At 41.9% G+C, this 69,052-nt stretch overlaps 2 protein-coding genes across 7 annotated transcripts; one reads left to right on the top strand and one right to left on the bottom strand.

The window, feature by feature from the left end:
• Positions 1-2,352: 2,352 nt before the first annotated feature.
• Positions 2,353-14,887, bottom strand: LOC308279968 (uncharacterized protein). Of its 6 annotated transcripts, none has more exons than XM_080720198.1 (13): positions 14,819-14,887; positions 9,725-9,815; positions 9,423-9,588; positions 8,234-8,707; positions 7,697-7,810; positions 6,499-6,585; positions 5,977-6,052; positions 5,786-5,872; positions 5,606-5,686; positions 5,421-5,507; positions 5,237-5,323; positions 4,011-4,967; positions 2,353-3,569 (listed from the first exon to the last, which is right to left on the bottom strand). In XM_080720198.1, coding segments are annotated over exons 2-8 (1,002 nt in total). In that variant the 5' UTR covers positions 9,809-9,815; positions 14,819-14,887; the 3' UTR covers positions 2,353-3,569; positions 4,011-4,967; positions 5,237-5,323; positions 5,421-5,507; positions 5,606-5,686; positions 5,786-5,871. The 6 variants fall into 6 exon arrangements, with proteins under 6 accessions (XP_080576324.1, XP_080576320.1, XP_080576325.1 ...); XM_080720194.1 differs by having other exon boundaries at positions 5,971-6,052; XM_080720199.1 differs by lacking the exon at positions 5,786-5,872.
• Positions 14,888-17,709: 2,822 nt separating this feature from the next.
• LOC308280419 (uncharacterized protein) lies at positions 17,710-40,743 on the top strand. Its single transcript, XM_080720685.1, has 12 exons — positions 17,710-17,840; positions 20,792-20,946; positions 22,646-22,768; positions 27,977-28,153; positions 30,001-30,123; positions 31,393-31,491; positions 32,925-33,330; positions 33,445-33,548; positions 34,770-34,835; positions 34,974-35,033; positions 35,221-35,280; positions 38,955-40,743. The coding sequence occupies exons 2-12, from the start codon at positions 20,868-20,870 to the stop codon at positions 40,580-40,582; spliced, it is 2,925 nt and encodes a 974-aa protein (XP_080576811.1). The 5' UTR covers positions 17,710-17,840; positions 20,792-20,867; the 3' UTR covers positions 40,583-40,743.
• Positions 40,744-69,052: the final 28,309 nt, after the last annotated feature.

Here is a 69,052-nt window from a genome sequence, read left to right on the forward strand (position 1 = left end):
AGGGGTGTGGTCACATACAGTAGATATAAAAAGCTAGATACCTCATCCACCGCTGCAGTTCATTGGAGCGATGTGTAACAACTGGACTTTCATATGTATAAACCTGAATAAATCATGGAAATATATTTCATGGACAAAAACTCCCGCACTCTGCTCTTGCTCAGCTGCTCATCTTTATTTCAATTGACAGACGTTTCGGTCCCCCTGGACCTTCTTCAAGAGTGTCTTGTTTATATGTATAAACCTAGCATGTTATTGTACATTCAATACTATTCTATTAAAATAATATATTAGAATATTCATGCTTTTATTTTAAACGTGCATGTACAAGTGGCCGTACCATTGCCATTTATAAACGTATAGACTTTTTTCTTTCATTTTTTAAATACAAATTATATATATATATATATTTATATATATATTTCTTTTTTTTAGTCAGGTTAAGTCTAGTCTGTGTGTATCTATTCTGCATCTACCATGAGGCAAGACGCAAATTCAGAGAGAACATTTTTAACTGAAATCTTTGCTTCTGGGGGTCCCTGGAACAAAATATTGAGATGGGGGTATAGTAACATACATTGAGAACCACTGATATAGTAACATACATTTTTCAGGATTTAGAAGATGTTAATTTCTTTTTTTTTAATTTCTTTTTGTATTCAGAGAGAATGCCCTTGGCTGGATTTGAACCTGTGTCTACCTCACATAGACAGTGTCTTAACACAGGGAGCCAAGATGCTTTCTGTATTTCACTGACGGTTGTTGGATGCTACTCTTTAAATCATGAGTTGGAGAAAAGAGTAGAAGGGCAAGGACCAGATTTGAACTAACAACTTCTGGCTCATATTGACATCGCCTTAACACAGAGCACCACCAAGCTCTTGGAATTCCACCATAGTTTACCATTTGTTCAAAGTGAAGAGCAGCATGACATTGGCTGGATTTAAACCCAGAAACTGGCTCAAATAGACAGACACAGGGCGTCACAAGTTCTTTGAGATTCCATGAGGTTTATCTTCTTCTTTGAGTTGTTCTTCTGGTGGTCACTCTTCAAAAGGGGCCTTGGGATTATGTACATTGTACAGAGTGTCTTAACTGTGTTTGCTGTTCCATCAGTGATGTCTAGTGGACATTCAGTGAATTATTCTAACCCCTCTGTTGTTATAATCTAGAATTGTTATGGCATATACAGCTCATGAATATCAAAAGTCCATATTTCTCAAAACTCAAAACAAGGATTTATAATAGAGAAATGTCAACCTTCTGAAGTCAGAGTTGCTTTAAATCCAGTGGGAAGTTTCCGAAGTCAGTTATGATTTGTGGTGCTAGGGCATATGCAATGCTTTTTCACACAATATAAAAATATTTCAAGAAGGATCTGTTCTGTATGATCCAGAGGTTGTGGGTTTGAACTTTGAATCACCTACTCTGAAGTGTTACTTAAAGATGCAGTGCCATGAATATGATTCCTGAATCCAAGTACCCCCTTTAATCGACAACAACTACAAAATACTGACATCAAAAGTCCAGTTTTTATGTCAATATGTTGAAAATAAAAGTGAGTAGCCTATTTTCTATTCAGTTCTTGCTTCATTTGGTTTAAAGCTTTACAGAGCAGTACGTTCATACATTTGTCAATGTTTTATCATTAAACAAACAGTGAAATATTTTTTTCTTCCATTTTCTCAAGTACCCCCTGTAGTACCTCTGCATACCCTCATTTGAGAAACACTGGACTAGACTATGACACTATGGAGCTTATTGGACTATGGAACTGATTAGACGATAGATGATAGCAATAGACACATTATAGTAGATTATATATTACCAGTGGGACGCCCCTAAAAAAAATGCAATGGACTTTTTCGACTTTTGCGAGTCGACCTCTTGCACTGGACACACTATGCATAATCTAATGTACTATATCTCAGTGTTGCCAGAATGTCAGTGTTTAGATGTACAATAATTATCATGTTTGTACTATAATGTTACCTTCTGTACAATGTACCACCAATAACTGACATCAAGAAGGGCCTATCAGTTCCCTCCATGGCTTCTAAAGTAGGCAAACCACCCAATGCAATGCTGTTTTCAAGGGTCAGTAGCATTACAAAGAACCCAAAAATTAAACACTTCCATACAGAATGTGATGAATACCATTCCAAGTGCGTTCGTCTTATATGTAGGACAAAGCCCCTTCAGGTATATGTTTTAAAACATCATGTACAAGCCATCCAATCATCAGACAATCATTCTAGATAGACAGTAATAATAATAAAGGTATAGCTTTAATTTAAACACTCTGTTATATACAGTAAATGTAAACCTTATTTAAAACTGTTCTTCCTGCCATGTTACTCCAGTGTACAAAATGGTTTCACATCAATAAAAAACATAAAATACACAAAATATGACATCACATAATTACAACTCTACTTTAAAAATCAAGACTTACAGAGGTAGAAATGTGTTATATCAATACTGTATTATGATTATGATCAATTAGATCAATATTATATCGATATACTGTGCAATGATCTATTATTTCAATATGTGCTGTATAAACGCTTACGGTGTGAGTTTGTAGATCTGATTTTAAGCGGTGCTAGACACCTCTTTGACTGGCTTTGTGTGTATGGCAGTTTGTCTATAGCACGCACAGCTGCAACTGATTAACAACTGATTACAAAACACACAGGGCTGCAACGCCACTTAGAATATAAGGGCACATAAGGCAGTAGGGAGTCAGGAATAAGGCAGTAGTGAGTCATGAACAAGGCAGCATAATAATCTCGTCAAAGGCACAGTTTACTTCACACTGGGCGTGATTCTCATGTGTTTGCATGTTTTGCCTATACAGACATGACACCAGAGTTTAGGGTTTGTGCAGTCAAATACTCACCACACATTGTGAGCTTGTTGTGTCAGCTATTTCCAGTGAGGTAATTTGGTATATGGGGGGGCGTCACAAATAGGACCCTGGGTGACCCTGGTCAACTAAGTATACAGTTAGCTCTGGTCCAGAGCCAGTATACAGTATGGATTTTACGTGTTACAAAACTCTGCTATACCAAAAAGCCATATCCCTGCATAGAGAGGTTTTGTGAAGGTGGTTTGAACTGAATGGAGGAGGGTCATCGCGTCGTTAGCAACACTGTAGAATGACAGAATGCCTGCCTTGCGATCCACATACACCCCGACTCTCGAGGAACAACGCAGTGACCCATACGTCGCAATGCTGTTGTGTGTGAACGTGAAGCCATTAACCCCACCTTCACAGTCTAACCTCCAGGACTTGTCATTGTATCCGAAGACTGATAGGTCCTCCTTCTTTCTGTTGATGTCTTTATAAGAGACTGCAATACCAAACAAATATCCAACCCATTCGACTTCAAAGTAACAGCGTTCCGGCAGACTCTCTCTACTCAGCACCTGCTCATAAAGGGTAAATCTCTCTGGATGATCGGGATAATGTTGGTTTTGTAGTGTAGCGACTACCTTCCTGTTCTCCTCTAGCAGGTAGAGGTACTTGCCGGTGGTGTTGGGGTCTAATGACAGTGGACAGGAATCTGTGAAAATAACACATGGGAAGAGATATCAGACACAGTTGTCATAGCGACACCCACAGCCACAACACCAGAGGGAGCGCACACAATGATCTGATAACACAAACCCATAAGACAAATATGGGTAAATTCTCCTTCTACATCACTGCCACCCAGGTCTGGAATTCCTTGACTACCTCCCTTAAAACATGTAGCTCGTTGGCATCCTTCAAAACTGCCCCAAAACTCACCTTTCAGGAGGCCAGAGAAGGAGGTAGTTATCACTTCTCCATAGACAGGCGAGAAGTGAGCACCCCCACCACCTTGTTTCCCCTATCCTGTACATAGTGTTTTTTATAACTACAATATTATTGCATGTTTTCTTTGCTTGCTATTTTGTCAATTTAGGGGTCCTTGACATGAAAAAATGTGAGAACCACTGCAATACATCACTCCACGACTCACATTTTAAGAAGTCCTTTCTGTCTGTACTGTTTCCTGGAGGCTCTGGTGCATGTGAAACATTGACAGGAGACACTGTAGACACAGGACATCAATAACATCATAACACAATACTGAAGAATTAAGGCGTAACCAAGGTTACATAATTATGTACAATCTAGAATAGATGAAGTCCAGTAGTGAAACATGATTGAATGACCAAACACAACACACTGTAAAGTAGGGATGCATCAATGTTGCTGATGTGTTCTGTCTATGTGAACAGTCCTGGCTCCTTGTTCTGTGTTTCATATGGGGACTGCCCCATAGGTCGACCTCCCGTTGGGTCGAACAGCATCGGCAGGTTAGATAATCACCCGCGTCAGCAGGTTAGATACTCACCAGCTTCGGCAGGTTAGCTAATCACCCACGTCACGGTTACTGAGGTTAGGGTTAGATTTAGGCATAGTTTTACTGAGGTTAGGGTTAAGGTTAGGTTTTGGTGGTCGGACCAAAGGGTGTTCGACCTAATTACATGTTACCTTTCATATCACTTGATATTATCTTTGATGAAGTAACTTCCCACTGTGAGATCAATGAAATAAAATCTAGCAGTACCGCTCAATAATTCTATCACGGTTAGCTGTTACTACTCCCAACCTGCGTGTGTGTGTGTGTGTGTGTGTGTGTGTGTGTGCGCATGTGTGTGTGCGTGCGTGCGTGCGCATGTGTGTGTTTTACCAGAGCCCAACCTGAGAGCCAAAATGTAATCAATAGAGCACATGACTGCCGCTAGAGGGCGCTAATCTTTGGCATGGACCACCCAGCATATCGAGAAATACATTCCAATGTCCCCAGTAACCAACTCACCCAAAGCATAATTATGGAAGTTCTCAGGTCTCCGTCTCTTCCCCTGTCCTGGGTTCTCAGGACCAACAGTCCTGGCTGATGAGGCTGGAGAACTGGACTCCACTGACTGGTCTGAAATGAAGGAATAGAATAAGGACTTTAACACAAACTCTGTTTTTCAAAGCTGTGACCCAAAATGCATTACACAGGGTTTCCCACACACTTTTACCAGTGAATTTCCTCTGTCCTGGGCGCTCCGGACAAACAGTCCTGGCTGATGAGGCTGGAGAACTGGATTGCGCTGACTGGTCTGAAATGAAGGAATAGAATAAGGACTTTAACACAAACTCTGTTTTTCAAAGCTGTGACCCAAAATGCATTACACAGGGTTTCCCACACACTTTTACCAATGAATTTCCTCTGTCCTGGGCGCTCCGGACAAACAGTCCTGGCTGATGAGGCTGGAGAACTGGATTCCACTGACTGGTCTGAATTGAAGGAATAGAATAAGGACTTTAACACAAACACAAACTCTGTTTTTTAAAGCTGTGACCCAAAGTGCATTACACAGGGTTTCCCACACACTTTTACCAATGAATTTCCTCTGTCCTGGGCGCTCAGGACAAACAGTCCTGGCTGATGAGGCTGGAGAACTGGATTGCACTGACTGGTCTGAAATGAAGGAAGAGAATAAGGACTTTAACACAAACTCTGTTTTTCAAAGCTGTGACCCAAAATGCATTACACAGGGTTTCCCCGCACACTTTTACCAATGAATTTCCTCTGTCCTGGGCGCTCCGGACAAACAGTCCTGGCTGATGAGGCTGGAGAACTGGATTCCACTGACTGGTCTGAAATGAAGGAATAGAATAAGGACTTTAACACAAACTCTGTTTTTCAAAGCTGTGACCCAAAATACATTACACAGGGTTTCCCCAATCCCCACACACTTTTACCAATGAATTTCCTCTGTCCTGGGCGCTCCGGACAAACAGTCCTGGCTGATGAGGCTGGAGAACTGGACTCCACTGACTGGTCTGAAATGAAGGAATAGAATAAGGACTTTAACACAAACACAAACTCAGTTTTTCAAAGCTGTGACCCAAAATGCATTACACAGGGTTTCCCCACACACTTTTACCAATGAATTTCCTCTGTCCTGGGCGCTCCGGACAAACAGTCCTGGCTGATGAGGCTGGAGAACTGGACTCCACTGACTGGTCTGAAATGAAGGAATAGAATAAGGACTTTAACACAAACTCTGTTTTTCAAAGCTGTGACCCAAATTTCATTACACAGGGTTCCCACACATTTTTACCAAAGAATTTACAAAACTTTTCCAGAATATTTAACCCAATTTCCAGGCCTATATAACAATCATTCAGCACAATAACGATGTGCAAAGCCCAAAGACAGGCAGTGTAGCAAAAACTAGGGGAAATCTCGCTTTTGCGAACGCCCATCATTTTGACTCCACGGAGGTTAAGGTTAGGGTGAGGGTTAGAGTCGGGTGTCGAAAAGATGAGATGTAGTAACAGCGACACGCTCCCAAAAAATAAAACATAGAATGGTATTATGGTATAATTCCATTCCAAATTTCGTGCCAAATTCTTTTCTACACCGCCTATCCTAGGACATAGTGGATATTAGTTAAATTGCTTACGCTTCTTCACTGAAGATTCACTTGTTGATGCACTGCACAGGTCGGTGTCACGTCGCGTGACAAAGGACAGAAAACTGCCTATAAAGCCTATAAAGCACATAAAGCACAACATAATTCACTTCCATGCTGCATTCAGAAATTGTTCCAAATTAAAGAGACCAGGTATGAGCTGAGGGGTAAACTTATGTTTGAAATGATGACACCTAGAACAAACATTAAGGCCTGATTTACACTGCCACCAAAATCCAGCCTGAATCAGATCTGTGTCACATCAAAAGTGATATCCGATTTGTTTAAATAGTCAAATGCAGACAGGTCACATGCAGGTCACATGAAATCCGATTTTGAGAAACCACATCCAGAGGTGGTTTCAAATCCAGATTTCAGGACATCTGTCTCAGTCTGAAAGCAGTAACCAGATGCACCCCATAGAGTTATACGCAAGTCACATCAAACTGTCCTAACGCCACTTGCTGCGCGACCTGAGCTCCACTGTAATGGCGTCATTACAGAGCGCAAGTATTTACTATTTGATTACAGTGTGCTGAGCACATGAGAAAAACAAGAGAGAAGAGAGAAACATGTGAGCTAAATAGATAAAACCAGAGAGAAGAGGCAAACACAAGAGTAAAGAAAAGAAGAGATAAAAACAATATTGTAACGTGTGTTTGCTTTTGTTGTTGTCGCCTGTCTGTTATGTCACATTTCCTGAACGCTATCAACTAGCGTCAACGTTGTGACGTAACATCATGATGCCTACGTCGTTACCACGGTAACCAAAGCAGATATGTTGACGAAGGGCAGCTTTGGGCTGAAGCTGTTAAAATCAGTCTGAACACACAGATCCGATCTGGTCACTTGCAAATGCAGTGTGAAAAGTCGGGCCAAAAGATCTGATTTGAGAACCGCTGGATTTGACTGTAAAATCCGGCCTAAGAAGAGTTGTACATCAGTCAGGGCACAAGAAACATGGAATAGCTGTGAAAATGACCTAAAAATTAGCAGTTCATTGTGCCAGTTCAGTTACAACCCCAAGGTTAAAGCAATATGAGTGTGCAGTAGGGCTTGTTGTAGTCATACACATTTTTTGTGTTTATTGTAATTTAATTTCACTTTTTCATGCTAATCATACTACTGAAATGTTTATAAGTTTACAGAGCAGGAAAAAATAAGGGGAAAAATGGAACAGGAAACTAACTTGTGTCTTCAGGTTCACGTTTAAGGTGGTCTTCTGGTTCCTGTTTAATTGAAACGGTGCTGGCTGGTGCGGGACAACTCATCTTCTCCTGCAGGTTGGACTCCACTGTCTGGTCTATAATGAAGGAATAGATGAACAACTTTGATTTGACATTGGTCGTAGATGCCAAAGTTAAATCAGAGGGTGTAAAGAAATGTGTTTTTACAGGGTAGTGACTAGACAGGCTGTGACCCAATCTGTTTATGGTTGCGTAGCGCAGTTCCGACACCCATTACTCCGACGTTGCGCTCGTCCGACTCTCCCCATTACTAACACTATCTCTAACCCTAACCTCATGACATGCGTAGCCACATAGTCAGAATAATGAGACGTTGGACTTTCATAATCCTCCCTGTTTATAACAAAACTATATATTTCAATTGTCATATTGAACAGACTGAGTCTGGTTAAGTTAAACTTAATTAAACCTGCGTTGAATTCGACTGAAGGTTTTGCACAACAGAAGCACATAAGAAACAAAAAGAACATGAAACGTACTGGTGTCTTCAGGTTCCTGTTCAAGATGGTCTTCAGGTTCCTTTCCAAGGCGGTCTTCATGTTCCTTTTCAATGTGTTCTTCAGGTTCTTGTTGGAGGTTTTCTTCAAGTTCCTGTTCAAGGCGGTCTTTAGGTTCCTGTTCAATGTGGTCTTCAGATTCCTGTTTGAGGTGCTCTTCAGATTCCTGTTCAATGTGTTCTTCAGGTTCCTTTCCAAGGTGGTCTTCAAGTTCCTGTTCAATGTGTTCTTCGGGTTCCTGTTCAATGTGTTCTTCAGGTTCCTTTCCAAGGTGGTCTTCAAGTTCCTGTTCAATGCGTTCTTCAGGTTCCTTTCCAAGGTGGTCTTCAAGTTCTTGTTCAATGTGTTCTTCGGGTTCCTGTTGGAGGTGGTCTTCAAGTTCCTGTTCAATAGATACGGTGCTGGCTGGTTCTGGAGAACTCGCCTCCACGTTCAGGCTGGACTCCACAGACCGGTCTGGAACAGAATAAGGACTTTGATTTGACATGGGTTGTAGGTGAAGGTTGAATGGGAAACGGAGGGAACATAGGGTGTATAAGAGAGTGAACAGTAGCAGTAGAAAAGTGATCAGCAGATGGTTGGATAATATACTGTATGCAACAGAAGGGAACGATAGAGCTTCAACGTTTTGAGCATTTCAATACAAACATTCAGATATTGGTTGGTAGTCTTATAGTTAGGGCTGGGACATGATTAAAAAGTCTATCAGTCCCAGCCATACTTATAGTGACTTAATTTATCAATCAAATTATTCCATGTGTGTGCGTTTGTGCATGTGTGTCTAGAGTTAATCTCACAAACCGCAGTATCACCAAACTTTCTATCCACGCTGTCAGTAGTATTATATTGCCCCCCAAGCGCCGTAGAATTGCTGCTCATAGCTCCCAGTAATTAATTAGAGCACGGGTAAATGCAGCGGACACATTTCACATTATAAAGAAGTGCATCCACTACATACTGTAACTGTTTTCACATACCATAGTGTGTTTTACTTATACTTAATATTTTATTTAATGTTAATAGGGCTCTGATCGCAAAAGAGTGCCACCACTGTTATGTTGTGTAATAGAATATGTGCACAAGCAAATAGTTTAGGATTAAAACTACTATTATCTATCTGCAGTAATCAGTGTAACCCACCAGTAAAATAATAATAATAATCAGTACATACCTATCCTGTACAACTTTAATACCGGTTTCTTCTTTATCCTGAACAAATTTAATACTGGTTTCTTCTTTGCATTAAACAGTCCACATCCCTCGTCCGTCTCCCCTGACAACGTTGAATATCTTCTGGAGGCCCTCTTCTGATACCGTAGACGCCTCCCTTTGATTGTCTGTGGAAATTGGCCGTAGAAAAAAGAAAGAAAGAAAGAAACTTTGTTATAGTTCACCAAATGTATAGGCCGACCTATAGCAGTTTAAAAATACGAATAGATAAAATATAAGATTTTTAAAGAAAATGGAGAATACCTCTGTAGTATCCTCCTGGATGAAGAGTTTGACCACTCCACGAAGCCGAGCATCTTTATTCACTGTTAAAATGTAGGGACGCATCCTCTCCCTGAGAGAGAGAGAGAGTGAGAGAGAGAGAGAGACAGTATATTATTTGTGAAATGTGTCCTCTGCATTTAACCCATCCAAACTATTACGAGAAGTTGGTGCAATTAATACATTGCCAGGCGAGCAGTTTAGGGGTTAAGTGTCTTGCTCAAGGGCACTTTAGACAAACACAGCCATAGACATTTTATACAGCAGGGACATTCAGTTTCCCAGGTAGCCTGTATTCCCATTCAGCTATGGCTTCCCCCACAATGCATGCACATGCACACACATTTGAAATGTTTATTTATGTCCACATAAAAAGAAGTACAAGAATGCCTTGTATAAAGGACATAAACCAGTAAGACTCCCTAATCGGGAGATAAGCGACCGTTGGTCGCTTATCTCCACAAATAGGCCAAAAGTTTGTTTTACCAATTATCAAGACATACGGGCAGTTGACAGTTTGCCATGGTTACTCATTGAAGTTGAATCTCCATATATGGAGATAACCTACGCATCACACTAAGTCTGACCTCACCAGCCCATATTTGGGCATGAGCAACTTATGTCTCCATATATGGAGATATGATGACATCACACAGTCCTCAGCCGATGATGTGGCGTGATGTCATACAATACACAAACGAGCCCTACAGTATAAAGGGGCAATTCTTGCCAGGAAAGAAGCATTTCTTCGACTCAGACCTTATCGCCAGGGTTGGCTTATAGCAGCTGTCGGTAGGACCATATATGGATTCTGTTAGTGTGGATCTCCTAAAAGGGCATCATCTGGGATACAATCCCTTTTATGCCCATATATGGAGATCCCTAACAGAATCCCTTTCATGCCCATATATGGAGATCCCTAACAGAATCCCTTTTATGCCCATATATGGAGATCCCTAACAGCATCCCTTTTATGCCCATATATGGAGATCACTAACAGCTAACAGAATCCCTTTTATGCCCATATATGGAGATCCCTAACAGAATCCCTTTTATGCCCATATATGGAGATCCCTAACAGAATCCCTTTTATGCCCATATATGGAGATCCCTAACAGAATCCCTTTTATGCCCATATATGGAGATCCCTAACAGAATCCCTTTTATGCCCATATATTATGGAGAAATCCCTGCTCTGAGTATCTGACATCAGTGTGATGTCACCTGTTTATGCCCATATATGGAGATCCCTGCTCTGCGTATCTGGTTGCTATGGTAAACAGTTGGTTGCTAGGGTAAAAAAACATGGTTGCTATGGTAAACAGTTGGTTGCTAGGGTAAACAGTTGGTTGCTAGGGTAAAACCATGGTTGCTAAGGTGGTTGCTAACGTACACTAACAGACCAGCAACAACAGACTGTTGCCACAGCAACGTACACAAAGGTTTGTGTACACATGTGGTGTGATGTCATACTGATGCGGAGATATGAGCAGGGCAAAGGTGTGACGTGTGACGTGTGACGGACGGACGGACGGCCGGTGGAGGTTTTCATTGCGACCGTCAGGGAGCAGTTTATTAATCGGGAGATAAGCGACCGTTGGTCGCTTATCTCCACAAATAGGCCAAAAGTTTGTTTTACCAATTATTACACTCTATGTGAACATTTACATCAACAAATCCCAAGTACAGGGCATCATCTGGGATACAATCCCTTTTATGCCCAAATATGGAGATCCCTAACATAATCCCTTTCATGCCCATATATGGAGATCCCTAACAGAATCCCTTTTATGCCCATATATGGAGATCCCTAACAGCATCCCTTTTATGCCCATATATGGAGATCACTAACAGCTAACAGAATCCCTTTTATGCCCATATATGGAGATCCCTAACAGAATCCCTTTTATGCCCATATATGGAGATCCCTAACAGAATCCCTTTTATGCCCATATATGGAGATCCCTAACAGAATCCCTTTTATGCCCAGTTGGTTGCTAGGGTAAAAAAACATGGTTGCTATGGTAAACAGTTGGTTGCTAGGGTAAACAGTTGGTTGCTAGGGTAAAACCATGGTTGCTAAGGTGGTTGCTAACGTACACTAACAGACCAGCAACAACAGACTGTTGCCACAGCAACGTACACAAAGGTTTGTGTACACATGTGGTGTGATGTCATACTGAAGATATATGACATCACACCGTACACAAACAAAGGTGTGACGTGTGACGGACGGACGGACGGACGGACGGACGGCCGGTGGAGGTTTTCATAGTAAACTGCTCCCTGACGGTCGCAATGAAAACCTCCACCGGCCGTCCGTCCGTCGGTCGGTCGGTCACACGTCACACCTTTGCCCTGCTCATATCTCCGCATCAGTATATAGGGCTTGTTTGTTTATTGTATGACATCACGCCACATCATCAGCTGTGGACTCTGTGATGTCATCGTATCGCATCAGTATATAGGGCTTGTTTGTTTATTGTATGACATCACGCCACATCATCAGCTGTGGACTCTGTGATGTCATCGTATCTCCATATATGGCCATCTCCGTATATGGAGATATAAGTCGTCCATGCCCAAGTATGGGCTGGTGAGGTCAGACTTTGTGTGATGCGTAGGTTATCTCCATATATGGAGATTCAACATTCCAGGCAATGCTCTCTTCCCTGGTGAGAATTGCCCCTTTATATAGGGCTTGTTTGTGTATTGTATGACATCACGCCACATCATCAGCTGTGGACTCTGTGATGTCATCGTATCTCCATATATGGCCATCTCCGTATATGGAGATATAAGTCGTCCATGCCCAAGTATGGGCTGGTGAGGTCAGACTTTGTGTGATGCGTAGGTTATCTCCATATATGGAGATTCAACATTCCAGGTGTAACTATGGCTACCCGTATGACGTGAGAGGTGGAGGTTGTGATATTTGTGGAGATAAGCGACCAACGGTTAGGGAGTCTTACTGGTAGTAAACTGCTCCCTGACGGTCGCAACAATGCCAGTGCAGTCAGATCTGCACGCTGTCGAGGTGCCAACTTGCTCCTCGTGCACAAGTAGGCCAACTTGTGTGCCAGCAGAGTGCGCCATGAGGTGCGCTCACACTGGCATCACCACTAGCATCACCAGGAATGCTGGTCCCTCATTGGCTGTTAATGATGACGTTGCCTTGCTAACAGTTTTAAGGCCCACACACACGCACGCACGCACTCACGCACACACACACAGAACCGTGTATGTATAGTATACAATACCAGTAAGACTCCCTAATCGGGAGATAAGCGACCGTAGGTCTCGCTAGAAGAGGGCCATGTGAGAAATGAGGGGTGGGGTCTCCGCGTTGCCTTGGCGGACGAATAGGTACCGGCCCCGGCTCTCCCGGACGCTCCTAGGCCGAGTTAGGGCATTTTATGTGAGCTGCAGTGGAGGGGGTCCTCCACTGGGGGCGCCACCACTTTTGCATCCGTTCTGGAGTAGCAGGAGTGGGTGGTCCCCGGGAATTCCCCGTGAGCAGCCCCGTGGGGGTGGTCATTTGGTCATTTTTGCACATTTGGTATTTTTTTTACACCTGGAACTCCGGGGGTCCTTGGAGGTTGTAGTTTGGCAGGTAAGGAGTGTGTGTGCAAAATCTGGCATGGATCGGGGCAACGGTTGCGGAGATATGAGCAGGGCAAAAGTGTGACGTCTGACGTGTGACGGACGGACTGACTGACTGACTGACTGACGCACGGACACCTGGTGGAGCTTTCTGTAGTGAACAAAACACTTTTACACTACAATACACAATGTATTGTAGTGTAATGCACAATACAGTAGAATAACCACTAGTAAGACGCCTAAGGGCGAGAAGCGTGCATGGGTGCGTACACGCATCCGCCTGGGTGACGGCAGACTGCTGGGCATCTGCTGGTGTTTTGGCATGGGATCAACTTTGACCAATCAACTTTGACCCCAATAAAAACATGCACACAGACCTGGTTGGTTGTTAGTTGGACAAAATGTGGCCAAAATGTGTCTATATTTTCCCAAATATGGAATTGGAAATTACTGATGTCATAGACCAAAAGGCTTAATGTTGATGACATCAGGGATCTCCATATATGGGCATAAAAGGGATTGTATTGGTGTGGTTGCCTAACATCTGGGAATGCCCATATATGGACATATTGTTTCAGTCTCATGTGGTCTAAAATTGTATTATTTGATACAACATAACATAATACAAATAAATAAACCCCTCTTGATTCTCTGCAACAGTAATGGTAGTGTGTTCTTCCGAAACAGTAGTATTCAACCAGTGGTCCGGGGACCACCAGTGGTCTTTGGGGGGGTTCCAGGTGGTCCCCAGCTTAATGGAGAGTTGTTAACCAAATGGACCCTTCTAGATCTCTTGTCAGTGTAAAATTAAATCAAGTGTACAGTCAAATACAGTATGATTATTGATGGGTTTAAGACTAGTAAGTTTCCAAATGGATTGTTGGTTTTTAAAATGTTATAATGTACAGTAGGCAAAAAATAAATAGCCTTTTTGTAATTCTTCCTTTTTGTCTTATTTTCATGCTCATCCTTGGTTACACGAACCTGTGCATATCGTTAAAGAGGACCTTCTCTGTAGAAAAAGGTGGCGTGGTGGTCTAGTAGTTATTTTATTATTATTCTCCATTTAAAAGTCGCCCCTGCACATTTTGATCAACATGTGCCTGTTATATATCTCCTATGGTACCAATATCAACACTTATCCAAAGATAACAAATTTGCTTTGGGGTCTGAGAGGCTAAATCATCAAATGGTGGTCCTTGCTCAATTGCCGAATAAATAATGGTCCTTCCTTGATATGAAAACGTTTGAAAACCACTGTTTTGCAACGACCATGATGTAATTCCACAACACATTCCAATAAAAACACACATGGCTCTTGCTGACTGGTGTTAGCAGCTAAGCTAGCACACTTTATTTGTCTTGTTGTTTAAACACATGCATCCTTATGCACAGCGTGCATCGTCTGACAAAGTAAAACGCACATATGGTACGCTGGGGGGAAAAAACATGCACGTACGACGGGATTTTTACCTGAAATAACAACAAAGTTCAACGACGAAAACACTCAAAACAGGACATCTGCGGGCTCACGCTTTTTTTCCACAGTGTTGCCAGATTTTGCGAGAGAAACAAGCAAGCCAGGTCTATGAAAACATTATGAGCCCGCACACACAGCTATTTGGAAATAGCCGATCTAGAACGCTTCGTATTGCGTAGATCTGCTATTTCAATTAATAAAAATCTAGGAAAAATATAAATCTACACATTGTATTGTATTTTTAACAAGGCTACTACTGTACACACATCGATCTGGCTGGGGATCTGAATATTTAGGAGGGAAAGCCCAAATAAGCAAATACACATTAGGAACAAGCTTAAAAAAGAATACAATAAGGGTAATAATAATAATCAACTACCAATATTTACACGCAACTTAATAACAAGCCCAATGTGGCTTAGAATAAGCGGACATGGCAACAATGTCTTCGCTGGATGAATCCAGAGGGATGATTTAAGTTGCCAGATCCCGCGAGAGAAACGAGCAAGCGGTGGTCTTGTTGTTTTCCTTTCAATTCGGTTTTGCAACCATTGACGGTCGTTATCAAAGTGGGGGGTCCGGGGACCCCCCAGGGGTCCTTGAGGTGGTTACAGGGGGTGCCCAGCCACTGATTGATATACTTAGGAATAGGAACCATAATGCTCCCATGTGGTCTCATGTAATGTGACTAGTGGTACAATTGGACCATTTGCAGTGGTGGAAAGTAACTAAGTACATTTACTCAAGTTCTGTAGTTAAGTACAATTTTGAGATCTACTTTTAGACTACTCTACTTGAGTATTTCCAATTTTCAGTAGCCTACTTTTACTTCTATTCCACTATAGCCTATCTCAGAGGAAATTATTGTAGGCCTACGTTTTACTCAACTACAATTATTTGAAAACTTTAATTATTGTATAATAATAACCCTAACGAAAACACTATGCCTAAACCCTACCCTAACCTCAAGAGATTATGCCTAAATTTAACGTCAAAACCACCTGGGCAAAACCCCTGGGAAAGAGGGAATCTCATCTGTGAGAGTCTGGTGATTCGAGGTTAGAGGCGGAGTAAACTTTTGGTAATCAGCGTTGCCAAGTCTGCGTAGCCTATACAAGTATTGAATAAAAAGTAAGAAAAAAATTGTAAAACAATCTTGTATGAAGGTCCCTAGCTGGTCCCTATAACAAAATATGTTCAAATGGGGTCTGTGCAGGCTAGCAGAGTTACAGAATTTGTATGGCCAAATAAATACATACGGTATTAATTTTCGGGCCCTTGACAGTAAAATGGTTGAGAACCACGACTGTACCTGCCCGTGCCCTAGTAGTCGCTTATTTTGGGCTTGTTTTCATAGACATGCATAGTTTAAGTAGGCCTAATCTATGCATTCTGGTCAGTTGTGACAGTGTGGTTGCTCCCAGAGCCTATTGTACATCTCGCTCTACGCTAGACTGGAAGCTATACACACAGACTGAAGGCACTATAGCTCAATTTATGTGGTGGGCAGGGGTGTGGCACCAAATTCTGGGCCCTGGGTACAAGGATTCACTGCGGGCCCCCCATGATTGTTCTTCATAGGGGGAGGGGGTTTAACCCATTTAGACTGGGAACGCATTATTACACATTATTTTGTGCTTTAACTATTGAAAAATAGCAGATATACAAGCTCACAGTGCAGCACCGAGTGCTGTGCTGCGAGCTTGTAGATCTGCTATTTTTGAAAACTCCTGAAAAGTCTTTGAATATTTCAAATGTTTCTATGTCAGTGGTACTCAAACGTTTTCATGTCAAGGACCCCCAAAATTATATGTATTTGGCCACGGACCCCATCAAAATATTTTGTTCCAGGGATCCCCAGAAGCAAAATTTGAGTCAATTTGAATACATATATTCAAAGATTTGCACACATTTTCACGTCTTTTCAAAAATAGCAGATCTACAAGCTCGCAGCGTGGCACTCGGTGCCGTGCTGTGAGCTTGTATATCTGCTATTTTTCAATAGCTAAAGTATAAAATAATTAGGGCCCCTCCAGCTTGGGCCCTAGTAACTCAGTCCCACTCCCGCCCCCCCTTGTGATGCCCCTGGTGGTGGGCCCTCAAGTCCAGAAGGCTGGCGGGTCACAACGGGGCATCCGTTTTTGCCACTGAGTTAATGGCAATAATCTGAGCATTATGGTGGATTGAGCAAATTAAGCCAGACAAAGTATTGTCATCTACTCTGATACCCCAAAGCACTACTGGCCTTATGGCCTTGTGGAGAGGGCAGGGGCGGCCTTAGTAATCTGGAGGCCCGTTTCAAGAGCTATTGATGAGGCCCCCCCACGCCACCACCAGCACACCCAGGCCACAGTAGCCACGCAACAATCGCACACAGAAGTTGACTTATAGTCAATGACTGCCTGCTATTTATATATTATTATTATATCACTACATAATGTTATAGCATTGACCTAAATGGCGTTATATTAACAAGGTTATATGATTATTAAAAAGTGTTATACGTGTGTTGCAAGTTGAACAAAACTTGCTGGCTAGCTCTTGGAGGCCCCCTGGTGGCTGAGGCCCGTTTCAATTGAAACTGGTGAAACATAGCTAAGGCCTCCCCTGGGAGAGGGACATCTAGAGCTAGAGCCGACCTGATAAATGAAGCTCTGATGTGCCTTTACAAGAGAGAGAAAGTGGGTTGTGATGTAGGAATGACTTTGAATGGGAAATATTCACATGGTAAAACGAAATTCATTTGCAAAATTCGCGTCACACTTGCAAATTCCAATTGCATCTTTCTAGTTGCCTGTTTTTCTCGCGAAATCTGGCAACGCTGGTTGGGCTCTGGGCGGGGCTACGCAACAACGCGACGTTAGGTTACGCAACAACCAGCAGCAGTAGCAACAACAAGCACGTCTCGTCTGAAGTTGTACTGTATTATTTAGAAACTACAGCAGTATCGTTACAACCCCAACGGAGACAGTTTGATGGATTACATTTCAGTCAATGGGAACCGGGTGGACGAACGTATGTATAAACACGATCTTTGTGCCAATTGTGCGCCATTGTGTGTCTGTTTAGCGGATTCTAGCTAGGTTGCTAAGTGCTAGCTCGCTGCATGGCTTTTTTGGTTCGGGTGGGGTGAAAATCAAACAGCTAATGTTGAATATCTTTTGTAATGTTCTTTAAAGGGATATTTAACTTTCAAAAACACTTTTGTTCATTTTATTGTCTAATAAGGCGTTAGGCGTACGAAACTGAAACACCCTGGATAGTTTTTAATTTGCTTCATTCAATAGTTATATGTTTTATGTAAATGTTTCCAGGCCCTGCTCCTCCAGGGCTTCTTCCCATACACACCCATTGTAGCTTCAAACTCTATTTTAACCATGATGGATTCTTTAAAAACACCCATTAGATTTTCTGGTTACTCATACTACCCTCCTAATACGTGAGCAGGCCGTGTCGATAACATTTTTTCATTTATTTTTTAATAATTATTTATTGTATTAAATTTGTTCCATTTCCCAAAGAATGTTTTTAAATAAATGAAAAAAGTTATTGAAAAAACACGGCCTGCTCACGTATTAGGAGTAGAGATGTTACCGATCAATCGGCAATGGATCGGATCGGGCCGATCAAAGCGTGATCGGCGATAATCGGTGGTTTAGATCAAAAGGTAAATTCACCGATCCGATCGGTGCATCCGATCAACCAGCCGTTCAGTATGCCCACTTGAGGCCATTTTGGGGTATTGATTTCCACAGTGCTGAAGGAATAATTAGTTACTGCTATCAAACATATAATTTTCCGAATGTCTGTCTGTCTGAGTGAGTGAGTGTCTGTCTGAGTGAGTGTCTGTCTGTCACAGCGTTTCTCCTCAGTGGCTGGAGCAATTGATCTGAAATCGCATCACCATTAGCATATGAACACACCTGACATAACTGTGAAGCCCGTTTGTCACTTTCACAAATCATATGCTGTATATTAGCATTTTTATGGTGTATCTATATCTATTCTGCATCCAGCATGAGGCATATCTATTCTGCATCTAGCATGAGGCAACTTGTTTAACCAGCTCTGTGTGTGTGTGTGTGTGTGTGTGTGTGTGTGTGTGTGTGTGTGTGTGTGTGTGTGTGTGTGTGTGTGGGCGGTTGTCTGGCCCTGTTTCAGATGTTGTCCAAAAATCATGCAGATCGGTACACAGTATCTCTATAGCCATTAAACGAAACGGGTATTTCTTACATTGATGCTCCTACATATTATCATGCAAGCACCAGTTAAAGTTACTTTCCATCCCTCATATACTGTGTGCACAGTGCACACCCCATAACCCACACACTGCACATCATTTCGGAGCTCATATCTTTGAACGGGTAAGGGCTAGTGATAATAAATACATAGTAATGCTGGTAAATAACTATAAGGCAAATATATAAATGAATTCATGAGTGAATTAATTAATTAAAGTTAAAACATTAACATTTAGAAAATATAAATAATATATAAATAATAACTTGATCGGATCGGTGATTGATCGGTATCGGGTGATCAAACTTTTGTGATCGGTGCTCGGTGATCGGTTCCAAAAAACCTGATCGGACCATCCCTAATTAGGAGGGTAGTATGAGTCACCAGAAAAAAATAATGGGTGTTTTTAATGAATCTATCATGGTTAAAATGGAGTTTGAAGTTACAATAATGTGTATCCGGGTGAGGCCCTGGGCCTGGAGGGCCGGATAACATTAACATCAACTATCTGAATCAAGCAAATTAAAAACTGTGTTCATAAAAGCGTGATTAGATGATAAAATGACCAAACGTTTTTTTGAAAGTGAAATATCCCTTTCTTTAAGTCAGTGGTTCTCTTTGACATGCATGAGACTAGGCCTACGGACCCCCATTTAAGAGTATTTCACTCCCCAAATGACTTATTTTCTATTGATTAGTCACACCATGCCATGGAGCCTTGATTTGTATTTGTCGCATTCTTAAGATAAAAAAAAATGATTAGGCCTATAGTAAATTTACCCCCATTGATTCTGGATGGGGATTCCAATGCATGGAACTGGATGGGGACCCAAATGCATTTGGGTCAGAATCAATGGGGGTAAATTTAGGGTCAAGTAATTTATATTGTAAAATCAATTTGGAGTATTTATTAGAAGTTTGCATAGGGAAATGTACAGTTTCATGACAGTACAGTTCACTTATACAAGGTCAACTAAGATGTAAGACATGACATTTTCTATTAATTTAAATATATTTGAAATTACTAAATGCCACTCATTTAGTTATTTGCCATGTAAGCAATGTTTAAGGGAACAGAATTGGTGTAGACAGAAAAAAAAGTGGTCCAAGTATGATGCCAACTCAGGTCCATTGTATGACGGACAAATTAAAATTGGTGTGATACGATTATGTTGATAGTTTTTTATTTGCGATAAATTCAAATTATTGTCCCTTCCCTAGGAAAGGTAAGGCAATTAGGCCTACTGTAAATGTGCATGGACATCTCAAACATAAAAGTGCTATATTTGTGGGAATCAATCCAATTAAGCACAATCCCATGCTGTCATGTCCCTAGCTTGATTCAATACAATATCTGTTTATTCTTAAGAAGTCACATTCTTGCATGGTGAACTATACATTTCCATGTTTTTAGCAAAAGCCAAATCTTGTGAGACTCGACAAGAGAAAACATAGGCTCTAGCTCAAGCCCTAAACACTCACTTTACTGAAGCTTGGTTGATTGATTGATTTAAAATTAGAGGTTTGCTTAGGAAAAGGTACAGGACAGTACGGCAACTAAAAGGAAATAAACCACAAGAGATCTTTTGGCTTGTTTAAATTGGGGTCCCTTTTACAATTCATACAAGTCATGTAAGGACACTATCCAACCTTTGTTGTTCTTTACACCCCATTTTCCCTCTGTTTTAATTGTTTAAAAACGTCCTTATTCCATTCCTTCATTCCAGACCAGTCTGTGGAGTCCTAGCCTCGGAAACCCAGGCTTTTATTTTGGCGATAGTGGAGTCCAGCTTGCAGGACAAGATGACTTCTCCAGCAGAATCCAGCACTGTTTCTATTAAACAGGAACTTAAAGAGGAACCTGAAGACCACTTGGATACCAGTACGTTTCATGCCCCTCTATCTTTTGGTGTGTTTGCTATATAATAGTAGGGTGACCATGTCCTCTTTTAGGGGAATGTTCGGCCAGTCTGTTTACTTTTTATTTTAATTTTATTTCCTTTTTTTTTCTCATAAATTCCTACAAATGTCTGGGGTTTTGCGCATATCAGAGTTAAAGCATGGGCATTTACAATGCACGTTCAATGGTTCGTTTGGAAAGCCGTGAGAGGCGGATTTCCACCCCAAACCCCGGTACGTGTATTATTCATACTACACGGCCTGCCCTGCGATCGCTCCCTCCCTCAGCTTGTCTTGTTCAGATCAGATTAGAGCAGAGCAGAGCTTGCACTGCGCAGAGCTGAAAGAATGCACTGCAAACGCCAATGCCGTTTCACTGATGAAACTGAGTGTCCTCTTTTTGGGGATTCATAATATGGTCACCCTATATAATAGGCAACCAGACCATTGTTCTAGGTCTGAACACCTGTTTTCAGTTAACTTTTCTGTAATCCTAAAAGTCCATTGAGTTCAATATGTTTTTTGTAACCTTTTCTGTACCCCCAAAAGTCTATTGAGTTCAGTGGACTGTTATGGGAGAAATATATTGTCCAGATGAAGATGAAATGTCCAGCTTTATTTAGGAGGCATAGCAAGTTAGTCCATACACAGCATATTCCATTACTTGTCTGCCCTCATTGTCTTGTCTGGAGCTCATTCGGCTGATGTTTTGGACAGGGGGCGTCAACCTTGCGGCTTGGGAGCTAAACAGTTTTATGACGGTACACTTCACTGGTACAAGGTCAACCAAAAGGATATGGCAAAAGGCTTTTGTGCTTGTTTTGTTTGCGTTTTGTTTCAATTGGGGTCCTTTTTAAGTAATTTAACATAGAATGACAGACAAATAAAATGCAGCAAAAATGTTGTTGTGAGTGTAGCAACATTTACATAAAATCTCTTAATTATTTTCTCTAATTCTTTTTCGCCCACTTCCACTGTGCTTTCTGCAGAGACGTGCATTTAACAATGAATGACATACAAATAAAACGCAGTAGGCCTTTATTGCCTAAAAAGGGGGAAAATATACCAAAGAAGTTTGATTTTTTTTATTTCCACTGTGCTTTCTGCGTGGACCTTTCTAGGTGGACAAGGTTCACGCCTCCTGTCCAAAATAACAGCCGAATGAGCTCCTCCCGTTTGGATACCCTTCTCTCAAGCTAAACCCAGGGGGTCCCATGGCCAACAAACAATAGGTGTGGCATGTCCTTTTTACATAAAATATTCATTCAATGCTGAGGATGCAAGCACAAAAGAGGTAGGTGTCAGACCCCCTAGCCAGGGCCAGAGATGCTTACGCATATGTAAATGGCATTTGTCCCACAGAAACTAAACTTGAAGAAGCAAACTTCCAATATTTCCATAACAGGCCGTTTTCTGTAACCCCAAAACCCCTAAAGTCCTTTGAGTTCAATGGGCCTTTTCTGTCCCTTTTCTGATTATATACTATATGATTGTCATGGTAAAAAAAAAGAAAAAGAAACATGCAAGTCGCTTGAAGCTTGGTAATGTACTGTATTACCAATCACTGTTCATTTTTTGAAAAACACATATTTTCACTCTTGGATGCCACTGTTATACACTTAATCCTACAACCCAGGTCAAAAAGTTCTTATTAAAGTTATTGTTCTATTATTCCTTTCCAGACCAGTCTGTGCAGTCTAGCCTGCAGTCGAAGAGGAGTTCTCCACCATCAGTTTGTCCAGAGGGCACAGGACGGACGAAGAGACAGAGGCGATTACCCCAGCACCTCCAGGACTTTGAGTTGGGTGAGTGGGGGGCTGTTAAAGGAAGGGTAACAGATTGGGCTCTACTTTGTCTCAAAATAATTGTGATATAATTGTGAAAATATTTGCCAATGCAACTATACCCTGAAAGGGTTAATATTCAGAGCTGTAGGGAGAAGGCGGTCTCAACTCCCGAAGCACCGCCCAGCCGCCTCGGAAAGTTACGAGCAGAAACAGCGTGTCACTAGTGGAATGTTGGTCACATGACCCAATGGAAGTCGGCTTAGAATTGGCCGTGGGAATTACGATATATATACTAGGGATGTGAAAAAAAATCGGAAATCGACGCGTCGATCGACTCACGCTCACCGCGACTCAAAAAGTATGAGTCGAAAAGTCGAAAAATATATATATTTTTTTATTTTTCAAAAGTTTTTCCCCCAAAAAAGGTTTTAATCGTTCAAAAACGGTATAAGCGTTAATGTTTTCCATATGTGAGAGGACCGTGTGTGTGTGTGTGTGTGTGTGTGTGTGTGTGTGTGTGTGTGTGTGTGTGTGTGTGTGTGTGTGTGTGTGTGTGTGTGTGTGTGTGTGTGTGTGTGTGTGTCTGTGTCGGAGACGAGTGCATGCCTGCATGTGTTGTGCATTCGCATGCATGCGGCGCTAGTCAGGTCAGCGGACTACTGGTTGAGAAACACTGCTGGACCGGGGCACCGGGCTGATGTGCGCGCTGACTTGCCTGGCTGTATCAACTCTATGGACTGGATGTTTTTGTTTACCTCCTGCCTCTGCATGCACGCTTGACACGAAAGCTCGCTTGTTAATGGCAGCGTCGCCGTTGTGTGCGATGATCACAAACCACACGTCGTTAACGTTAATGCGACACACCGGGGATATATGAGAGCGAGCGGTCAGCGCTCCCGCACGTTCCATGGACTTATTGTCACTCTGCTTCTAGTCTCTAGAGAACAGACTCCATGCTAACAAGGAAGAGCAATTATGTATTATCATTATTATTAGGGCTTTGATGCAAGTTCTGATGGGTGCAGCATACGTTGTGTTGTTTAAAGTAATGCGCCGTTGTGCTGCTCTCCTCTCAGCTGCTGCTTAGCGAAAAAAAAAGTGAAAAAAGTCGATCGACGCGTCGATTTTCGGCCGCGACGCGTCGATTCGCCAATAATGCGTCGATTAACATCCCTAATATATACCCTAATAATACAGTAAATACATAACTTTGTCAGCGACCATGACCAACGATATGTATGCTATCACACGTTGTGTCATATTTTGTAATTGTCCGGACTGATTTCGCTGTATTCATGCTGAAGCAGGGCTCGCACGAGTGGGCGGGTCTTTACTTCGCTCCAGGCTTTGCGGACAGCGGCTGCTGTTCGCTGTTAATGCCGCGATGAGAGCTTCATGTGCGGGATGAACAAGCCTTTGTGACTCGGTGATTTTTATGGAGCTTTTCTTTCCCGGGCCATTCCAGGGACAAATCATCATGACAAAATAAGATAAATAGGGGACAGCTGGTCAGGGCAACTATTTGTGAGGATAAGTTAATAATAATTAGAAGATAGAGTTAAAATAAAACATTAAACCAAGCACTTTGACAGAGGCTTGTCATCATTATGAGTGGATGAGAGGCGAGAGCCGCTCGCCCGCTCGCATCTACGTGCAGCCTGCTAGCGAGTCGAGTCGTGTAAAGTAACTAAGTAGCCTACATTTACTCAGATACTGTACTTAAAGTTATACTATGTAACTTTTTTTATAAAACATATCTTAAAATTGTCCTAACTATTAAATCGCTAAAGTTTTAGAACCCCCACTCTGTTAATTTCAGCTCCCAAAGCCTTTTCGTTATATGTGTTCTACTGAGCCCTGGTGGCCGTGACCGTGGCTGTTTTTCCCGGCAAAATTACGTCGTATGAATCATTCTGTACACGTGTCTCCCTACCGGCCAATCAAAGCCCAGATCATACACTGCTGAGCTCTTCAGGAAGTACACTGCAGTGTTTACACTGGGCTAGGAGTCTAGCATGTAACTCCCAACCGAGGCTCGTAGAGGGACACGAAAGACCTCTATGGATAGGTCTCGGCGAGGCGAGGCGGACGCGGTGGTCTGAATGCCCGGTCCGCGGCGAAAAACGGCCGAAAAAAGCAGACGCGACCGCGGTTTGCTCTACTGCTACTGACCACTAGTTGAGCAACTTACACAGTATAGCTTTAAGTACAATTTTGATGTACTTTGAGGCGGAGATAGCCGCGACCAGCTCTTCTTCTAATCGGCTCGCCTGCAGTCGGTAACTAAGTACATTTACTCATACTGTACTTAAAGGAGTAGTTCACCACTTTTCAACCTGTCTTCATATAATAGGTCCTCACTAATGTTCATGATAAAATATCACAATTCTTTTCTACTCAGTCCAAGTCTCCTAGGAGAGCTGTGGGAAGTTCAGAATCCATCGTCTTGTGACATCATCATTTTCCAAAAAAAAAATGTAATCAATATTTTTGAAAAAAATATTTAGATTTGTAATATCGCGAGAACAATGGCTTCCACTTTAAAATTGCAACTTTTCAGGAATAGAAAGCCTGCAGTTTCTATAAGCTGGATTGGTAATCGATGATGTCACAAGACTATGGGTTTCTGACCAGCCCACAGCCCTCCTCTGAGAAAAAAAAGAAAGGCTATTTTTGAGTGAGGACCAATTATATGAACATAGGTTGAAAAGTGGTGGAGTGCCCCTTTAAGGAGGGCCCTACAATTTTGAGGTATTTTTTACTTTACTGGAGTGTTTTATATTTTCAGTACTTTTATTTCTACTCCACTTCATCTCAAAATAAATCATTGTAGGCTACTTTTACTCCCCTGCAGTTATTAAAAAAAAAAAAAAAGTTATAAAAAAATACTGTTTAATTATTATTACAAAACATTCATTAATCACTATATATACATTTCGGCCATTTGAAATTAGCCGATCTACAAGCTCACAGTGCGTGACGGACATTTACTTGTAACGGTTTATTTCTACATTGCAGTATCGATACTTTTACTTGTTGATAATGATACTTTTACTTGATTACAAAATATGAGTACTTGTCAGTCCGTGAAGCCATGGTGATGAGGACACGGCAGGGTGGGGGGGCAGAAATGGGCGTGTCCAGCTGATTTCTCGAGCAAGAGAGATTTGCTTGCTTTCGTCATTTTCACGCGACAACTTTATTATTATCCGAAGTTATTTCCCAAAATGGCCGCAGTTGGTCTTATTAATTTATAAACCTCAAATGTAACTATGTATTTTCAAACTAATAGGACTCAAATATATGTTAAAAATACTTAGGGGGACCTTTAGAGACATGTGTCAACAGTTTTACAAGGCAAATTTCATGGTGCCTACACTTTAACTCATTCTGTGCCTATCCCGAACATGTTCGGCTTTATTTCAATCCAATACAAATTTCTTTTTATTAATTGACTTACCCTGAGCTGCTTGTAGAGTCGTGGGTGGTCCTGGCTCGTCCTACGCTAGCCAGCTAGCCATTTTACATGGTCCGACGATATATTCCATTAAAAATGGTTTAAAATACATTTTTGAGCCCCCCAATGTTCACCAAATGTTCAGCGCCGCTTCCGGAACGTAGTCCAGTGTGCCTATCCCGAACATGTTCGGCTTTTTTAATGAAATGAATAAAATGATCCGAGGCCTTCTGAAGCCTGAGCCTAAATTTAAAATCCAGTGTCCCAAATCCGGGGGTCGCCATGCCGGCCGTTAGCCGCGAACGGAACCGCGAATCGCCGCCGAATCCAATGAAAAACCACATCTTTGGAGGCCCATATCTCTGGATTGTGTTTTTAGGGATGTGGCGCGAGGTTTATTTACGGCGAAATCGCCGAAAAATGATCTTTAAAATGACAAAATGGGAATAGCTATTCTGTTAGCATTATCATCCGGGACCTTTCCATGACGTGCACGAACGTGAGCACGCGCGTCACTGCAACGTGAGCCCCCGGATGCTAATGCAGTCCCCTATGGGAGAAAGTCTGGCATTCTTTGGTGCCCTCTAGGGGCTGGCACTGGAAGCGTTAAGGGAACAATTATTCCTTTTTCTAGGTGAGGGACAGAAGAGGAGAGGTTTGCCTTGTGCTATCATTAGCTGCAGCTTAAAATAACCTTCAGAAAGGTAATGGAGAACAGAGACGCAAAGTCAGTGTCATAGTATGATAAGAAAAAGTGAACTCATCAAACACCCCTCTTAATTCAACAATGGAGTTATAGCCCACTGTAGGGCAACCTTTTTGACAAGTGCCAAGTTTTAATTGTCTTGATAGTCAGTGTGCCATATCAGCATGAAGTTAAATCATGACACCACGTAAATAAATATATGTATTTATAAATAATGTTTTTGATTGTCCTGTAACAACCTTTCGAAATATTTTCTTTCGCATCAGGAGCCTAATGATCATTAATCTCGCAATTGGCAATAAACCCAAAAAGAAAACTCACACATTTATGCCAGTGTTCCAGTGATTACCATCCCCCTGGTTTAGACCAATGCTTCCCAACAATATAAAATCCATGAAACTATTGAGAAAATAACTACAAAATTGCATGTAAGTGAAATTATCCCGATGAAGCGAGCCGATCCTATATCTCCTACATTTTTGGCATGTAGTAATGTTTAAGCACAGTCCAACTTCAGTGCAATGTTTCTCACATTATTCATTGAAAAATAAACAAGTATTAGTAATGTCATTTAGAGATGGTTAGAGATCTCTGTCTACCGAGCACTCTTCGATCCTACTCTCACCTATGGTCATAAAATGTGGGTCATGACTGAAAGCATAAGATTGCGGGTACAAGCGGATTAAATGAGTTTTCTCAGACGGGTGGCCGGCATTTCCCTTGGAGAGATAGGGTAAGAAGTTCAGTCACGAGAGAGACTTGGAGTAGAACCGCTGCTCCAACGCTTGTAAAGGAGCCAGCTTATCTAGTACGGATGCTTCCCGAGCATCTCCCTAGGGATGTAGTGGATAAGGATTTCCCAGAACAGGGAACACTGGAAATCTCGATAAGCAGTTAAAGATGGATGGATAGTAGTGTAATTAAGTTGTCACTGCATCAATGCAGTGTCCACGTTCATTCACATCACCCTGTCTTTGAGAAACACTTGACTCTCTGTTCTCTCTGTTTTACACTCAACCTGTATCTACAACCCATATCACATCAAAGTCTTATTCTATTCCAGACCAGTCTGTGGAGCCCAGCAAGCAGGTGAAGATAAGTGACCAGTCTGTGGAGCCCAGCAAGCAGGTGAAGATAAGTTCTCCAGCAGCAGCGAGTACCGTTGCTATTAAACAGGAACCTAAAGCTGAAGTTAAACAGGAACCTAAAGATGAAGTTAAAGTTGAAGACCTGGACTTAAGTAAGTTGCATGCTTTGTCTTTCTTTTATTAACTACTACTATCTTAACCTAGCCTGGCTCCAGCCAATAGACCCGCCCACTCTCTGAGTGGACTGTTTCTCTTGGTCTGGATGTGTCATATGACGCGTCTCTTGATACGGTATCTTGACTTACCGACCAATGAAATCAATGCAATACGGAGGAGGGGTGCGTCTAACTTTTGAAAATCAACAGAAACAGTGGAGGGAGGGGTGGCTGCGTGGCTCACCAGAGTTCTTAATTGCTCCCTTTGAACTTCAAAGGGCTCCGAACTGCAGTCATTGATTGAGCCATACAAGTGTCGAATAGCTCGTTAGTGATTCTCTCTAATCAATGAAACATCAAAGACAATGACCTGTTTGGTGCATGTCATTGAGGGGAGGGGGAGGAGGGAATGTTTTGTGTGCAAAAGTCAAACACAACCCCTCCCACCAGATCTCTTGTGATTGGGAATTTCAAATTTTAAATCCCCTCCCCTTTTCAATCAAATAGAATGGAGACAACTTCAGACTCAAGCCCCAGCGTAGAGTCTGAAATCAGGCTAATCTTATGTATTAGCATGGCAGCAAAAATGTGCTTTCATTAAAAAGATCACTCAAACCTATTGAGTGTTTAATGTACATCATTTATTGCGTTTTCCATTGACACCATTTTATATTTCGTCGTACAGCGTCGTATGAAGACGTTTTTGAGCTTGCAGGTATGCATTTGAACTCTCTCACTGCTAATGACGAGAAATCTTGCCATTTTGTCCTAGGTCAACAGTGCTAAAGACGAGATTTACAAGTTGGCAAACAGCTGGTGTAAAAAATGTATAACTAAAACTGGCTCTAACACTAACATGTTCGCTTGCACATACAACATACGACTCTGTCAGTGCATGTCAGAATCATCTTCGATCTTATCGTTAATGATGTGCCCCAAATATTTGCAACTGTTACACACGAGGGTACTAGACAAATAAAATGCAGGAAAAGGAAAATCGAGTTTCAGGTCCTGCATATCATTACCACACTCTGTTTGGCATTGTATTTGACATCAAACTTAACCCCATATTCTGAGCATATATTCAGTAGCTGCTGAAACCCTGCACTACTAGGGGATACAATGGCCAAATCATCAGTATACATGAAATGGTTTATCAAGGTCGGTGACATTGTCTTATACTGTATATGTTGCACATTACAGCAATCTATACAAGCCAAGGCTCTACCTTCAACATGGTTCAACATGGCTTCAGGCTCACTGGCCTGTCTTTAAATTGCACTGTAGGTTCCCTTGATTTAACAGGGTTGTTTTTGATTAATTGAATATTTTATTAGACAAAAATGGAGAACAGTACAAGTATAGTCAATAAAATAAAAATACAAATGTGGTACAGTTAAACACCCTGCCTAAAAGGAACATCCAAAATAAGTAAATATGTACTTTTGCGTTCTTGTTTACGTCGGAGGTCCTTGGTTTTCAATTCGTGGACATAGCAAAAAATAAAATAAAATAAAAACCATTGCAGTTATAAAAAAAACACTTTATGTACAGGGTAGGGGAAACAAGGGGGAGGGCTAAGGTAAGGGGGATGCTCACCTTTCGTCTGTGTATTGGAGAAGTGATAACTACCTCTGCCTCTGGCCTCCTGAAAGGTGAGTTTTCTGGGTGGTTTTGAAGGACATGTTTTAAGGGAAGTAGTCAAGGAATTCCACACCTGGGTGGCAGTGTTGTAGAAGGAGAATTTACCCATATTTGTCTTAATGGTTTGTGTTATCAGATCGCTCCCTCTGGTGTTGTTGTTTAAATAAGACAAAGTCGTTACTGTCATTTCTTCATTCCAGAACCTCCTGTGCAGTCCAGCCTGCAGGTGAAGATGAGGTCTCCAGCACCAGCCAGCACTGTTTCTGTTAAACTGGAACCTAAAGTTGAAATTGAAATAGAAATTGAAGACCCCCTGGACCTCTGTAAGTTGGCAACCAGACTATAGTACTTGTCCGACTTCATTCCATCTTCCATCTGCCATCGTCTCCTAAGTCAACTTTTTTTTTTGCCGCGCTACTCCTCCCACAGTTTTGGTGGCACGCACTTGAGCCATATGTCAAATTGACCGGTTTCATCTGGACACGTTATATTGTTTAATTTGACATTGACATTAAATTGACATTATTCATTGGCATTATTCATTCATTACATTGACATTATTCAAAATTAAACTTTTCCCAAATATGGAGATGGCTGACATCATAGACCACATGAGACTGACACAATAGGTCCATATATGGGCTTTCCAAGATGGGATTTATATTGAAGACATCAGGGATCTCCATATATGGGCATAAAAGGGACAAGAACTGACAGAGATCTCCATTTATGGCCATTAATGTATTAGTGAATTAATTTGACCCTTTCCCCATTGAATGGGGAAAATTCAAATGGTAAGACAACATTTGCGAAATCCACGTCTGGCAACCACACTTGCAATTCCAATTCCATCTTTCTAGTTTTGATTCTATTGACTGTTAGTTATCATGCCAATGAGTGAGTGTATGATTATAATGAAATATCTGTATATGTATATTATACTGTAGCATGAAGCATGACAGCATGAAATATCTGTATATGCATATTATATGATATTATCTATTGTCATAATAAAAAAAAAACAGAAATCTTATTTTGTGCAAAAGCAGGACAAAAGGAAAATATTGTACTGTAATCAAAATAGCTGTAATAACAGTTTCCCGCCTAAACAATTAAAATTACAATTTAGCTCTTATCCAGAACAACTTACAAGTGTGAAAGCTCTTTATTTGATGGTTGGAGCATTTTCTTAGAAAGAAAATAAAGGGGAAATGTTTGGGAATTTTTTGGCTCACACCTAAGTAAATAATGAATGATAAAACTTAACGGCTGCTTCCCTCCTGATAAGGAAGCAGCATTATGTCTACACTCAGTGTCCCAGAGTGACAGTGTTGTCATTATATTTCTTTAGTAGGCACATCAATAGCTATGACCGTATATAGAATCATTAAAAGAACTGAAAACCCTTTAAATGAAAAACATTATTGTGGATGGGGATGATCGGGTAGGATGTTTTAGTAGGAAAGTCCATGACGGGTCAATGGCTGCCCAGTCTTTGAAAACAATAACACCATTATTCCCCCTGTTTTACATTCAATGTTCATCTACAACCCATGTCACATTAAAGTCCTTTTTCCATTCCTTCATTCCAGACCAGTCTGTGGAGTCTAGCCTGCAGGTGAAGAGGTCCCGAGAGTCAGACGGTGCCAAAGTTGAACTTTATGTTGAACTTGAAGACCACATTAACATCGGTAAGTTTCTCACAAACACACACACGCGCACGCACGCACGCACGCACGCACGCACGCGCACACACACACACACACACACACACGAGAGAAAGCCCTACCACTGTGACCAATGTGGAAAATGTTTTAGATGGAGTTATGCATTAAGGGCTCACCTTTGCAACTGAACAGGACCTTAACTCATTTACTGCCACCACCTGGGAAACCCGAGAAAATGTCGCTGTCTCTCTCCGCCAGGCCTGAGAAACCAGAGAATTTGCTTTATATAATGTTATGCTAAATTACATTCTTCCCTAGCCTGTGACAAAGTCTGAGGCTTCTGTCATAAAGGGAACCAAAATATCACACATCAAAGTTGGTGTGTTTGAAAACGAGATACATACTGTAAATGTATAAATCTCCCCTTAAAGTTGCTATAAGCAGTTTTCTGCTGACATTTATTTTTATTTGATTCAGGCGGCTAACAAGGCTCCCTAAAAAATCTAGTCTCTGTGGCTCTTCTAGGAGCCTCAGTCTGCCTCCAAAACTATTATTTTATCTGTAAGAAACTCTGTCACTAGCAGCTCATTAGCGCATGAACCAGCCGACCGGGACTAAAAGGATTGACAGACAGGTCAACCAGTCCGAACAAGAACAAGAGGCGGTCCTGATTGGTCTGCTTATTTGGCAGGCTATCCATCTATCGACCAATGACAAAACTTCTCACACATAAAAATAATAGTTTTGGAGGCAGATTGTGGCCCCAGGAAGTGTCACAGAGACAACATTTCTTTAGGAAGCATGGTTAGCCGTCTGAATATAATAAAATAAAAATAAGTAATTGCCTGCTTATGTCAGCAGAAAACTGCATGTAGCAACTTTAACCCACAGTGAAGGCATTTCTCACAAGGCTGCAGAGTGCAGACAGCACAGTCGTGCAGAGACTAGCAGTGGAGTGACGCGGCAACGTAAACAGAGCGGCTGGATCTAAGAGACAATTCTGCATAAATCAAAATCCAGTACATTTCTCACTTGAAAAGCTGTGACCTGCCAATGGTCAACACAACACACAGCTCCATACCCTACCAAAAATGTTCAAAGTCTCCACAACAAAATATTATGTCCCGGACAGACAACAACGGTGCTAGATCAGAGTCAGTGCCAGGCCCTCTCTGAACCAAAACAAACCACCACAAACACATCAACAACACATCTACACCTGCCAGATTGAAAGCATTCAAAATCAAACTCTCAAAAGGTTTTAAAAGGAACACATGAAATTACCTCAGTGTTGGGGTAGTAGGTAGGAGCGTTGCAACAGAGAGAAAAAGATAGTTGAGTTGAATAGTATCTAGTTTCAATAGATCTGTAAGTAGTATAGCATAGTAGGTATAGTTATTAGTTCCTTTGGTTAGAGTTATTTCCATTATTTGAAACATTTTTCCTCCTTTTCTGAGTGGGTTTAATCCCCCCACGGCAAGCAGGGACTCCTGCCGGGCCCGGGAAGCGTTCTCTGGCTGCTTCGAGCCATGGTGCGGCGGTCCCCTCGACCAGTGGTTCCTGTGAACCAGCCCGATCATCAGGCCCTGCTCGCGGACGACCTAGAAGGAGAAGGCTTCCCCCGGTCTTCCCTCCTGGTCAGGCGGAAATGGACACCTTTTTGTTGTCCTCTGTGCCCTGTCCGGAGACTGATTCCGAGGTCGACGAAGGGCCGGAGTCGGAAAACCACACACCACAAACCACGTCTCCATTGCCCTCTGTCGCCACCCCCGGGACCCCGAAATCAGTGGTTTGTTGGCCGGGTCTGACGGAAAGGGTCGCGTCCGTAAAAAACATCCTCGAGTCTCCATATAACTCCCAGCGGTATGTATTATCCTTATCGTTGACTTTGTATCAGTGAACTGTAGGCTACTCTCCTGTACTTTTTCCCTATGCTACTTTTTCCTATACGAATACATTATTCAATCAATCTATCAGGTCCTCCTCGTCTGATGAGCTCTCTGACACAGAGAGCTGGATGGAAGGATCCCTGGAAGAGTGGCAGCCGTGGCAGAAACACACTGACGATCGTTTCGTTGACGGTACGTTTTTTTTTTTTTGTAATATATATTTGTTATTTTCAGGCTCGAGTAAGTCTGCTAACCTCGCTTCACCAGCGGCACCCCGTGGGAAGCCTGGTTTCTATTGCTAACCAACTAGTGTGATCGTTCGAAAGCCCGCCTACTGTATCTGGTTATGTACACCCTTACATATCCGGAATAGACCCAGACCGGATCAACAACTGGCATAGTAACTTGATCCCAGTCTTCGGGATGGCCAACGGTTAAGCATTAACGCTTAATGGTGACCGATAAAAAAGAAAAGCAACCCACAAAAACCCCATACACCAACGTCTTTGGAATCGTACACGCTGACTTGTTCATCAGGAAACAAAAGCTCAGATTATAATTTTTTATTTTTTTCCCAAAACGGACCCCTGTCACATTAAATCCTGTTTAAGAAGAGCTTAAAACACAACTTGACGAGTGGAACGTTAATCAGTCTTGGTTGTGCGAAAATAACACAAAGCTCAGACTCGTAATGATGCTTCATCAGCACACATAAAACACGGGCGAGAGATACAATTAAAGGTGATACACCATGCATTTAAAAAAAAAAAAAAAATCTTCAAAAACGGCCGTCGTTGACGCCAGCGACGGCAGCAAATCTGGACAGCCTGTTTTGAGAACCCGTGGGATGCTTTTAACCTCCGCCTTGCCAAAACCAGAGAAAGACACAACGGTCAGAAATGGGACTTTGTGAGGATAGAAGGTGCTAGTGGGACCCCAAAAAAAGGTTTTAAAATAGGAAAAGTGAAATTTCATGGTGTATCACCTTTAATGAAATAGACATCACGTTTCTTAGCCGATGTTTCAACCATTCCAAAAGTCGATTGGAAATTATTGCTCTGCACAACAAACTCGAGGAGTGGGGGGAAAGAGTCGATCTACTTGAAGCTGCTGTTATGCTACAAATTACTGACTGATGATGTCAATCCTACCGTTTCTTTGTAAAAAGATTTCTTATTGAAAACATTTGTAGGCTATTCTTGTTTCTCCTAGCTTTATTGTTTTTAATGTGTAAATATGGCACTTTATTATGGAGAAAAACTCCTTTAACCATTAAAATTTCCTTAATGGTTAACGGTTATTTAACCGATAAGGCCTTACGGTTACCGGTTAAGAACAATTCTCCATTTGGCCATCCCTAAATGGTCTGCGAATGCCTAAACGTGCATGTCTAAACATATCTGTTATTATCAGGTTCGTTTGATGAGGGTGATGATGATGAAGATGTTGATGTTGGTGATGCTTCCCCACGTGGTGGAGGTAAGAATAATTTTGTGTTGATTTCAATGCTTTTCACCTACAGACATTTCAACTGAACTTTTCATTCAAATTGAGTCGTAAATAAGTTTATTTTATTTTTGTATAATACGTTTATTTTATTTTTGTATGTGTTTTCAGATGCTGATCCGAATAGGCCTGCATCTGTGTCAGGCAGAGAGACACAGATACACAAATGCGGTAAGATTATTTTTATTTTCCTCGCTCTTAGCTTATTTATTTATATATATATATATATATATAGAGAGATATATATATATATATATAGAGAGAGAGACTAAGTAATGTATTTTATTGTAATTGTATTGCTTAGCTTTTCACAAAAAATATATATAATAATTGATTTTATTTTGGAATGTGTTTTCAGATGATGATCTGCAGAGGCCAGGCAGTGGGACACAGACCGGCAAACACAAAACAGGCCACGGTAAGATCCCCCCACCCCCTGCTTTTACTGCTTAGCACTATAGGCCTATATATAGGAGGCGCGACGTTGGTGCAGTGGTTAGTGCATATGCCCTTCATGCGGAATTTTGAGTGGTTCAAACCCTCTGCCTAGGCCGACGTCAGCAAGGGGGAGAAGACAACAGTCACCTCATGGCCTCCCCTAAGTAACAAGAAATCTTGTGAAATAAAATGTCGCCAACCAGTCATCAAGGATTTTGATTTTGTGGAGCTGATGATACACAAGTTTAATGAAACATTCATTTTCCATTTAATTAAGAAGCTAGATATATAAAGTAGCATTGCTGACCTTCAAATAATGGATAAAAAAGACCAAGGAATAACAGAAAATTGTAAAGAAAGATGGATAACAAATCATTTTAGTATCATGTCATTGTTGTGTTCATTCTAAATGGACACAGACATGTAGATACAAAAGAATACTTAATGTCAAGTACAAAGCCTACTGACATGGTTTGGAAATCTGTCTCACACAAGAGCTTCATTTTAGCAGTTACAGTTAAGCTGATTTTCCATAACAGTTTTTTAGACACCGCACCGCACAGCATTTTAATATGTAGGTTTTCCACTACAGTATATCCAACTGCAGGGCTGGGGAACACAATTCTGCCTATAATCGACCTCTTTATAAACAGATATATAAAACAAACAGGCGTTGCTTTTATATTTGCTTTGCAGCCGTGACTGCAAACTAAAATCTGTCTCAAATTATGAAGACACAGCTCAGCCAGTGAGCCAGATTCTCCGACCAATCAGTATCAGTAGCGCGTATACGTCACTTTTAGTTTTAAGGCACCGCTTGGACCAGCCCGGACCCACTCTAGAGTGGATACTTAAAGGGATATTCCACTTTCAAAAAAACCTTTGGTCATTTTATTGTCTAATCAGACTTTTATGAACACCCTGAACAGTTTTTAATTTACTTCATTCAATATTTAGATATTTGATGTAAATGTTATCTGGCCCTCCAGGCTCAGGGCCTCTCCACATACGCACCCATTGTAACTTCAAACTCCATTTTAACTCATTCTGTGCCGATCCCGAACTAGTTCGGCTTTATTTCAATCCAATACAATTTTTTTTTTATTAATTCACTTACCCCGAGCTGCTTGTAGAGTCGTGGGTGGTCCTGGCTCGCTAGCCAGCTAGCCATTCTACTCTGTCCGACGATATATTCCATTAAAAATGGTTTAAAATACATTTTTGAGCTCCCCAATGTTCACCCAATGTTCGGCGCCGCTTCCGATGAGTACACGAGTGTGCCGATCCCGAAGTAGTCCGGCTTTTTTTAATGAAATGAATAAAATGATAAGAGGCCTTCTGAAGCCTGGCCTGATTTTTCTAGCTACTAGCCGAAAGCTAGCAACCTCCCGGCCGGCCGTTATTTGCGAACGAAATCGCCAATCTCCGCCTAATCCAATGAAAGACCACATCTTTGAAGGCTTATATCTCTGGATTGTGTCTTTAGGGAAGCGGCGCGAGGTTTATTTACGGCGAAATCGCCCAAAAATGATCTTTTAGATGACAAAATGGGAATAGCCATTCTGTTAGCATTATCATCCGGGACCTTTCCATGACGTGCATGAACGTGAGCACGTGAGGTCCTGGAAGGTGAGGTCCTGGAAGCTAAAGCGCTCGCCTATGAGAGTTACCCTGGCATTCTATGGCCCCTAGAGGGCGCTGGCACTAAATGAGTTAACCATGATAGATTCATTAAAAACACACAATTTTTTTTCTGGTGACTCATATTACCCTCCTAATACGTGAGCAGACCGTGTTTTTTCAATAACCTTTTTCTTTTATTTTTAATAATTCTTTGGGAAAATGGAAAAAATTAAATACAATAATATTTTATTAAAAATAAATGAAAGAAGTTATTGAAAAAACACTGCCTGCTCACGTATTAGGAGGGTATTATGAGTCACCAGAAAAAATAATGTGTGTTTTTAATGAATCTATCATGGTTAAAATGGAGTTTGAAGTTACAATGGGTGTGTATGTGGAGTGGCCCTGGGTAACATTTACATCAAATATCTAAATATTGAACGAAGCAAATTAAAATCTGTTCATGGTGTTCATAAAAGCCTGATTAGACGATAAAATGACCAAAAGTTTTTTTCAAAGTGGAATATCCCCGTTTTGTACCACTTTCACACCACTCTACCCAGTTCCTTGTTGTGAAAACCCGACACAAGTGTGTGGGATGGGGCCATGCATATGGAAAACCGGCTTTAGTCAGGTGGAGAAATATGAAAAAGAACACAAAAAAGGCCTGGTCCTTCAGGCTTCAGTACAGTGCAATTATTGTAGGGGTCCATTTGGTTCCATTTGTACACTCCCCTGAGTTACACATACTGTACCCATAAGGGTCCATTTGGTTCCTATCATTTAGCTGGGGACCCCCTAGAACTCCTTAACAGTTTCTATGCCAGCCCATTTCAGTGTTTTTTTACGACCACAAGAAAACACTGTTTACACATCTATCCGTTCTGTCCATTCCTTTCAGTACCCTGGGTGACGCTAAATTCTACCACAGTTACACTCATACGATCATGCTAACAAAATGAGCTAATAGCTACTTTTGCGTCGGGCGCTCCGCGCACACGCTCCGTGCATGTGATGGTAACGATCGGAACCGCGTTGCCACCAGCTGCTCAGATCTTTTTTCCGAATGAAGCTACGACTTACGGGTGAGGAGGAAAGTGTGTGTTTGTGTTTCATGCATTCTAAGGTCTTTTCACAACAAAACAGTCACTTCCTTCCGTACACTTCCTGTTTTCATTCAGTCACATGATCTGCCACTGGAGACAAGCGTTTAGGTTCCGTACGGAACCCTTGTTGTTAAATCGGCAAAAATAATGTATTTTGAGTTTTATAACAAAAATAGCCTATTCTCGTCAATCTTCGTCTGTGGCCTGGCTGCCTAATTAATCATTCTCGTCAATCTACCCCCGTGGCTTGGAAACTGTTAAGGCCCCCTGGGGATCCCCAGACCCCACTTTGAAAACCAATACTCTATTGTAGCCCTTTGCAGTAAAAACTGATGCTGTGATTTTACCTTTGCTGTCGGCAAGTACGGGGACTTCTGATGGTTGTGTGTTATATCCAATCCATTACTGTTGCATTCTTATAAAATCCAAACGTTGCGTTTCGCCACTGGAATAATCCATAGAGTTATGGAACTATCACGTTAGTTTGTTTACAAGTCGCTTTGTCGCACAGTTGCGAGCGTCATTTTACACACACCAGTGTGCTGCGTCGGAAGTAGCAGATCTACACGTTTACAACCCATCAAAATGCAACACGCTGTGGGCTTATAGATCTGCAGCTTTCCCGCAGGCAGCTTTTTCTTTTTTCTTCTTTCCGTTGCACTGTGTTTAGCAGCGCTCACTTTTGAACTAATGATTTGTAACAGTAAACGTGAGTTCAGAGTTCCACAGCAGGTTAATTATTTAATGCTAAAATCCAGTGAATCCGATTAATAACTTGTAAGACCGATAAATCGACCGATTCAGGTATTCATGTATATATATATGTATATATCATATGCCTATTGTGTGTGTGTGTGTGTGTGTGTGTGTGTGTGCCTATTGTATATGTACTGTATGGTAATCTATCTATTTAAATAATTTATAGGTTGTGGACATAAACGTGTGCAGCCTCCTGCATCTACTGGCTGGAGGAGTGAGGAGGAGACTCCTTGGTGTCCCTTGGAGTTTCCATTTACAGCACAACCTGGGCCCATGAACGAGGCTGCAGCTCTACAATCAGAGCGCCCAGTGGACTTCCTTGGCCTGTTTCTAACGGAGGAGGTACTGCAGACCATCGTGGACCAAACCAATATATATGCAGCGAAGATCATCAGCACTATCAATTTCACTGAAATGCCCGGTTCAAAGGCCAGGCGATGGAAGCCGGTCACAGTGGAGGAGATGAAGAAATTTCTGGGACTCTTTTTCCTGACTGGACTTGTTTGGAAACCAGAGATGGAGCTTTATTGGAGGGAATGTGTACACGAGACACCATATTTTGGCAAAGTCATGCCTCGCAACAGGTTCCAGTTAATCTTTCGCTTCCTCCACTTCAGCAACGCTGAGGATACGGGCACAGACCGACTGTACAAGATACGACCGGTCCTTGATTATCTCGTGAGCAGATTCCAGGCCATGTACCAACCATCACAGGACATCTCCATAGATGAGGGGACACTGCTTAATAGGGGGCGCCTTGGCCTCAAGGTCTACAATCCCATGAAGCCTGTGAAGTACGGGATAAAATCATACATCTTGTGTGACTCAGCCACTGGATATTGCCACAACATCCGCCCGTATTGTGGGCAACACGCCAGCTTGTCAGCGACGGTTCACTCCCTCCTTGGTGACCTTGAGGGTCAAGGTTACAAACTTTTTATGGATAACTTCTACAATTCGGTCGGTCTCTGTAATGAACTCCTGGCCGAGAACACCCATGCATGCGGGACCATCAGGGCAAACAGAGGTTGCCCTGAAGTAATTCAAAAACCAAATCTCCGTCTGGGGGAGAGAGTTGTCCGTCACCAGGACAACGTCATGGTCATGGCATGGAGGGACGCCAACATTGTGCGCATGGTCTCTACCTTCCACCACAACACCACAAGGAAGGTAACAGTCTGGCGGAAGTCTTTGAAAGCCCAGGTAGAGAAAGAAAAGCCAGATTGTGTAATAGAATACAACAAAAAGATGAACGGAGTTGACAAATTAGACCAGAATCTCTCTTTTTATCCGTGCATGAGGAAGAGTTACAAGTGGACGAACAAGTTTATGTTGTACATGTTCTCCATCTGTATGTTCAATTCCTTCGTGGTGTATCGGGCCAGAAATCCTGAGGGCACCTTTAAAGAAATGCTGGGCTTTATCGAAGCTGTTGTCCAGGCCTGGACCTGCCCCAACCCGGGCCCCCGAGCCCTGGCACCTGATCCTCGGGCCATTAAGAGCTCTCGCCATCGCTCTGAAAACATCCCGCCGACAAACAAGAAGTACCCGACAAGAATCTGTCAAGTATGCAGTGATGAGGGAAAGAAGAGGTGCGAGACGCGCCACCAATGCGCTGTGTGCCTTGTGCCATTGCACAAGATGTTCTGTTTTGATAAATACCACACGAATTATGATTTTGCAAGAGCCCTCCCCCACAGGCACGCACGCAGGCGCAAGTACAAACACACACCTGTTCAGTGGCTGACAGCCCCCCCGCCGGGCCCCCCCCCCCCCCAAGTTCCAACACAGTAGGCAACAGCGGCCATCAGAAGACACAATATAACAGTATAAATCAGGGGTCTTCAACGTTTTCAGGCCAAGGACCCCTTGGTTAAGAGAGAGATGGAGCAGGGACCCCCACAACCTTTTCATAGATTCCATATCTACAAGCTCACAAGCTTGTAGATCGGCTATTTTCGGCTACAGTTCTCAGAATATGGACACTAGGGTTCAAGTGGTTAATATAAAAAGGATTGGAAGATTTGGAGGACCCCCTGTAGTAACTCTCTCCGCCCCTGCACCTGTTTGAAGTTTCTATTTGTGATGTACTTCTATTTGTGATGTGTGGGGGGGGAAAGAAACCTAAATTTGATCTGTGCAAAATAAAACACTTGAATGTAAAAGCAGTTGAATAAAAGTCTGTAAAAAGTGATCCTCCGGGCGTGTGTTATTGCCCTATTAGTTATTACACTATGACACTTATTGGCCTATTACATAATTACACTTTTACACTTATGACACTATTACTCTTATTGCCCTATTACATTATTACTTATTAACCTATTAAACTGTTACTATTAGTTATTGCCCTATTACACTTATAGCCCTATTATTACACTAATACACGTATTGTCCTATTACACATATAGCCCTATTACACTATAACACTAAATACACTAATACACTTATCTGATAAGTGCCTGAAGCCATTAAGACAAATATCAAGTGAGTTATCCGCTTGAAAAGAGACCATTCACAAAAACATCAATACATCTTTTCTCAGAGGGCTTAATTTTGGAGAAAACAAGGGTTCCCTTTTCTGGTGAAACTATAGGTTATCCTCTTTCATCTGAGCTATTGTGTGACATTGTCGTCCAAACGCAAATAGTAAAAAAAAGCCTGATGGTCAATTTTTAATGGTGCCAGTAAATGAGTTAAAAGTCCCTGTGTAAATCTTCTCTGTAATACATCAATGTTTAGACTGTCCAGAAATATTACATCACACTAAATTAGTGTGATAGAATATTTCGGTACAATCAATCTCAGGGTGAAGCATGATTGAGTCAAAGTTTTGAGAGTTGAGTCGGAGACTCCTCCAACGTCTCTGATAGCCCACTTCCATCAGGACTCCCTAGCATTTATTTCATATTTGTTCATGATTTTGCTTATGATCTGCTCCCAGTATGAAATGTACTATAAAATATAGTCAGACATAGCTTACCTCAGCCTTAATGTGTGAATGTAAATCTACTTTTATCCTCTTAATACTAAATTAAACATACGGTATAACAGTTTCGTATCTTTGATTAAACACACCTCATCAGACTTTTCCAGTAGTTGAGCTTATATTTCAAACACTAATGATTATATTATGTCCAACAAGTTAAATGTATATGAAAACAAGATTGATTTTGATTACTCTAACTTGTAATTAAAAGAAGGAAATACACATTTTACTTTGATTTCGCAAAGTCTCATGTGCAAGCACACTTTGATGCAGTATCTACGATCAACATAAGACATCTGTGTCTTTTAACCCTAAAAGAACAATCCCATTGTTCCTGTTACTTGTGCCCCAAAGTTGCGGTTGGGTGTATTTGAACAAAAATAAATGGATAAATAAACATCTGGCTTCCAAAATGACTGACAAGTATTGATGGAGTGGTCAGATAAGCAGACCTGCCAACCTGTACGCATTTTGCGTAGAAAGCGCGCATTTTACGTCTCTACGCAGGTACGCAAACTCCTCTAACGGCTACGCATTTTCGGGGGATGGTAAACGACACATTCTGCAGCACACAAGGCGAAACATTTCTGCTCCCTGGCGTGTAGTTCCTCCAGGCACAACTTGAATGGTGTGTGAATGGGGCGCATGGCGCTGCTAAGCACTAGAACAGAAGCTATGCTCGTTTTTTCGGCAGAAGAAGGATTTAACCGGATGGAAACGTGGAGTTTGTTTTGGTTTCATGTCAGTCACTCATAGCTATCGCCAGCTATCGCCACTCGGTTTGTACATATCGCGGCAATATTAATCAGATTAATTTATTAAGAAGATAAACGTAGAATGGCCGTGTTGTGCGAGTCGTCGGGAGTCGATGCAGTTGCACAGGGACTATTCGCCCCCACAATGCTGCCATGCAACAAGTAGTAGTCTTAACAGGTAATAGGATAAACTTTTAAAACACTCCTCTGAAGTGAATTCACATGTCAAAGCAGCCACGATGGTGAGAATGAAATGGTTGAAATGGTTGTTATGATGTTGTTGCTCCTCTTCGCGATGCGACCGCGGTTTCAATCAAGTGAATCAGCTTGTTGTGTATGAAGCCCGTGTTATACTTCGTCATACGACGGTGTTGCACGCAAGCAAAGTCGGAAAACTTGTGACCCAGGTGAACTGAAATGAACTGAAGCATACATTGACCATGATTGGGCTTTAGAGTAAAGATCCAAAATAATGAAAATAAAATACTGGGCTGCCTGTTCCACTATCTCTAAATGAGTATGAATGAATTAGGAGGACTATGTGTATTGTCAAAAACATTAAAATATATGAAGACATTAATGGTTTATTAACACTTCGCCAGCCGAAATGGAATGGCTTGTTGGTAGTATCTTATGATCTGAACCGCATTCATTTTACAAGACCTTCAGCGCTATGTCACGTAGTCTTCATCCCCCATAACCATCACGCGATCCCCGTTGTATACTCACCACAGTCCCCAGCGAAATTCCTCAGTCTGCATTGGCTTAGAGTGGCGGTTTCGGCCGACGCATCTTCTCCCTGTGCGTTTCGCGTGCGCGATCCGTTCACATAAATGTCGGATCAAATAATCCAAGTATGACTCTAGAGTAGATATGAACATTTTCGCTAGCTTAGCCCCCGGCACTCCAGCTATGCTAGCACTAACGTCTAAACAGAAAATGGATGGTAGCTGGGAAGCTATTACAGGGAAAGGACCTGACGTCACTTATGCTTCATGTCAGAGGAGCCATGCGCTATCGATGGACGAGCGGTGACTAGGGAAGGTTAGACGATCGCCGATTTTCGGATAAAAATCATTTATTTCGTTTTTAATGACCCAGTACAGAAAATTACAGGACGGCTGAGACATCCTTTCTCAGATGTCCGGTATAAACGTTTTTAATATTAAGAGGCTCCCCGTGGCTTGGAAAGTGTAGCCTCTATGAATGAATACACAGACTAGACGGTATGTGATCTATACACAATGTAGGCCTATATATCAATTAATGAATGCAATAGAAACCTACATGAACCTACTTTCAACTTCATGCAAATCATGCACAGAAATGTGGTTTTATTTAGGCTGCTCAATCAATTAACAATGTTTAACAAAGACACAGGTAAATATTTACAGGTAAATAGCCTACCTGACAATGTAAAGCTATTTTGCAATTTGAATAACATGATTATATTGATGTATGTTCATTCATAAAGTCACTGACTGTTTTGCTAGTCTATTGTTAACTAACTCTGAGCAAGTGCAGTTAGTATATTTTATTAAAGATTTGTCAACAATATTGCCAATGCAACATTACTGGTAATACTAGCCTACTTTTTCTCAGGACCAAATGGCAATTTTATTTAAAAGGTTGTTATAACATCTTGCCTCCATTATTATATCCAGACATGCAATGTGCTACATTTCTGGTGTGAAATTTCGTCAACATAACTGTAAAGGTCCCACCCAAAAAGGCGCATGGGACCCCCTGTTTTGTGCGTGAAAACCGCAAAATTTGTACCGCGGGCGCTGCGGGCGCACTTCGTGCCCGCGCATGAGTACTCAAAGAAATTTCCCAGAGTTGGCAGGTCTGGAGGATAAGTCATGTTTTTAACAGCGGTGGCAAATCATAAATGTGTGGTTAGGATTAATAGCCATGGCTAATTTCTTAGAAAAGCAAGGTAAACAATATTGCCTACTATAAATTAAGAGCAAGGTATAAAACAGATTCTAGGCATAGACTAAAATATTTACAGACAGTAGTAGTGTTATATCCTAATATCCTCATACAATGTGAAGGTTGGCAATAGGCAATACGTTGGCAATGGAAAATAATTTGCATGCTCTGTCTAAATGTGTTGTTTATTATGAACAATGTATTTTATCTCCCCTCTTTCTGCCTCCCAGATGTCTTTCCTACCAAATTATCAGTGAAAAAACACTACCACTGTGACCAGTGTGGGAAAAGATTCAATGGCAAAAGGTACAGCAGACGCAATCATCTCAACATTCACCAGAGAAAACATACAGGAGGAAAACCCTTACTCTGTCACCAGTGTGGGAAAAGGTTCGTCACAAACGATATTCTCAGAAGACACCAGATAAGACATACAGGAAGAAACCCCACCATTGCGATCTGTGTGGGGAAAAGCGGTCCCATCCTAATTTACAGTACACTTTAAGACCGAATAAGATATAATAAAGCCATAATAAGAAAGAACGTGTTGGTAATTAGAACTAATATGTTTTATTAGACAGAAACAAAGACAGAATAGCAGAAAGAGCAAATACATTCTCTGGCACCGGCACCTGACGACCGGCAGTTCGACCATCAGTCGTGCTGCATCGCCTGGCGATAGGACCGGCGGCCGCCGCACGGAACTGTAGGTAGGACTGGCATCGCTGGTAACTGCCACGGCAGCCATCACCGCACGGACCGGCAGTTTACCGCGACGGGACCTGGCGGTCCGTGCGGCGGCCGCTGGTCCTACTGCCGGGACTGCCTGTCGAACTGCCAGGCCTATCGCCGGCGATGCAGTGCGACTGCCGTTCGAACTGCCGGTCGTGCGGCTGTACCTGCCACGGTAGTTCCGCGGCAGGTGCCGGTGCCAGAGAATGTATCCGCTCTTTCTGCTATTCTGTCTTTGTTTCTGTCTAATAAAACATATTAGTTCTGATTACCAACACATTATTTCTTATTATGGCTTCATTATGTCTTATTCGGTCTTAAAGTGTACTGTAAATTAGGATGGGACCGGAAAAGCTACCGATCAAACTATTAACCCTTAAGTTCTGTTCAGATTCACTACACCTTCGTTCTGTTCGGGTCATTTTGACCCGGGGGGTATTTGGTTTAAAAAAAACAACACTAATGTAAATTTTAACTTAACAAATCATCATGATACATTGACTTTGACTCAATACCAAACAATTCATATAATATATATGGTAAATGTTTGCATTCTTGCTTTGCTATATCACATTAAACACTGAAAGAGCTAGGCGTTTTTAATGATTTAGCTGAAATTCATGTAAAAAAACTACTTTATTTAATACTTGTCAATATTGCTCATGCTTATAGGACAAAAAGAAAATCAGACAATATTTTTGTGAACAACGTGCCCATTAATTGAATACTTGTGGTTCAACAGGACATCATTCTCACATAGAGCTGAACACACATGTGAACACACATGAACGTCACATAATATGAATATACACTTGAACGTATACACTAGGACAGGTTTTCAAACACTTTGGTCTCAGGGCACCCCTGTAAACAACATTTTCATCCACAGCACCCCTGAAATACAGTGTTACTTTATACTTTACAGCACCTTATGTTTATGTAAAATAATGTAAAATTTCCCCTAAGATACAGTACAGTCACAAGGAAAACTTCAGATAAGTGAGGGGTGAGGGGAGGGGTGAGGGGTAGGAGAGAGAGGAGGGGAGGGGTGAGGAGGAGAGGGGGTGAGGAGGGGAGGGGTGAAGAGGAGAGGGGGTGAAGGGTGTGGGGGGGTGAGGGCGATAGGAGGGGGGAGGGGGGGAAGGAGGTGACTGTGTGTCTGTGTTAGTATACATGCTTTCTTTTATTTCTGTGCATCTGGGGTGGTGGGGGGGGGGGGTGTGGGAGGGAGGTGGGGGGGGGGGGGGGTTGGGTTGGGGGGTTTGGAGGGGAGGGGGTAAGGGCGAGGTGAGGGGGGTTGGAGGGGTGGAAGGGGTTAGGGGGTGATTGTGTATCTGTGTTTGTACATGATTCCTTGCATTTCTGTGCATCAGGGGTTAAGTGTGGGGAGGGGGGGGGGGTGCGGAAAGGGGGGGGGGGGTTCGGAATGGGGCTTCGGAAGGGGGGTGTTAGAAGTGGGGGTGACAAGTGGGGGTGACTGTGTGTCTCTGTTTTGGCATAATACTGTGTATTTCTGTGCATCTGTGCTTCCGGGTCAAAATGACCCGAACAGCACTTAAGGTTCAAAAAATATGAGGGGGGTGTAGCATGGGTGTAGTGCAAAAATATTTTTTTTACATGTTCATCTCAGAAGAATCTTTAAGGCCAGTGAGTTTCAGGTGGAAACAATTTAAACTTCTACCTTTTTTTTCCAAATGAAAATGTAAAACGGGTCAAAATGACCCGAACAGCACTTAAGGGTTAACTCAACATTCACCAGAGAACACATACAGGAGAGAAACCCTACCACTGTCACCAGTGTGGGAAAATGTTCCGCCAGATCAGTCATCTCAGAAGCCACCAGATAATTCATACAGGAGAGAAACCCTACCATTGTGATCAGTGTGGGAAAAGATACAGCAGAAACGGTGATCTCAACATTCACCAGAGAACACATACAGGAGAGAAACCCTTCCACTGTGACCAGTGTGGGAAAAGGTTCCGCCAGAAAAGTCATCTCAGAAGTCACCAGATAACTCAACATTCCACGACCAGCTATTAAAATACGGTATATTTATTAACCGGCTTGGTTGAATGCTTGATTCTGATTGCAAGCGCTGAAATCAGCGGTGAATTATAGGCGTATATTGACCGCTCCGCCATGGCCGCGGGAACTATTTTACAGTAGGGGGTGCTGTCACGCGCCCCTCATGCACGAAATTTGGCGTTTTTTATCGATTTTTATCATGTTTTATTCGGGTTTCCGCAGTCTTTTTTAGCTAAATGTAACACAATCGGGAACGGCTTTCCTTACATCTCCACACGCACCATCCAGCAAGATATAGCCTGGATTTTTTTGGTACCAACAGACAGTCAGACAACAAGTGCCAGTTTCATAAAATCATTCAGTTCCCAGAGCTTTTCAGTTAATCTACTTACTTTACACCACTGTCTGCAACAGCAAGCATGATGGTTCCCAAACTTTTTAGCCCGTGAACCAAGAGACATTACTACCCTGTACCAAACAAGTAGTGAAAATAGCAGATCTACAAGCTCACAACGAGTTGCTTCGCACTGCGTTCAGTGCGTTGTGACCCATACAACGTGTCCGCCGCATCGGTCCAGACCCCAGTGTTAGGAAACAGCTGGTTCTGGTACACCACAGCCATTAGCCACTAGCTAGCCCAAACATTAGCCTAGCCAGGCAGCACAGCAGCATAACATAGCATTCATCATTACAAGTCTATAGCCACGACTCACCAGTGAGGACGCCAGGGCTAGCAGAGGGCGATGTTTAATGCCTTCATAGCCTAGGTTGTGTTGTCTTGGTGTTCTGTATATTCCTTTATGCGTGCCCGTATTGTTATAATTCACCGAGTCCATGACGCATATGTTACGCACGGAGAGACAGACGCTCAGACAAGTTAAAAGGGAAGTCCTTTGAAAGCCATTTCCTCTCTAGACAGTGCCCAGAAGCACATTTCAAAACAAGAGCCTTTCTTTTTTTTTGTCTATACAATCGATCATTCAACACATGTTTATTTTGAAATTGTACTGGAAATAGAAGTAGCCAATAGCTCCTACTTCACGCCACTGATGTCAGAGCCTCTACTTGCCGATCGGCAATATTTTTCCCCCAACCCCCCTTTAGGGGGTGCGGTGGGACGTGGGGGAGGGGGTGCGGCCGCACCTCCAGCACCCCTACTTCCCTCGGGTATGCGCTCCGCTCTATAATTCACCGTTGCCTAATCAACGGCTCAGAACACCTGCTGCAGTCAGGCTGCGCTGTGTAAATGTACTACCGTATCCAATATGTCAGCCATGTAAACAAATACACAGCGTCATTTACAACTAAACATTGCTCTCAAGAATGTTTTTCAACACATTTGAGGTGAGAAATAGATGACGCAGTATCAGAAAATGGATTCTATTTGATCAGCACTTCCTTGTTTTCCAAGGCGACCATGTTGCACTGGGGGGATGCCCAGAGCAACACTTGTGGAATACTTTCAGCCGTCTGTAAATACTTTTTTTTTTTACTTTTTTTTTTTTTAGTTTTGAGTCAAATTATTAATTTTATTTATTAGCTGGGTAATAAGTCATTATTACCCATTATATGGACAAGAAAGGCTGAGGCACAGCCAAGGGGAATTATCAGCCTGAAGTATATACAGTATATACATAATATACATCATAAACCTTGTTATAAGTGGTTGTGTAATTACACATTTATAGAAACTGTCATAATGCTAATAATAGTATTATAATGCATTATAAATGTGGTTAAAATGCATTAAAGAACTCATAAGGAGGGTAAGGATGGATGGATGGATAGTATGGTCCAATATTAAGACCGCAACAATGATATGAACTTTGGTGTTTTCACATGGCTTATCTTGTTATTTTTCACCTTTATGCTTATCTGCTTTCCGTGGGACATAGATCTGTCATATTTTATATCTGGACAATTCCAAATTCATTGTGATTCCAAATATCTGGTCAGTTGTATGTATATTGTGTCCCTAAGACGTTTAGCATTTCATATTGGTTAGGAAGGGGAGTTTGTCACACACCTCTGCCTTAGCTTAGCTCCACCTACTACGTGGGACTACAAGGAGGACCCCTGTTACGTTTAAATGAGCTGGGGAATCCCTATCTCTCTCTCTGTGATTGGACACAGCAGCAAGCAGGATCCAAGTCTCCTGCACGCTCTACAAGAGGTCAGGGTAGGCACTCTCTGGACACACAAGGGGTTGACACCGGGTCCCGACAGCTCCCCCACTCCATCGACGACAACACAAGCCTGGGTTGATCTCCGTCCAAGGTCCCCTCCACACCCTGCGGTCTCTCCTGCCAGCTCTTCAGCCAAAATGGCTGTCTCACAGGAGATGCTGACGCTGCATAATAATAATAATACATTTTATTTATAATGCACTTTCCATTCAGAGAATCTCAAAGTGCAGAATAAAAAACATAATCAATAATCAATTAACAGGGTTTGACAACAGAATAACAGCTGATCATTAACATGCGAAGGCCTTCCTAAATAACAACGTTTTTAGTCCCTTTCTTAGAATGATTTCAGACTCAGCTGACGTCCACTCAGAGTGGGCAGCCAGGGCGGGTCGATGGGCTGGAAACCAGGCTACCTGTTTTTCTCTCTCTCTCCCTCAGCCTGAGCTATTGACCAGCTCCATATATGGAGATCTAGGTGACTATACAGTCGTCTCCATGTATGGATATCCAGGGGTTGATGAGGTCAGTGTTGTGATCTTCATATATGGAGATCAGGTGATGATAGTCAGGGGGAAATCTCGCTTTTGCGAACGCCCATCATTTCGACCGGAGGGTTAGCGACTCACTCCACGGAGGTTAGGGTGAGGGTTAGAGTCGGGTGTCGAAAAGATGAGATGTAGTAACAGCGACATGCTCCCGATAGTCAGCAGTCTTGATCTGCAAATTAATTCTGTCTTGGCCATATATGGAGTGTCCAATGCCGTCCATATGGGCATTCCCATGCGCTTAATATTGATGACATTGGGACAGGGATCTCCATATATGGGCGTGAAAGGGACAAGTACAGAATTAATTTTCAAGTGTGACTTGTGTTGTGTCAACCACACTGGTTAGACACAATATGTCCGTATATGGGCTAGAGGGCCTGCCTCTCCAAGAGGAGAGGCAGGCGCGTGTGAGTCGCAACCTCTCCGCCTTTGTCAAACCCCATGCCAAAAATCTGGGGGTGTTATTTGACTCCGCTTTCAAACTAGATAAGTCAATGCCATAGTTAAAACGATTTTTTTCCATCTCCGCTCCATTTCTAAAATCAAGTCATTTCTCACTCCTCATCACTTAGAAATAGTCATTCATGCACTTATATCCTCCCGGTTAGATTACTGCAACTCCCTCTATACCGGAATCAGCCAATCATCCCTTTCCCGTCTCCAACTGGTCCAAAATGCTGCGGCCAGAATCCTGACTGGCACCAGGAGGAGAGAGCACATTACACCCATATTGGCATCTCTCCACTGGCTACCTGTGCGGTACAGAATAAACTTCAAGATCCTACTGTTTGTGTACAAAGGCTTAAATGGACTGGCACCCCCATACATCTCTGAACTCCTGTCTTATCCCCCCACCACCAGGACCCTCAGGTCAGCAGATAGGGGGACACTGGAGGTCCCGTTCTCTAACAAGGTACACAGGGGGGGCCGCGCCTTTGCAGTTGCTGGCCCCACCTTGTGGAACAGCATTCCCGCCTCTGTTAGGTTTGCCCCTTCTGTTGAAGTTTTTAAAACCAGGCTTAAAACACTTTTATTTTCACAAGCCTTTGAATCCCCATGATGAACTGTGCACTTTTTCGATTAGAGGCCGCCTCTTCTCTTTTTTCCCTACTATTTTTAATGTTTTTAATGTAAAGTACTATGGTTACGTTGTCAATTCTATTTTTATTTTCATTTTTTTGATTGTTTGTAATGATGCATGTTTAACCTGTGAAGCACTTTGGTACAATGAGAATTGTTTTTAAATGTGCTATATAAATAAATTTGATTTGATTTGATTTTGAGTCGAGCGTGCGTGAGTCATGCAGGACAGTTACATTTTCAGCTCAGTCCCCAGCTCATAAATCACAATCACAGTGACATCAAACCTGTCCAGTGACACTGTCCAGTCAGTGTCCACGACACCACAGCTCACATCACAAAATTTTTCACCTCCTCCTGCTCGGCTGCTCCCCCCACCCCACAAGAGTAATCACAGACTGAGAGACAGCTGCATCGTGTAAATGGTAAATGGTGCATTTATATAGCGCCTTTATCCAAAGCGCTTTACAGAGATTGTGCATTACATTCACCCATTCACGCACACATTCATACACCGGTGGCGGAGGAAACCATGCAAGGTACCAACCAGTTCACCGGGAGCAATGTGGGGTTCAGAGTCTTGCCCAAGGACCCTTCGGATTCGAACTGGGAACCCTTCGTGCTCTAATAACGGTTTCTCTACCCCTGAGCTATGCGTTCGGTTCTGCTCTGTTGTTGCAGATATACAGAACATTTTCGCATACTTTATGTCGCCCATCCCCGCACATAAACATGCTCCACATAAATGACCTAACGTTCCAACCTGCATCTTCCCATGGCTTTTGTTTGTGTTTCACCTCGCAAAAAAAAAAAAAAAAAAAACTCCATGGTGTTCAACTAAAGCAGCAGTGCTACACTGCGGGACGCGAGTATTCCTACCGTAGGAGACGGGGTTGCATAAATTAGAAGGCGCGGCTTGTGATTGGCTGGAGCGGAGGTCTGGAGCGCTCGGCCGTGGTCACTTGGACTGCGTGGGCGTTTATCGTGGGCTTGCCCAGGCCTTACGGCCTGGGCATAAATATAACGATTGCATTCACCACGGCTTCGTAACTCGCGCGGCCGGCCCTGGACCGCTCTTCGCGGGCACTCGCGCCTGCGGCGCTCGGGCGCGAAGAGCAGGACCAAGGTCCGCTGGCCTTCGCGCCGCTTGCAATGTCGTGGACAATAACTGTGACATCTAACCATAAAACGAGCGCTCCGTCAAACACCGTCTCCTACGTTTGGAATAATAGCCTGCGGGACTCATTCAACAGGCGAGAACAGACGATAATATGGATTTGGGAGTGTAATTACAATGCATAACTCATTAAAAATAACAATACCGACCTCTATAGCTCAGCTTGGATGTCTGGAATTTCGATATTTCCACCAAAAGGCCCTTTTAGAAAATGTCACCACCCTGCCTCTCTTATATTCTCGGCACGTCCCTGCCTACTGCCTAGTTGCCTGTTTCTCTCGCAAAATCAAATCTGGCAACACTGGGTTTGGGCTACGCAACGGCTAAAGCCTGGTGAGGCGAGGTTACGCAACGGCAGGAACAACACGTCTCGTCTCGAGTTGTACTAGAAACTGTTGCAGTATCATTACAACCCAAAGGAGGCAGTTTGATGGAATACATGTTAGTCACTGGGAACCGAGAGGACGAACGTACGCATAAACACTATCTTTGTGCTTTATTGTGTGTCTGGTTTCTGGTTAGCCGAAGCAACCAGCTAAACTTTAGCTAAGTTGCTAAGTGCTAGCTCGCTGCATGGATAGTTTCTTTGTTCGGGGTGAAAATCAAACGGCTAAATAATGTTGCATGTCGTTTCGTTTGTTATGTTCGTTTAAGTTTCAATGAACGGATAATGCTTTTTTTTTGTGCTGTTGCACACCACGATTGGTTTAACAATAGAGGCCTTGTTTCATGCAATGCAATGCTTAGAACGTTGGAACAAACAAAAACAAGCATGTCATCCATCAGCGTTAATGTTATCATCATCTGATGTATGAGAAATTAATTTTGTAAATCTAAACAATAGACACTTAGAGTTTAGACAGTGAAACACTAATGCCATTCATTATACCTGCTCAAAACGATTCACAATCAAATATAGCCCTTTTAAAGCTGCACTACTATGTACCTCCTCTCTTCTATCCTTGAATTCGGTTTCCTTCATGAGTCCTGATCCTATGTTTCACCGTTGAGCTAATAGAACCTGCCTGCTTGCTCAGGGGATACATTGAATCTTGACTGGGTGCTATCTCTCTAACCCGTAGCCACGTATTTTTGAGTAATGAGACATTGACCATCAGGTCAAAAAAGATCTGTCAGATCCTGTGTCTAGGTGTCAGACATGACGGTTGATACAATCTAAATGCCTCAATAGAAGAGCATGGAGACAAAATACACCACCCAAATTGTTGTATCAAAACCTCCACCGGCCGTCCGTCACGTCACACGTCACACCTTTGCCCTGCTCATATCTCCGCATCAGTATGACATCACACTGCTGACATCAGTATGAACCTTTGTGTACGTTGCTGTGGCAACAGTCTGTTGTTGCTGGTCTGTTAGTGTACGTTAGCAACCACCTTAGCAACCATGGTTTTACCCTAGCAACCAACTGTTTACCCTAGCAACCAACTGTTTACCATAGCAACCATGTTTTTTTACCCTAGCAACCAACTGTTTACCATAGCAACCATTTTTTTACCCTAGCAACCAACTGTTTACCATAGCAACCATGTCTTTTTTACCTTAGCAACCAACTGTTTACCATAGCAACCATGTTTTTTACCCTAGCAACCAACTCTTATATTGGTAAAACAAACTTTTGGCCTATTTGTGGAGATAAGCTGGCGATAAGGTCTGAGTCGAAGAAATGCTTCTTTCCTGGCAAGAATTGCCCCTTTATACTGTAGGGCTCGTTTGTGTATTGTATGACATCATGCCACATCATCGGCTGAGGACTGTGTGATGTCATCATATCTCCATATATGGAGACATAAGTTGCTCATGCCCAAATATGGGCTGGTGAGGTCAGACTTAGTGTGATGCGTAGGTTATCTCCATATATGGAGATTCAACTTCAATGAGTAACCATGGCAAACTGTCAACTGCCCGTATGTCTTGATAATTGGTAAAACAAACTTTTGGCCTATTTGTGGACCGTTGGTCGCTTATCTCCCGATTAGGGAGTCTTACTGGTATAAGCTCCACCGGCTGTCCGCTAGTCTGTCCGTCACGTCACACCTTTGCCCTACTCTTATCTTATCTCCGGCACCGTTGCCCCTATCCATGCCAAACTTTGCACACACACTCCTTGGCTGGCAAACCACTCATTTCTCACATGGCCCTCTTCTAGTGCCACCGTCAGGCTGATTTTTGCAAAACACATTTTTGGACACTGTTCCTTTACAGATTTTGGCCTAAAATCATGCAAAGCGGCACACAGTATCTCTAAAGTCATGTCATCAACATGGATCTGTCACATTTCCCTATTCCCTCCTGATTGGCTACGAATGCCTTCTAAAGTTTGTGTCTGTGACTTGACGGTCGATTTTCTCCCGATTAGGGAGTCTTACTGGTATTGTATTTATTATTACATATTCTACCATACAAAACATGCATAGGCCTAGTAGCCTGGCTCCAGCCAATAGACCCGCCCACTCTCTGAGTGAACTGCATCTCTTGGTCTGGATATGTCATATGACGAGTCTCTTGATTCGGTTCAAAGCCGTATCTTGGCGAACCGACCAATGAATTCAAAGCAAGACGGAAAAAAATCTACAGAAACAGTGGAGGGAGGGGTGGCTGCGTGGCTCACCAGAGTTCTTAATTGCTCCCTTTGAACTTCAAAAGGACTCCGAACTGCAGGCATTGATTGAGCCATACAAGTGTCGAGTAGCTCGTTAGTGATTCTCTCTAATCAGTGAAACATCAAAGACACTGACCTGTTGGGTGCATGTCATTGAGGGGAGGGGGAGGAGGGATTGTTTTGTGTGCAAAAGTCAAACACAACCCTCCCACCAGATCGCTTGTGATTGGGAATTTCAAATTTTAAATCCCCTCCCCTTTGAAATCTCAACACAATGGCTCAGGCTCAGACTCTTAAGCTCCAGCGCAGAGTCTGAAATCAGGCTATAGGCCTAGTGCTGCTTTTAACCATACTAAACATGCATAGTGCTGCTTTTAATCACAGTAGTTGCCAAGTATTTCTCTGAAATATATAAGTCGTTCAATTTTCGGTTATTACCTGCTGATAATGTTTGACTGATCTCAATAAAAGTTATCATGCAAATAATTGACATACATAAGCTCAAGCTTTCTACATCTAGTTGATCAACAAGTTCACGGTGTCACCACAATGCGTTTTGAGCTTGTAGATTGACTATTTCTATTTCAAAGTATGGCATTAATGACACTTGTTTAGTTATTTGTCATGTCTGCCATATGTGCAATGTTTTCCTTTAAAGCCTAAAAGGCAAACAGAAATGCTTTTGTTTTCCTGTTCATGTTCTAATCAGTTTATGTGACAATGTCGGTGATTATGGACATCCATATGTGGGGTGGGAAGAAATAAAAGTGAAATGCAGTGAAATAAAAAAATATGTTTTTTCACACTTTTAGAGCATAATGATATCTGTAGTGATAATATGGCCATACCTAACACTAGATGCCAAAAAAGTGAAACATTTCTGTGTTTGTCTATTATAACAAAACAATTACAGCCCCTAAACAAAAGCTTCATGACGCACGTTGACTCTACTTAATAATTTATGAGGGGAGAATGATTGACGGGTGCCTGTCAATCAACTTCCACCGCAAGCGTTCACTGTGCTGGTTCGCGTAGCTCCCGCCTCCCCATTCGCCCTCACCACACACAGTGCTGGCCTACCTCAGGTTCAGCCAATCACAAGCCACGGCCGACTGCTCATCTCCTATGAACACAAATTGTTTTCATAGCCGCTGCCTTGCTGCCTGCATCCATACTTATTTGAGATATTTGATTTCCCTTCATTAGCTTGATTCAATACAATATTCTTTTATTCATAAGAAGCTACATTCTTGCATGGTGAACTTGTGAGACTCGACAAGACAAAACATAGGCTTTAGTTCATATGAGAGTCCTAAACACTCACATCACTCAAGCTTGGTAGTCATGTTAGGTCACTATCCAACCTCTGAAGAACTTCTTTACACCCCCCTTTCACACTGTTTTAATCATTAAGAATCCATATTCTATTCCTTAATTCCAGAACAGCCTGTGGAGTCCGGCTTGCAGGACAAGATGAGTTCTCCAGCACCATCCAACACTGTTTCTATTAAACAGGAACTTGAAGAAAATCTTAAAGAGGTACCTGAAGACCACCTGGATACCAGTACGTTTCATGACTCTCTCTCTCTTCTTTAGTTTGTCTGTTCAGTTATTGGTAGGGATGGGTTCACCTTTGAATCAATACAATACCTTTTTCAATACCTGGGAATCGATACGATACCCTTTTCGATACTTTTATTTAAGTTTAACTGCTCTACCGCTGCTGCGGTGAGCAGAGGTGATGAGGATGATCACACAGTGTGGAAAAGCAAAGAGTATAGACGTTGGATAATCATCATAATAAACATTATAGGCTATTGTCGGCTATTTTCCACAGTAACGAGTGTAGCCTACTAAAGCAGTCATTAAACTCTCAGTAGCCCAACTGTTACAGATGCGACCGGCCAGGGGTGCGTTCCAGAGTATCGTTTTTACGTGAACCAATACCTGATAGTATCGACGTCATGCAATCGATACCATTAAAAGTATCGCAGACGATACCCATCCCTAGTTATTGGGCTATCACCTTATAGACGACTTTTCAGTAATAGGCTGATTTGTCATGGTAAAAAAGAAAAACATCATCATAATGATTGTGTATCTTTCAAATAGTTTATTGCTCTTTTTTTGCATCTATCTAATAACCACAACGAGCCCTAAACATGCAGATCAAAATGATGCAGATCAGATCATTCTAATACAGACAGAGCACCCTCCAGTGGCCGTAACACTTGCTGTGTGGGGGAATGGGGACAGATCCACCTCCCCTTTGGATATGCACCACTACTTATGTATAGTTTGTTTATACAATGAAGAATATTACAAAATACAACATCCATGAGAGTATTGAGAAAACCAGACATTTCTCCAGATGAAGCAAGCAAAGCCTGTATCTCCTACATTGTTAGCATGTCGTCCAGTAATGTTTTTGCACAGTTCAAAGCAATATTTCTCCCATAATTAATTGGAGAATAACCAAGGATTAGTAGTTACTATGAAAAGCTCCACCGGCTGTCCGTCCGTCCGTCACGTCACACTTTTAGCCCTACTCTTATCTCCGGCACTATCCATGCCATCTTTGCACACACACTCCTCGGCTGGCAAACCACAACCTCTGCCCCTGATTTCTCACATGCCCCTATTCTAGCGCCACCATGAGGTTGCTTTTAATGCCACTTCCAGGCCAATTTGTGTATACGTGCGACCCGACAGTCGATTAGATTGTCTTACTGGTGTAATTAAGTTATGTCACTGCATCAATGCAGAATCATTCACGTTCAAATTACCCTGTCTTTGAGAAACACTACACCCGCTGTTCTCTGTTTTACATCCAACCCATGTCACATGAAAGTCTTTATTCTATTCCAGACCAGTCTGTGGAGTCCAGCCAGCAGGTGAAGATAAGTTCTCCAGCAGCAACGAGTACCGTTTCTATTAAACAGGAACCTGAAGCTGAAGTTAAAGTTGAAGACCTGGACTTCAGTAAGTTGCATTGCATGCTCTGCCTTTCTTAAAGGAGTAGTTCACCCCCCAAAATGACTTATTTTCTATTGATTACTCAATCCATGGAGACTTGAGTTTAATAATAGTTTTTGGGTTTAGTCACATTCCTAAGACAATCATTACATTACAATTAATTTACCCCCGTTGATTCCGGATGGGAACCAGAATGCATTTGGGTCCCCATCTGGAATCAATGGGGGTACATTTACTATAATCCATTCTTTTTGTCTTAGGAATGTGAAAATCACAAAAAAATAATTATTGAACTCAAGTCTCTAAATAGAAAAAAAAAAGTCATTTTGGGGTTGAACTACTCCTTTAATATGTTAAGACTGTCACCTTATAACATTTCATTTTAAGTTATAATTAGCGTGGCAAAAAAATTGTTAATTTTTCATTTCACTGTATTTTCCCTTTGATTTAACTTGGGTTGTAAATGAAGGATAAAAGTACCACAAGTCTTTATTGTAATTCCTTCATTCCAGACCAGTCTATGGAGTCCAGCCTGCAGGTGGAGATGAGGTCTCCAGCACCAACCAGCACCATTTCTATTAAACAGGAACCTGAAGCTGAAGTTGAAATCGAAGACCACTTGGGCCTCTGTAAGTGTTTATTTTGATTCTGTTCTCTGTTAGGGTTATCATATCAATGAATGAGTGTATAATTATTATGAAATATCCATTTATGTTGATCATGATATTATATTTAGTTACTCTATTGTCATCATTCCTGAGAAAGAAGCAGCAACATTCAGTACTATTGACACTACATTTAAGTATTTGGGTTAGGGTCATTGTCCTCGAGTGACAGTATTGTCATTACATTTCTATAGTAGATACAAATGAAGACATTAATGGCTAGGACCATAATATCGAATCATTAATGAAACTGAAAATTATTTTTTAATAGGAAAGTCCATGACAGGTCCTGCCCAGTCAGGTCCTGCCCAGTCTTTGAAACCAACAACACCATTATTCCCCGTTTTACATTCAAACTTCATCTACAACCCATGTCACATTAAAGTCCTACCATTCCTTTATTCCAGACCAGTCTGTGGAGTCTAGCCTGCAGGCGATGAGTTCTCCAGAGTCAGACAGTGCCACAGTTGAAGCTGAAATTGAGGTTGAAGTTGAAGACCACATAGACATCGGTAAGTTTCACATGCACACACTCGCACACTTTTTTAACAGTTTATTCATTCCACACAAGGGAAATTTGCATACAGGACATAACTATTACAGGTGCAGGTTAGATTCACAATATCAAGGCATTTGTACAAGAATGTCACTCAGTACTCCTTGGCTAAGTGCTTGTTTTCGTCAGAATTGTTCAGTTTATAATAAAAGCGTGAACATTCGCATGAGCAGTCTCCATGGGTCACTTGACAAGAAAATTATCAGAGGCATTTGAAAATTCAAGATGGCGGCCATTTTCAATATGGCCACCACCTTCTTAAGCCTAACTGCTCCAATAAGGTGGTGGCCACTCTTCAGACTCCACCTTAGGCCGCAGCACTTGCCGTAGCATTTGCCCAAGCCTTGATGACCTTGTAGGCTTATGTAGAGACTGTAATTTTGATAGCATATTATGTAGACGGATGCCAGGTAATTTGTAGACTTGGCATCCTATAGTGTGAGCTTAATAATATAGTAATGATGATAGTTTCTTGGTTTACCTATGAGCCTAAATTACTATTTCTATGCTTTTGAAGTATTACCTTGTGTTTTCCTTGCTTCCCTGGATTAAGACCGTCTGCTAAATGGCTAAATTGTAATTAGTTGTTTGGTTCTGGACTTGTGTCAAGAGTGGAGTTTTGTTTCTTCTTGTGTGACCCTCAACACAGAATTTGAGAATGCTACGCCTAAATTATTAGTACTACTGCACCATCACTAATAATAATGATGGTAATAGCAGTCTGACAATACAACAACAAAACTTGAATTGAGTAGTTCACCCCCAAAATGTCTTTTTTTCCTATTGATTACTCACGCCATGGAGACTTAAAATATACAATTTAGGCTTTTAGCAGACTTTAGTTAAATAATATTTTGTTTGTATTTGTCACATTCCTAAGACAAAAAAAGTATTATAGTAAATGTACCCCCATTGCATTTGCGTCCCCTTCCGGAATCAATGGGGGTAAATGTATTGTAATCAAATTACAAATACAAATACTTGCATCTATTATCTCCAAATGGCACCATTCTGCAACTGGTCTGTCCACACCGCTGCAACATTGGTGTGGACTGACCTACAATGACTTGACTTGTACGACAAATAATTTGTTACCGTAAACCTTTGATGTGACAGTAAATGTTGAATTGAGTTAAGTTGATGTGAATGTATATGTGACAGTAAATGTTGAGTTGAGTTCTTCTCGGGCCAGTCCAAGCTTGTCAGTTTTTTTTTGCCGCCCTGTATAACAATTAAACTGTATTAAAATGTTTTGGATTATACAGACAACAGGCCTAGATTCAATCAATTTGAATAACTGCTTAGTCAATTTAAACATTTAGTTTATTTCATGAGTTATTTCTATATCTCCCTTCATCCTCCATCCCAGATGTCTTTCCCGCCCAACTACCAATGAAGAAACAGTACTACTGTGACCAGTGTGGGAAAGGATTTGGCAATAAAAGTCATCTCGTATGTCACCAGAGAATTCATACAGGAGAGAAACCTTACCAGTGTGAACAGTGTGGGGAAAGGTTCAGCAGAACAAGTCATCTCAAGCGTCACCAGTTAATTCATACAGGAGAGAAACTCCACCACTGTGACCAGTGTGGGAAAAGATTCGGCACAAGCAGTGAGCTCAAACGTCACCAGGGGATTCATACAGGAGAAAAACGCTACAACTGTGAACAGTGTGGGAAAGGTTTCAGCCAGAACTTTCAGCTCATAAGTCACATGAGTAGTCATGCAGGAGAGAAACCCTACCACTGCGACCTGTGTGGGAAAGGGTACAGCTTCAGGAGCAATCTCAAAATTCACCAGAGAACTCACACAGGGGAGAAACCCTACAATTGTGCTCTCTGTGAGAAAAGGTACAGTAGAAGCAGTGACCTCAAACTTCACCAGAGAACTCATACAGGAGAGAAGCCCTACCACTGTGACCAATGTGGAAAACATTTTAGATGGAGTTGTGCATTAAGGGCTCACCCGTGCAACTGAATAGGCCTTTAAAAAAACTGTATAAAGCGTCTCTGTAATACATGTTTAGTGTGATAGAATATTTCTGTACAGTTATTTTCTGGGCATGATTGAGTCAAAGTTTTGAGAGTTGAGTCTCTGACAAACCCACTTCCCTCAGGACTCCCTAGCATTTGTATTTCACACTTGTTCATTATTCTGCTTATGATTGGTGGTTGATTTTGATTCTGATTACTGTAACTTGTAATTAAAAGAAGGAATTACATGTTAAGTTCACCAAAGTCTCATTTGCAAGTACACTTTGATACAGTATCTACGACACATCTGTGTGTCTTAACCCTAAAAGAACAATTCCTGCTACTTGTGCCCCAAAGTGGTGGTTGGGTCTATCTATATGAAAGGGGTAATATAAGTAAACAAAAATAAATGAAAATAAGACTAATACTATACTAATAATACTAAAATAAACGTGGCTTTCAAAATGACCAACAAGTATTGATGGAGTGATGTAATGCATTGAAGTCAATGACAGCTGGGTGGACAAGTGTATGACTAAATACTATCTTGAATTATGGTGACATTTGTCAAATAATATTGTTTTTTGACATGCACGCTATAATTTTATGGAGGTATGTATAAAGAGAGTGTACGATTCTAACTTGGAAGTATGGGCTCCCAGCAAGAGACTTGGTGGCACCCGAGTCGACAGTCTTGCGGAGGAGTTGAACATAACTCTGAAAAGCTATTAGCAGCAGGTAATCTAAATGGCCTTGGAAAAAGGGTAGAATGACTCTGTTCTTAACAAATCACCAATATTTTGTGGGAAAAAAAAGTGCATCCATCAATTAAGCTTGTTTAAAGGTCTGTGGGCTGGGTCGTAATGATGGCCAATCCCGTTCATTTCACGTTCACAGTAATGATCCGTTCAAACGATTCGTTCACCGTTCAGAGCGCAATCGTCCCGTGAAAAACACTGTCGCCGGAGCGTTTTTATTATGTTGTATTACAGCCCACCCTCCCATCCTGTGTACCAAGGGCTATTAGGGGGAGGGGACGGGGGGTATGAACAAAAGCGTGAAAGTAACAGTTTAAATAAATTAACAAATCGTTCACGATTCAATCTTGTGATTCGGTTCTTATGAATGAATCACTCATGAACGACAGACACATCACTACCGGGTCGGGCTCCAATTATCAATTATGTATCGGGCTTTTGGGTCGGTCTCAGGCTGACGTTCTGTCAGGCAAGGTTTGGGTCGGGCTCAGATAGGCTATTTCAGCTTTGGACGGCCACGCCAGATGACAATAGTAACCAGAAATGATCAGTGCTCGATAGTTAAACCTTGGCTGTGTGCTCATGACACTGAAGTCACGATATGTCACAATGAGTATGCTTGCCTCCTGAGCTCACGGGTAATGGCCAACCTTTATATAGTACTTGGCTGAGTGCTTGTGAGATCAGAGACCATCAGACTGATGTCAGCACTAGATGTTCTCGCCGGCTCCATATATGGAGCTGTAGATCGTCCTAGGTCCAAGTATGGAGTTTATTAGGTGAGACCTAGATCAGTTAGCAAGATGTGTCGGGTAGCTCCATATATGGAGTAACAATCGTCAGTGGGTAACTATGGTACGACCTCGCCCTTTAGGGTGAGATCGCTTCTCGCCTTATATATATATATATAGAGCGAGAGAGAGAGACATTTAATTTTTTTATTCCATAATGACATAAATCAAAGGAGAAGAAAAATCGAAAATAGCATATTTACAAGCTCTACAAAACTATTTTCACTTATGTATGAAATTGCCTTGAGAAGTAAGGTAATGGTGGGGAAAACACTGACTTCAGTCTGCTTACTCTGATTTTAAGAGCAAGAGAGACCTCTAGTGGACAAAAGGAGAAAACATGAGAATAGTAAAAGGCAGTATAGAGGTAGACTGGTTTACGAGGCTAGTATAGAGGTGCCCTTATCTTGGTCAATATAGGCCTACCTCTGGTTGCCAAGAATAACTTTGGATACAGTAACAAATATTGCAATCCATTTAGGAATAACAGTTCAGTGTAGTTGAAGATAAATGTGTGATTATAATATTCATGTTAGAATGGCCCCAGCACTCTGCAGTTGTCACAGGTTCCCAGGGGTATTGCAGGATTCACTCACATTTTGTGCTTTAACTATTGACAAATAGCAGATATACTGTATAAGCTCACAGCTGCAAGCTTGTAGATCTGCTATTTTTGAAAAATGATAAAAATGTGTGCAAGTCTTCGAATATTTCAAATCCTTCTAAGGTTTTTTGAAAAACCTATGTTTCTATGTCAGTGGTGCTCAAACTGTTTCATGTGAAGGACCCCCAAAATGATATGTATTTGGCCACGCCGCCACGGACCCCATCTCAATATATTTAGTTCCAGGGACCCCCCCAGAAGCAGAATTTGAGTTACAAAATGTTCACTTAAAAATACATATATTCAAAGATTTACCCACATTTTGTATATCTGCTATTTTTCAATAGCTAAATAATTAAGGCCCCTCCACCTTGGGCCCTAGTAACTCAGTCCCACTTTCCCCCCCTTTTGCGGGTGAGAATGTGTTGCAATGTTTCTACCTCCAGAGACCTTCTCTTCCTCTGTAGCTGCACTTTGGTGGTCTTTCATAGAAGACTCGCATCTCTCGATAGTGCATAGCTCACTCACTTCAACACCTGGACGAAATTACTTTAATTATTTCTCTCCTCTGGAACCTTTGGGGAACAAGTAGAGAAGTGAAACATCTCAAAGGCTAAGATTTCTTGTAAACTAGAGGGTGCACAATTTCATTGAAAAGGGTTAAATGAGCCTGTTTCAATTCCCAGCCTGCCAGACCACTTGTAGGCCTATTTCCTGTCTCTCAACACAGGTTTCACAGGTGTCAAAAACGTGTGTGTGTGTGTGTGTGTGTGTGTGTGTGTGTGTGTGTGTGTGTGTGTGTGTGACGCATACAGAGTGCCCAGGGGCGAAATTAGACCTTATTCCGCATGCGTTTTCAGATCAAAAGGTACTGCTGTGACGGGGGTGCATAGATTAGGAGATTAGAGACCCCTAATATATTGGAAATTACAAAATACATACTGTATAATAGCCTATGAATTTATGAATAGCAGCCATTTTTATTTATTGAAAACAAAATGAGATCTGCTGACATCCGTTCTTTCTAAATAGCCTCTACCAGAGGCGCATGCACGCAACGTCAATAAATGACCGTCCACCCTGAAAAGAAAATACCAAAGCACCACTGGTAATGAGCCCTGGGGGACTCAAGTGAAGTTCACTTCAGTCTTTGAATTTCAGGTTACAGTTTAATCAGAACCAAGATCCCTTATGTTTTGACTTACAAGTAAATCAACATAGCATATGACAATGCAAGAATAAAATAGAACAGTATTAACAATATAGGCTGAAAAAGAATAACAATGAAAAATATTACGACCGATTTGGCAGCATTTTAAATCCAGAGACTAAACAGCTCAAAAGTCAAACTATATATTGTAACACATTTTAGCAACCCAAGACAAGTGAGACTATATATTGTAACACATTTTAGCAACCCAAAACAAGTCAGACTATATATTGTAACACATTTCATACACATAGAACAAATCATAAGCAACAGTATATTAAACTAGATACTTAAATGTTTGACAGCCACCGGATAGGCTACTAATCATCTCCAGCAGGCAAAAGAAGGCACTTCATATTGGCCTCATGGTGGCACTATACCAGCCCGCTTTACAGTTTGGCCTATTACCTCAATACAATCGTAGCTCAATACAATCATTCGTGTAGCTATCCCGAGCGACCAGTGCATTTCTTTTCTTCATGCACATAGCTAGTTGGTGGCCTCATGGTGGCAATACACCAGCCCACTTTAGATTTTGACTTATAACTCATGAACTATATACAATCACACCCCCCTCCTTACTCCTTGGATCATGACACAACTCCCCATTCCACCAAACTATGTTCTGCCATTTTGTATTTCTTCAAACCCCAAAACAAATCCTCGCGCTCAGCAGCAGAAGCTCCATCTGTTAACTTCAATAAAAGGTCACTGTCTTCTATTAAAGATCTAAATGCTAGTGAGTGGTTTGTAGGTGCAATGGCAGACATCCGCAACAAGCTGTGCACCTGAGGTTCTGAAGACTTTGAGACGGTCACAGAGCTGTGTCAGGCCCATAAACAGTTCCTGCAATCTGCCGTTGATCAATGTTCAAAGAAATGTAAGGCTAACCAGACATTGTTTGAGAAGGTGGAGACATACTAAAGAGACACGAAGTGATAAATTATCATCTGTCTCAACGCAAGGCATGCCATCTCATCTCAATAAGGCCAAACAAGTGTTTCAGGATAATCTGGTCAGAAGAATCCATGCTTAAAAGTTGCAGTTTGTCTTCCACAATATCAGCCCCTCTGATTAGAAGAAGATGGGACTTATTATATTATGTCAAGTGATCCACAGCTTGAATGTCTGTCTGTTCTGGCAAGCTTTGCCTCTCTAACACATTTGTAGGAATTGAGCTCTCAGAAGCCATCTTGTCCTTTTGGCTGTCATTAATCTTAGATTAGGTCAATATTGCTGCCACAATCTACAGCCACCGAGTCTTGGTCTGAAATCGCAGGAGTGGCATTCTCTTTTATTTACATTACAACATAAATCTTGCATAAATTAGGTGTCTTTGCTTGGTCTTGACCTATAAATGACTAGTAATAGGCCTACTATAAACATGATACATGCCATAAACATGTATCATGTACATTGTTTTCATATTACATTCCGAATGTCTATATATTCATCTGGGAAAGCTTTGTATTTCATTAAAAAAAAAAAGTTGATGAAATAATAATTATCCGATAACCCCTTATTTAGCTCTAAACAAGGCAGATGATACTCTGCTGATAGATGCCAAAAGCCACAACCTGTGATATGCACAGACAGTCAGCTTATTTTACATTTTAGTGGGGACATTTTTAATTAGGCCTAAAATAAAGAAAATGTCTTCGCCCCAAATGTGTCCCAGGGAGATTAACACGGGCAGACACTTATGGTTAAGTTCTGGGTGCAGTTCCTCACTGAATAGAGCTGTCAAGATTGTTACAGACCCCACACAACCCCAACAAACACCTCTTTGTAGTCTGGGCGATAGGACTAAGTCAATACCACAATTATCCCAAACTACTGCCTTGGTTACGACAAAATAAGATGCTTTCTTGTAATGGTGAAAAAAAGACTGATTGAAAGACTGATGAAGAGGATTGCTCAAATTGCATCGCACAACACACTTGTGAGCTTGTAGATCTTCTACTTTAACTTAATTAGTTAATTGTAATCAATATTAAAGTCATATAGCCCAGCCCTACTTACACCTTAACCACTACTCAGAATTGTGTTTCCCCATATAACACATGTGCTACGCTAGCAAAAAGAAGGAAAAAAAAAAGAAAAAAGAAACTAACTAAAATCATGGCAAAATGTTAGTCAATCATATACGTCTAAGAGTTTGGTTGGATATTAAATCCATCTTCTATTTATTTTTTTATATGTGCCCAGAACATTTGCAAGGCACCTCCTATTTATTTGCACCAATGATATTTTAAAGTTTGCCTCCACTGAAAACTCTTCAGACATTTTTTGCATTTGTAGGGTTTCTCCCCACTGTGGGATTTCAGGTAGCTATCGAGAGGACCTCTATGGCTGAACCTTTTCCCGCGCTGTTGAAGGTAGTGGGAATTCTCTAATGAGTGAACCCTTTGGTGACTTCTGAGATGACTCTTAATGTAGAACCTCTTCTCACAGAGGTTACATTTCAAGGGTTTCTCTCCTGTATGAATGAACATGTGAGTGTTCACGTGACTGCTCTGGCTGAACATTTTCCCACACAGGTGACAGCGATAGGGTTTCTCTCCAGTGTGCGTTCTAAGGTGAACACTGAGATCACCACTTCTGCTGAACACCTTCCCGCACACGATACAGTGGAAGGGTTTTTCTCCCGTATGAAGTCTCTTGTGAATGCTCAGGGTACCAGCTGTCCTGAAACTAATCTCACACTGATCACACTTGAAGGGTTTCTCCCCTGTATGTGTTCTCTGGTGTAATAAGAGCCTCGTGTTTGTGAAGAATTCTTTCGCGCATGGCTCGCAGTAGGTTGGCTTCTTCTCTGGCGTTTTGGCAGGAGAAACATCTGGGGTGGAGAAAGGGGGAGATTAAGAAATGGATCATTAAAAACAAAGCAAGTTTGAATTAACAGGCAGCCGGTTTTCTATCGCCAACTGAACATGCCTCTTAAACTACTTGATTGTCAAACTGATCTAGGCGTAGAGTCTGTTAGTCACATAATTCTTTAGTTATCATCGACTGTCTTACATTTTATGATCAAAGGCTTCTGGAGAAACAAGGTGTCCTGCTTTGACTACTTGAAATCTTTATACAGTATATGTTACAGTCCATGTGGAAAATCGGAAAGGTCGAGAAAGGGTCGCTTGTTGCTCAGCGTGAGACGGAGCGAGCGGGAGGCTTTGCCGTCACCACGGTACTAAACAAGCGAGCCCTTGTCTGGCGAAACGTAAGAAGCTAAACGGTCCAGCGGTAGCTCCAGTAGGACCCATCCGCCCTTGTGTTAAACCCACAACCAAGCCACTGGAGTGTCCTCCAAAGTACTGTAATAGGCGTGGAACGGTCAAGGCCTGTCCATACTGTCTCCGACCACCAAACATTTAGTCGGAAAGGTCCGGTTCAACTACAAATTGACGTCACTCGCAACATCACTGAAAAGCATTAACCCAAATTATAGTTCGGAAAGCTGCACGTCGGAAAGTCGGAACTTCTACAAAAGGTTTGGTGGTCAGAGACAGTATGGACAGGCCTTTGACCATTTAAACGATAGCTGGAAATGAGCAGAGAATTATATATAACTCATAAATATTAGTGTTGTCATCTATATTTAGATACAAGGTTTTGTCACTTCTGGTGACATCCGTTTGCTTTGTATACAAACTTGCTGCACAAACATGGATATACTGTATCTCCACTGTTATTCCCATATGGATTATTTGGTCCAAACGGCCTGCTTTCTATGGACCATATCTTACACACAGATCATCGCGGTTGTATTTTTCTTCTCTGCGTGAAAGACAAGGCAAGGCTGAATGGCCGCAAACTGCAGCCGCCGCTCGCACAGCGTAAAAACAATAGGAAAGATTATTACGTTATGGCAGCATAAGTGTTAAAAGGTAAGAAAAATTAAAAAGCATGGTAGGGAACGACAAATGTAAAAAAAAAAAAAAATATATATATATATATATATATATATATATATATATATATATCTTGGTAGTAAATTAGTTAAATACTACACACTTCCTAGGTATCGAATCTATCGATTCAATCGCTGTGCAGTTTACAAGTGATTCAGTACAACTGTCATCAGCCTCCACCCCAATCATAGACTGAAGCATAAAGTGAAATCCCCACAACAGAAGGGACGGACAGACAGACACTTAAGGTCTGTACAGACCGGCGAATTAGCGAAAGCAACGTGAATAAGCTAACCAAAAAAGTGAAGTATTCGCAATTCGCCTTTTTCCATACACACCAAAAAGCCAAGCGAATATGAGTACAATATTCGCTTAAATCACCGAAAAACGAGGGTGATATCTGCCTGTAGCAACAGGAGAAAGGAGAAGAAAGGAGAGAGAGGAGAACGGACGGGGAAACAAATAAAACAATGGAAACTACATCCTCAAGTGATGATGACCTGGCCGTGGTTGTTAGCCTATTAAATAATAAAAAGAAAAAGAAGAATAGAGGTCTTCACCGGCGCACAACCCATCACATCACAGAGGAGACAACACACGTTCACCGTTCCCCCTCCACTCCGTTCCCCCAGACAGGCAGCTCGCAGCAGCAGTGGTGTAAAGTAGCCTAACTAAAAGTACATTTACTTGAGTAGCCTGTACTTGTCGGTATTTGTACTTGAGTCCAATTCCCAGTTCTTTCCTTCTACTCCACTACATTTCGGAT

Source organism: Nannobrachium achirus (assembly GCF_963921795.1).
Source record: "Nannobrachium achirus genome assembly, chromosome: 24".
NCBI lineage: Eukaryota > Metazoa > Chordata > Actinopteri > Myctophiformes > Myctophidae > Nannobrachium > Nannobrachium achirus.

Bases quoted from the DNA above. Each gene is read 5' to 3' on its own strand.
- LOC308279968 (XM_080720197.1), bottom strand. From the start codon at position 9,808: ATGCGTCCCTACATTTTAACAGTGAATAAAGATGCTCGGCTTCGTGGA. The intron at 7,811-8,233 runs GTACGTTTCATG...CCTTCATTATAG, and splicing joins ACAGGAACCTGAAGACACCA to ACCAGACAGTGGAGTCCAAC. The intron at 6,053-6,498 runs GTAAGCAATTTA...ATTTCAGACCAG, and splicing joins TGAATCTTCAGTGAAGAAGC to TCAGTGGAGTCCAGTTCTCC.
- LOC308280419 (XM_080720685.1), top strand. From the start codon at position 20,868: ATGACTTCTCCAGCAGAATCCAGCACTGTTTCTATTAAACAGGAACTT. The intron at 28,154-30,000 runs GTAAGTTGCATG...TCTTCATTCCAG, and splicing joins AGTTGAAGACCTGGACTTAA to AACCTCCTGTGCAGTCCAGC. The intron at 35,281-38,954 runs GTAAGATCCCCC...AATAATTTATAG, and splicing joins CAAACACAAAACAGGCCACG to GTTGTGGACATAAACGTGTG.